The 59,637-nt window shown below is 38.3% G+C and overlaps 3 protein-coding genes across 18 annotated transcripts; all 3 read right to left on the minus strand.

Annotated features, from left to right (window-relative positions):
- Positions 1-615: 615 nt before the first annotated feature.
- nop14 (NOP14 nucleolar protein homolog (yeast)) lies at positions 616-14,724 on the minus strand. The gene is made up of 19 exons (XM_059358704.1): positions 14,518-14,724; positions 13,232-13,414; positions 11,003-11,137; positions 10,781-10,925; positions 10,122-10,264; positions 9,203-9,334; positions 8,987-9,109; positions 8,738-8,869; positions 8,324-8,639; positions 7,979-8,109; positions 7,806-7,891; positions 7,578-7,713; positions 7,069-7,170; positions 6,525-6,678; positions 6,280-6,439; positions 2,648-2,795; positions 1,487-1,605; positions 1,176-1,331; positions 616-1,089 (listed from the first exon to the last, which is right to left on the minus strand). Exons 2-19 carry the CDS (start codon positions 13,412-13,414, stop codon positions 993-995), a joined length of 2,598 nt encoding a protein of 865 aa, XP_059214687.1. The 5' UTR covers positions 14,518-14,724; the 3' UTR covers positions 616-992.
- Positions 14,725-17,060: 2,336 nt separating this feature from the next.
- LOC131992716 (transcription factor 7-like 1-A) lies at positions 17,061-21,015 on the minus strand. Of its 4 annotated transcripts, none has more exons than XM_059358386.1 (10): positions 20,996-21,015; positions 19,995-20,258; positions 19,532-19,579; positions 19,291-19,359; positions 18,896-18,951; positions 18,301-18,393; positions 18,008-18,158; positions 17,674-17,781; positions 17,507-17,549; positions 17,061-17,368 (listed from the first exon to the last, which is right to left on the minus strand). In XM_059358386.1, exons 2-10 carry the CDS (start codon positions 20,241-20,243, stop codon positions 17,121-17,123), a joined length of 1,065 nt encoding a protein of 354 aa, XP_059214369.1. In that variant the 5' UTR covers positions 20,244-20,258; positions 20,996-21,015; the 3' UTR covers positions 17,061-17,120. The 4 variants fall into 4 exon arrangements, with proteins under 4 accessions (XP_059214369.1, XP_059214366.1, XP_059214365.1 ...); XM_059358383.1 differs by lacking the exon at positions 20,996-21,015 and adding an exon at positions 20,638-20,712 and having other exon boundaries at positions 17,061-17,365; XM_059358382.1 differs by lacking the exon at positions 20,996-21,015 and adding an exon at positions 20,638-20,712.
- A 2,629-nt stretch (positions 21,016-23,644) lies between these two features.
- add1 (adducin 1 (alpha)) lies at positions 23,645-56,476 on the minus strand. Of its 13 annotated transcripts, XM_059357407.1 has the most exons (18): positions 56,339-56,476; positions 45,612-45,820; positions 44,111-44,273; positions 43,680-43,831; positions 42,921-43,001; positions 42,679-42,828; positions 42,447-42,590; positions 42,225-42,323; positions 41,794-41,967; positions 40,868-41,218; positions 37,390-37,485; positions 37,170-37,262; positions 36,019-36,036; positions 34,867-34,953; positions 32,510-32,666; positions 30,226-30,318; positions 28,395-28,428; positions 25,681-25,886 (listed from the first exon to the last, which is right to left on the minus strand). In XM_059357407.1, coding segments are annotated over exons 2-18 (2,088 nt in total). In that variant the 5' UTR covers positions 45,807-45,820; positions 56,339-56,476; the 3' UTR covers positions 25,681-25,885. The 13 variants fall into 13 exon arrangements, with proteins under 13 accessions (XP_059213385.1, XP_059213383.1, XP_059213391.1 ...); XM_059357402.1 differs by lacking the exon at positions 28,395-28,428 and having other exon boundaries at positions 23,645-25,886; positions 40,961-41,218; XM_059357400.1 differs by lacking the exon at positions 28,395-28,428 and having other exon boundaries at positions 23,645-25,886.
- Positions 56,477-59,637: the final 3,161 nt, after the last annotated feature.

The following is a 59,637-nucleotide window of genomic DNA, read 5'->3' on the forward strand; positions in this document are numbered from 1 at the left end:
GTGGCCTTTTACTTCACCTTTGGGCACAGATCCACATTTCTTATGGATGTAAACGTGGCGTTTGTAAATCACTCAACCACTTTACATAAATATCAGCACTCCCAAGTAATTTAATTCTCCAATTTTCACTTCCCTTTCTTACTAATGAATCCCGCAGTGAGGCCTGCACTTGTACGCATCCTCACTTGTTATTGTCCACACCAGTCATATGCTGTTTCCTGGAACATCCCTGCAGACTCAAGAGGAGCCCATGACTCGTTAATGTTATTGTTCATCACGGCTCCATGCTGAGACAGGTACTGTGAAGACAACATGAGGTGTTTGTTTTGCGTTTGTGCTAAATTTATGATTCAGGTTTTATGTTTTGGCCAGAACTCAGCCCTAAGATGAGAAAGTCAATGACAACTTAGGAAGAATCAATGGTTCACACATCCCTGCTATTTTTGACCAATCCTAGGCTGGGGTTTAGTTATTATAAAACATTGTAAACTACAAAACTGCTTCTCTCCCTCTAAAGATCCACAGCATTTGACTTTCTTTTACATTTTTCTCGTTGTTGGAATAGCCCTGAATATTCCTCCATTGAGCTTGACCAGAAACACATATGCATTGATGGAAAGTAAGAAGACAGTAATTTATTGTTTTGCATTTAAGCACATTATAGTGATGGATTCTAGTGGGGAAAAAGGAGAATGCAAAGCAAGTATTCACTGCTGAGTTGACTGACACTTCCAACAACAGTATCCAATTGTCACATCAAACGCCTACATCATAATATTTGACAACTTGGTGTGCATTCCTGACAGCTACTTGTCAAACAGTATAAAATGGGTGTTGAATATCTTCGCAATTAAAAAATAATCCATAAAGTCACAAAACAGTTCCCAGTTCCACAAATTTCAACCTTGCACGGGTTGTTATCCACATCTGGATGGGAGATGTCCATTTGACAGGGAACAGATGATGGAAAGAAGCGATAAAGACTCTGTATTTCACTTCCTCTTCCTCCTCTTCAGGGCCTTCCACTCTCCCTCCTGAGTGGCCAAGCTGCCAAAGAGCTCCCTGACTTTCCTCTTTCTGTCTGAATCCCTGAAACAAAGAACATGTAACAAGTTAGAGGCATTTTCACCAAAACATTTAGGTTCATCTCCACATGGACTCTGTGTGAACCGTACCTCTTCATGACCTCGTTGAGCTTCTCGCTGGCCAGGAAGCGCGAGTCCTTCCTGATCTCCCTCAGAGCGCCCTTAAACTCCTTCTTGTACTTGTGCTTCAGCCGCTCCTTCTCTCTCTCCTCTCTGGTGCCGCCACGTTTCTTTCCATAGTCCAACCTAACAAATATTAATGAAGCAAATTAGGTTTTTTTTACAATTGATCCATGTCCAGTGGAATGGCATTCTTCATCTCAGCTTCTGGGGCGCGAGAACTCATTTCACATAGACTTAAACTTGTTGCTGAGTACTAAACTCATTGGGTTTCGACTTACACTTCAACAATCTTGGGTGTGAGCAGCTTCAGAGGAATCGGCTTCTTCTTGTCTAAAACCAGCCGACTGTGAGTGACAGGAACACTGCTGATGGTTTCCAGGATCTCCCTGTTAAGCTCCTGCAACAAAAAAACAAACATTAAGATTAAGGAGAAACTGACATTAGCCCATTCAGACCAGATGCAAAGTTTGCGTGTATACAGGTGCGTCTTAATAAATTAGAATATCATAGAAAAGCTTATTTATGTCTGAAAATTCAAAAAGTGGAAATACCACATTAAATAGATCCATTACACACATAATGAAACATTTCATGTCATAATGTATTTGATTTCTTGTAATTATAATGATTATGGCTTACATTTAATGAAGACCTACAATTCAGTATCTCAAAAAAATTCAATATTACAAAAGACCAATTTTAAAAAGTATGTTTAATATGGAAATGTTGGCCTCTGAAAAGTATTTCCATCTATATGCACTCAGTACTTGGTTGGGGCTATTTGGCTTGAACTACAGGAAATCGACTTTTCCATGATATTCTAATGTATTGAGATGCACCTGTATACCATGAAGACTGGGAGAGACATACGCTCTCTAGATAGTTTTGAAGGATCTCGTCTTTTTTAAGACACGTAACTGATGAAATACGACGAGATTAGCTTAAACACACGTGTAAACCAAAAGGTGAATAAGTAAAACAAAGAAAATGAAGAAGAAGAATGAACAGACTTTATGTGTCACACAGTGTAGTACATTTTACATAATTTTTGGTTGTCGTTTTCACATTTTAAAAAAATGTAACTGCTTTTAAGGACAATACAATGATTTACAGTTAAAGCCAAGGGTTTAAGCTTTCAGATATCATTTGTGTTATTAATGTGCTACAGAGGCTCAGATATTTGATAATTCTTCTTTCTTTTGTTAAGATGTTGATTATAGATTTTTTTCTAAATCAAATTAATTTTAGGACAAAGGCAATTTTCTCCAGGTAAAGCCAAATAAATGTTTTTTATTTCATTTCTCTATCTGAAAACCCTTTTTGAAAGAATGCTTAGGTTTTAGAGGGTGTTTTCTGAGGCCGATTTAAGTATTAATGGATCAACATTTTTTGAGAGAAAAAGAGAAAGTTCGCTGTATCAAATCCTCATTGGCACCAACCTGTAAAAGCTCTGGTAATGTTTGGGCTGAAAGATGTTTGGAAAGCAGCGTTCTGATTGGCTGGAAGATGCATGTGAAGGACACGAGGTCTTTGTAGAGCATGCAGCAGCGCTTCACCAAGTCCAGGCAAGTAGACAGACACATCAACCTGCGGAGAGACACGTGCACATGGTTGATCATCTCAGTTCTATAGCTTGATATGTGTCTTGTGATTATTCGCTGTGACCATGTCAATTTGTGTATGCAAATAAATGTTAAGATATATTTAGGTGCCTTATAGTCATGATGCGGCTCCAGTATCCAGTTTTCTACAAGTACGCTTCCTCACTATTACAACACAAGTTCAACACGTACATAATATGTATTCATATTTACATATTTAGACAGACTTTCTCCTTCATGGAGTGAGCACTCACTCCACATCCTTTTCTACCCAGATGCGGCATCACTCTGGCCACAGCTACTACACTCCTCACAAAGCTGCTGGTGTGTTAGTGTCACTGTAAGGCCTGAGGGAATGGGCACCCAGGTGTGAGGAGCAGGAGTCACATGCAGCACTGTGTTGATAACAGTATGGGGTATGAACACAGCAGTGCATGTGACCTTCAGGCAAGGTGTTATCAAGATGATTTACAGAATGAAAATACTGAATAACAATTATAACTGGGAGACGCAAACATTTTTTATCTTGATAATATACTTATATCACAATGGTCTGTGTATCTTTTGGTCATTGGAATAGCCGTTCACGAAAAAACACAAAACGAGTGGTTATTTGATTTTCAATTCAAAATACAAACGCTAAAATTAAAAATACAAGGCTTTTTACTTCAGAGGTCAGAAAGGGATAGACGGATATATAAAATGTATTGATTTTAGCTTTCTAGTTATAATAACAACAATTTCATTCGAAAAAACACCCATTATTTTATATTCTGCGAGCGGAAGATGTCATTTACAAAATAAAAGCGAGAATGGTCGGTAAATAAAGTTTCTTCCTCTTATCAAAAAAGCACGTCAAACTGTAAGTTTGTTTGATTATCTAAGTCCTATAATGAAAACTGAAAAAGGAAGTCCATAGTCGGAAATGGAGACCACTCCCCTTCAAAGTAAGAGTCGCAGGGTCTGAAGTGTGCTGGCTGCTTGGCGATGTTTTGATTTCAATTTTTGTTATTATAACTAGAAAACAAAAATCAAATCACGTTTGAAATTTAGTCTTTAATCCGTATATCATTCGTTCATGATATTCATAGACTGTACAGTAAATATTCAAGTTTATTAATTATTAAGTTCATTTTATTATGAATTCCCAGGGTGAAAAGTCCTGTAAGTTTTTAGAATGTCCTGTAGAATGTACCTGAAGTGGAATTAGTGACTGGAAACATTTTTTAATATAATGTAATATTTAACTGTACAGTCTATATCCAAAGGCATTTTATAAAAAAAAAATCCACAGTGAACAGTTATGTGAATATCATGCAATTAATCTTATTTCCATATTTATCTGGTATTTGGCCTGGTTGTGAAACACTTTATTCTGAAAACTGAAAACCACACGTCGACTCAACAAATACATTTTCGGCGCGACGCAATTTAATTATTTCACGTGGTGTGTTTATGTAAAGTTAATACTTCATCTCCTCTCTGCTGGTAAGAGTTTTATGCTGAAAAAAGTGAGAAAGAATGACAGTAAAGTGTTTATCCTTCATGTCAGCTCGCTTTTAGCAGTTTCAATGAATTTACCATAAATATCACAATACGGGCGCACTATATTATATATTATTATTATTATTATTATTATTATATAGGGGCGGCTGGTTTGACTATGGAGAAGCGAATGACGGCTCACTTGACCGCAGTCAAACTTCCGGGTCACTTAAACCCGACCAATTAAATATTAAAATCAAATTTAGTCCTTGTGCCAGTTTTTCCATTTTGTATTTTTGATCTGAGCCTAATATTGAAATATGAAAAAACAATAAAAATAAATAAAAATAACCAGTCAATTTTTGATTGCCAATTGAAAATGGAAAGAACGAATGATACACAGATTGTCTATCCCCCTCTGACGAAAACGAAAATCAAATTACCACTCATTTGTTTTTTAATATCCTTTTGTGAACCGAAGATCTAATGACCAAAAGATACACAGACCCACAATATAGCATTTTTTCTGGTTATTAAAAAAATAAAACATAAAGCCTGTTTTTGTTTACTCAATAACGTAAATACCAATGTAACTGATTCCACTGCTGATTTTTAATATTGCAATCCTAACATAGATAGATACATATACGATGGCCATTTTTACATTATTTTGATAATATGCATCATAATATAGCCCAGCCCTATAAGAACTAGAAGAAAAATTAGTGTTGCTTCTTTTGGTTGATGATTACAGACCCAAAACTGATTATTGATTTTGAATTTGAATTCTGAATTGATTGATTGAATTCCCATCTTTGTTGCTAATATTACATAAATGATAAAATTAGGGTGTTTTCTTTGTGACTTGCAGGTTTACATGTTTTTCTTTCGTAAACATATCCAATTGATTAAATGAAATTAAATGAAATCTCCAAGCTAACCACCTTTGAGTCTGGTTTTGAGTGATCTATGGCATGTTGTGAGTCTTAATTTTAGTTTAGTACGGATGAAAATGTATATTCTCGCAATCTGTGCACAATCATGGTCCGCTGAAGCCTGTTTGCAAGCTTTGCTTTGTGCCCACACACCAGCTGCTGTGTGAAACCACGCTGGCGACTCATCAGAATCACACGAGTGGATGTATCAGCTCTGAGCCTTACATTCTGAACAGGTAAACACAGTATGAGGGCTTATCTTATGATTTCATATCTGTACATTAACATAGACCTTCATCACACATTCATTCCCTATAAGCAAAACATGACTTGCTTTTTTTTCTTCAGAAAATGATGTAAGGAAGACGTTTAAACAAGAAATGTGTGTGAGTGTGCTTTTCGTTTTTTTGGCAAAAACACAAATGAGGTCATCGTTTGCCACTTAAAAATAAAAATAAATGTAATTATTCTGTCTAATTTCTTCTGTTCCCGTCTTGTCATTTCATCTTTCGGTGGTCGTATTCTCCAAGCTGTGAGAAGACAAAACGTTTTCTCACACTTCATCGCCCCCCCTCTCTTCCTACTAGGCCTATAATTGTCTCCAAGCAAGTGTTCGCTCCTGTTATTACACGGTGTTGTTACATACTCAATTGTGAAAGGCCAATTAAAGCATTCTGAGATCAGTTGTTTGTGAATGCCACGTCTCTGGGGGTCAGCTGTATAAACAGAGGGGCATTAAAACATCTGTGGAAGGTTTAGAAAACATTTTGAAACACTTTACACATTAACCAGGGTGGTATAATCTGGCCCTCCAAAACAAATGCACTGCTGTTTTACATAAAATGATCTAACTCCATGGTGAACTCTCACCCTGCTTTGCTTTCTAATCTAATGCATTTGGCACGTTATGGCTGAAAGTTGTTGTTCCTAGGTAACGGCATACAGCATTTTTTTTAGAAGAAACCCACGGCCAACATACTGAAATACCATCAAATAAGTATATGTTCTAGCTTCTTCATCTATATCCCTCCAGGTGTACTCCCCTCCTACCTATGGTGATCTCTGTCCAGGTCATTTTTGAGCTCCAGGTGTTGAGTAGCAGGCAGTGGAAGGCTTTTCTTGCTCCAGCTGCTGCAGGATTCAGAGTCTGACAACACCAGCAGGTCACTGCACTTCCCTGATGGCCTAAATGGCGGCACCACAGTGTAACCTGCAACACAATGTCAAACTCTGAGTCACCTTATGCATGCCGACACCTCAAAAAATGCACGAGTGGACCATGAGTGCGCAACTACCTTGAGAGGTTTTGTCCTGCACGGCCAGATGCAGCGTTCCAGCCAGGAAGTTGATGAGCTCAGGCAGAAAGCGCTTTGAAAAAGAGACGTACTCCACTGCCAGACAGCACAGCACTAAACCTGACGTCACGTCTTGTAGTGATCTCACTGGACACTGAGGACGTACAAATCACAGACAGAAACACATACACACACAAGGATTATGGCATTAGTGCCGAAGATCAAACATCGATTTGTACAGCAACAATGATTTAGTGGCTATAAGGAGGAGATTCACTTCAACGTGACTGCTAAAATGTTTCAGCTGAAAGAAAACAACTTCATGCAGCTGTTGTACCCTGGAAAACTTATAATGAACTAAAGAAAATGTTTGAGGTGTGTATATAGAAAACATCCTCTCATCAAGAGAAAATCCACACCAAAAAAAGACGACTGATGAGAGGAGGAGGGCGGGATTCAAAAAGAATGATTGTGGTGGTGAAATCCCATTAGGTCGAACCCACACAAAAACAGCTACAATAAACACACTGAAGACTAGGAGTACCTTTGTGAGAGCCTGACAGATGTAAAGCAGTGCTGGAGTGGTAACTGGGTGTCTGAAGTCTGAGGTGGGGAACAGCAGGGCTGTCACCTTCAGGTAGATGAGCTTGAAAGAAAAAAACAAACACATAATGTAGCTATATTTGTCATAAGCAAAAACAAAGAATATGCTCATCTGATACAAAAAGCAAAGGCATAATCTCCACTGAGGATAAAAGGTATGAACTCCAGGAGCTGCCTCATGACTGAACTCCTTTTAATTTAATATGTTATTTTATTTGCACAGAATATTCTCTTAAAAAGACACAATAATCTATGAAGGTTAAATCAGCATTTGTAGTAAACATGTAAATACAACATAATCTAAACTCTAACTGGCTTTCATTTTTTGTTTATACTGTTCTCCCTTTCTTAAAAGAAAGAAAATAGCAATTGGAAAATACCACAAATTGGAAATGGCACATCTTTATTCAAAACATCTACACAGATGTGTTCACAGCAATTCATCCATACCATGTCTAGTGTTGGGAAAGAAGTATGCCCTTTGACCTCAAGCACCTCCTCCGTGCCATGTCCAGCATCTGCGAGGATGCTCTGCATGGCCTTACAGGCTGCTTCTGGAAACATCTGACACAATGTGTACAACTCTCTACAGAGAAAGACAAGAGACGACAGTTGCAGGAATGATCAGATTTGTTTTAAGTACTAAATACTCGAATCAGGAGGTGAAAGTGAACTCACGGTATGAGTTTATCTACGGTGGGGAGTTCAGGTGGACTCCTGGTGGCCAGTTCTCCAATGTACTCCAACAGAAAGCCAAACAGTTTCTGAGACACACAAAGAAACCTGGTAAGTTCACAATTTGCGTCACCCACAACCGTCTACACAAATATACAGCCTGCTCTATATTTTACCTGCAGTTTGAGCTTGTTGCCAACAGCCAAACTAGCATGGTTGCTTTTCTGAGTCCTGGCCACAATGAGACGCTGGTTGTCAGGTGTGTGGCCATGGAGCAAGTCTTTCAGGTCACTGTAGCTCTCTGGAGCTGCGAGAGGAAGAAACACAGGATGGTGATGATACAAATCTCAGCTTAACTCAAGATGATCCAGTGTCTCTGTTTCAGATGATGAAATAAGTCAACTTCAATAGAAAAGGATACTTGACACTATAATATTTACCAAAAAATGAAAGTTTTGTTCTATATTTATTAAAATCAGGATCAAAGTGAGGTCTGATTGTCTGATGTTTTGTGTAGTTACCAGTAAATGTGTATGGGAGCTCTGCTTTAGCTGCCTCCTGCTGAGCCTTCAGCTCCTCTTTGCTCAGACTTGGTTTGGCACTGGTCTCTTCTTCCTCCTGTTCTCTCTCCTCATCCTCGCTTCCTTGCTCGGACTCCAGGTCAGAGTGACCATCATCTTCTTCTTCTTCTTCTTCTTCTTCACTGCCCTCCTCCTCTTCCTCCTCCTCCTCTTCATCCTCCCTCTCCTCATCTCCATCCTCCTCTTCACTCTCTCCCTCTTCTTCATCTTCCTCTTTATCCTCCTCAGACTCCTCTCCGATGTTCCACTTTCCATCCTGGACATACAAAAGAAATATAAAATGAACCCATTCTGTATCAACATGTAAATCAACAAAAAGTGTAGAATATTCTAGAAATAAACCCTTTGTCTTGCCTGATAAGACAGTGTCTTCTTGTCATCCTGATCCAGGACGAAGCCGTCGTTGAGGTCATCAGCAGACATGTGGTTCTGAGTCTGGGGAGCCTCTTCCACTTCCTCTCCCATCATCCTCCTCAGACGGTCAGCCTGGACACGAAACAGAGCACACAAAGTCACACATAGCATTAAAATATGTAATAATGACAACAAGTTGTTGGCACTGAGATGAACATGTTTAACAGGTGCCCTGAACTGTGATCATACCTCTAATTTCTGCAGCTTCTCCTTCTCCTCCCGGGCGAGCTCCTCTGGGCTTTTCAGCTTCTCAGAGGGCTGAGCCTTCATCTCGAAGCCGAGTTCTCTCACCATCATGTCGTACTGTTCAGGCTGCAGAGAATACCGAGAGATAGTTAGGCTCTGATGCTGATTATTAATTCACACAGTGGAGGAACAACATTTTGCTAATTGGTGTGACCTTACCTTGGGCTTCTCCTCCTCGGCACGTTCACCTTTGGGTATCTTTTTCACCATCAGAGCCTGGATGCTCTTCCAGTCCTGATCCAGCTTCTCAGTCAGCTCCTGTGCCTCCTCTTTCTGCACCTGTCGTTCCCGCTGAAAAAGTTAAAAAATGGTTACGTTAATCATCTGGAACACAAGCCACATCTTCTCTCAAGTATCACTATATTCAGTCAGTAAAAAACAAACATCCTCGCAGAAGAAGGCTCACAATTTTTTTTGTTTGTATTACTGTCGACAGATCGTGTGAAAAGACGAAAAACCAACATTGTCAGTAATTTCCGACTTCCCCAAGCCTGGCTGAGGAAATCAGCCATAATCCTACTGAATAAATCTTTAAAAAGCAGGTAACCAATAAAAATCAAATCCCTTACTTCAAAGCCAAATTATTCAAACAAGAGTAAATGGTGCATTTTTGGGGGACTATTTTCAGCTACCAGATAAGATAAGACACAACTTTATTAACCCCCACTAGGAAAATACAGTTGTTGCAGCAAGATAACAGAAACAATAGAAATAAATACAATTTCATTTTGAATTTGTCAACTCAAAATGAACTACAACTGCTGTCTTTATAGTAGAGAAGGCACCAGTCTGTGCTTAAGTGTGGCTCATTTTCAATAGTTTTTGGATAACAATAGAGCTGTTGGGTGCAGAGGAGTAAGCTAGTGTATGTTAGTGTAGCTGTGCAGCTAGTGAATTAAGCTACACACACAATGCTTGTTGGGATCAATTCATTGTTGCTTTTTGTTTTTAATAAAACAAGTATATTGTCCCCAGAATTGTTATTTTAAATACAATTGTTGGCATATATCCATGTTTAATAAGGTTAAAAGTTGTGTGTGGGACCAAACTGATCAACAGGATTGTGTTACTGGCTCACCTTCTCCTGCTTGGACTTGCGGATCAGCTCCTCTATCAGCTCCTGTCGGGTCTTGGCCTTGTGGCCTCCTTCCTCCTCCTGCTCGTCCGATGTTTTCTTTCTGAGGAGGCCCCCTCCTCCGAAGTGGGAGGCTGTCAGCTCAGCTAGATGGCAAAGAGAAATAGTGTTACTATTATGCACCAGCTCTGTCATCCATAACATGACTCATCAAATTCAGTTGGGAATGGTAAACCTCCACAAGTTCATGATGTACACAAGAAAACTGGGCAATTATAAGATTATTTGCCATGTCTCTACACTGTCAATCAATATGTGCTGTGTGTGAGTCTGAGTGTGTGTTTGTGTGCGTGCATGACTAAATGCGTGTGTGTGCATGTTTGTGTATGTATACTTACAGATGTGTATGTGGGGATGGGAGGGGTGGGTTTTGTCATTTTTATTGTCTGTTTTTATTCTTATCTTTTGTAAAGCACTTTGTGTTGCATTTTTATGTATGAAAAGCGCTATATAAATAAAGTTTGATTTGATTTGATGATTATTTATCAACATCCTGACATCACGCATTGACAATAAAATGAGGAAGGAAACATTGCAGTAATTATGGTTTATAGCATATAAACTTTGTGTTAATTTGGTGTTTGGACACCAGTAATCCTCACCTGATAAAAGACCCTTTTCTTCTGATTCTTCATCATCGCTATTCACAAGGTCATTGAATTTCTCCATCTCAGCCAGTGACTGGCCGTAATGAGTCAACTCCTCGTCCTCGTTCAGGTTGTACACATCCTTCTTGTCGTGGACGCGCTGAACAACAAAGCAAAGTTTGGCTGACGGGTCCTTAGACAGTAATACGTCCAAAGACAAACATGTTCATTACTGACCTGTCTCTCCATGGCGAACCTCTTAAGGATTTTGTCTTCTGGTGCCATCTTGGTATCATACTCCCCAAAGCGTCTGTCAATGAATTTGCTGGACTTGTTCTTGTGTTTGTATTCCTTAAGGAGGGTTTCTTTTCTCTACAGATACAAAAAAAACTTTTTTGTCAACTCCCTCTCAGGGCAACAAAAACACAATGCTAAACACATTATAAAAACACTGATTATATTCAGAGGGCTACAAATGTCTTCCCTTTGAGAGGAGTTATATCTTATATCTATCTTATATATCAGATAAACAGTCAAAACCTCACTTGCATCCATGAACAAAATCATAAAGGTCAATTTTAATGATGTGTGCGTTACATTTTAACTTGTTCTTAGTTTTTATGGTTCTCTCTGTCCTCACGAAGCTCTCAGTCTCTCAGCATGATCCTGTGAGCACTAGGCTTCACAGCACAGATAGTGTTTAATAGCCCATGAGCTGTGACCCATGACTGCCAGATACAGAGCTACAGTAAAAGAGTTCTTTAATTTTTTTATTTTTTTTTGTCTCATACTGACATTTCTATTTGAAGCTGCAGTTCACTGGGTGTTTGGTCAAAGAACCAGGCTCCAGACTATTATGTTGACAATAATTCACAAAAAAAAAACGAAGCACTTAAATCAACCAGCTGCTGGCAGTGATGCACCTTATCATTTTAGCCTCTTGTTAAATAACACTTAACATACTTATTATGAACTGTAAAAAATGGTTGATTGAGGGTTCACACAGCACTTTTGCACATAAATATACACTCGGTATATCCCTACTGTCATTACTGAATAAAGTATTAATTAAACCAAAAAACATATGTTCCTCAGACTCAACGTTGTTCAGCAGTCAATGAAGTGTACATTACATAATCACCAACTGTAATTAATTATTTATGTAAAAAGTATTTCATAGCATTAACTAGATTAAACTTACATCATCAAAGGATGCATATTTGTCAACTGGAAAATTCTAATTCTAAAATGTTTGATGCAAGAAAACAAGCTATTAAACAAAACATTATTATACTTTTTGAATGGAATGAACAGCTGTTAGTGTTATGTAGTATTTAATTGGGGCTCCTGTGTTGTGATGAATTATTTATTTCACAGACCAAAGCCTGTCAGCCAATCATTGTAAACATAGCATCACTATATGTCCAGGCCAGACGTTATGATTAAACATTTAAACTTGACAATGTATTATATTACATTGTAGTGAACAGTCGTAAAACGATTTCACGTTACCTTGAAGGAGAACACAGTTGTAAGTGCAGTAAGCTTCCAAAGTAATCAAATTACAGTGAAGGGAAAAAAAGTCTGCTACTTGTAGGACACTGAATTCATTTGAAGGGCTATAAACATTTTCTTTTTTGGAGTGATTAACCCTCTGAACCACCAACCTACCCACAAGTTTAACATGTATGTTTTCCTTAAAAATTGCCTAAAATACATGTTCATCGTAGAAAGAAACTGAAAATGGGCATTATAGTCAGAATCTGAAGGGATCATGGGTTACGAAAGTTTCCATTGGTTAATGGTTAATGGTTATATTTCTGTCAAAATCACTTTATTCTACAGGTCTCATTTGAAACGTCACTAAAAAAAATAAACTGTTTGGAATAACTATATACTGTTAAAGACACTAAATTCTGCACTCATCAGTGACACTGGAAAGCCATATTTATATTTTGCTGACACGAATGGTCTTGTGACAAATATTCCCTGAAAATCGGACATAACAGCAGGCCATTTACACAGAGCAAAGTGAGTGGAGAGGACAGGAGAGGAGAGGTTGTAAAAATGCAAATAGTTCAATATGTGTATGGCATTTGGTGTTGTGTACATCAATTCCATTTTATTTCAATCTTTAAAAAAATAATTTATAACAGAAATTAAACTTGTGTATTTTCTTTTTCATGATTTATGCCATTATGCTATATTATGCTATACTGCACAAAAGACATTTGTAAATTGTTTCCACTTTTGCACATGGCTGTGCTGATTCCATAGAGATGCAGGAATGATGTACTGCAGTGAAATACAAGAACCAAGTGAGTAAAATGCAAGAGCAAAAAATTAAATGGCTTTGGGTTCATGGGATTAAAAGTTTTATAACTAAGGGAGCAGAACTATTCTGGCAGTGTACAAAGCATGCAGAGAGTGAGTATGGGGCAGTAACAACAGGATACTTTGTCTTACCTTATTAATAGCCTTGGATCGAGACACACCAGGCAGACCCACATCATGTTTGGTTTTTCTCCCAAGAATTTCAAATTTCTTCCTGTTGATTTTCACCTCAAATGGGTTGTTTTTAATCTCAGTAGAGGTCTTAGTTTTGCGGACCTTGTCGGCAAGGCTCTTCTTTTTAGGCACCTTCCCCATCTGTAACAGTTATTGCAGTGATTGAGCTAACATCACTGTTATAACAGGTTCTGTCGATCCACCTAAGAAAAACTCTTATTTAAAACACCACGAGCGTCAAATCGTCACCCTGTTAAAATAATCGCCTAACTCATTTTTTCAAGTTTTGCAGGAAACACAAAAAACTTCACCAAACGTGTAACATATGACATTTATTGATCATTTCCCTCAAAAAGGATGTAACAAAGGATGGCTATTGGCATAGTAATAACATTGTGTGTAAATTATGTAACTTAAGAGAAATAAAGGACTTAGGCAATTTTTTGAACATGCCTTTGTGACTTAAGCAAGATATGGCAACACTTTATTTTGAAGGTGTCTACATTAGAGTCACACAAGCCTGTCAGAAACATGACATGACAAGTATCATGAACATTAATGTTGGTTCAAAGTGTCATTAATGTTCATGACACATCCCATGTCATGTTTATGACACGCTCATGTCACTCTTATGTAGACACCTTAGAGTAAAGTGTTACCAATATTGGTGTCAACAATAAACACTGATAAACTAAACTGATAACTAAACAATCTCCCTCTAGCTCTTCTCTGCTGGGTTCTTATCTGATGCCTATGAATGTGGCAAACTGTCAAAGAAGTGATGATCTTAAAGGGGTAAATCTCATGATCTGATCAACTGAGGATGTAGGCGATTTTACCATAGGTGGTCGGCGTCATGAGGAGATAATTTAAGCAAAAAAAAAAACATTTTGACAAAAAAATGTTTAGGCGATTATTTTAACAGTTTGACGAAATGGGATCTGAACAACATGACATTTTTGCTACTTAAAATTGTGGTGGTGCAACTATCCATCCTGCCTCAGTGAAGTTTCCTTGGCTAACTTTAGCTAACGGTTAGCTTTTGGAGAAAGTTTTGTGGTTAACACTGACGCATTTAATGCTTCTCATATACGAATAAAAGCAACAGTATCAAATGTGATAAAAAACAACAATTATACCACAAAGGTCAAGACCTAGTCTCATTTTAAAGCTAACTAACTCCACCATGAGCCAGTACCCGTTTGTAAACAAAGTGACACGTTTTACGCAGAGGAAGAGTTTACCTTTTAGCTGAGTTGAGCTGTCGAGTTATTAAATCCAGGCGGAAGAAAACATGGAACGCAAAGACTTTGCCAACAATGAATTTAATAAATATCACTTTAATATTATACTATCCACGTTGTTTCAGTAGGTTTCCATTTTCAGCGTGCACAACTCTGAGGTCAAAGGTAAAAAGTGAAGCAGAAAAGAGTGAGACTTCCGGTGAGAGATGCCTACAGCGCCTCTCGCGTTCAATATAAGTTCATCCTTCAAAATAAGGGCACAATTACCCGCCGGTTTGAAAAGTATGTTTTCTCTTCTTTAAAATAAATAAATAATTAAAACCATTAAAACGGGCATTATTATAGAATTTGAACTTCCCTACAGTCATTTAACGGATCATAGGTTATGAAAATGTCCCTTAATCAAAACAAAGCTTAAAACTGACATTTCTGTCAAAGTCAGTTTATTCTATGTCTCATTTATAACATAACCAAAAATAAACTGTTTGAAATAACTAAATCCTGTGCTGCTGAGACGACTATATATATATGTGTGTGTGTGTGTGTGTGTGTGTGTGTGTGTGTGTGTATACATATATACTCTGCTTATATGTACCTTTAAGCAGAGTGGTGGAAAAAGTATTCAGATCCTTTACTTAAGTAAAAGTACTAATACCACACTGTGAAATTACTCCACTACAAGTACAAGTCCTGCATTCAAAAGTAAAAGTACTCATTATGCAGAATGGACCCACTCAGAATGATTGTATTTTTTTCATGTTAAATCAGAAAAGTTAGACCTGAAAAGTAACGAAAACTGACAGCTAAATGTAGTTGACTAAAAAGTACATTATTTGCATCTAAAATGTAGTGGAGTAGAAGTATACATTTATTTATGTGGAAATAATCTAGTAAAGTACAAGTATCTCAAAATTATAGGTAAGTACAGTACTATAAATGTACTTAGTTACACCAAACCTTTTGTGCAGATATTCATTGCCTCCAGAAGATGAATCCTTTAGACTTTGGTGCACCTCAGAGTTTGCTTCTTGGTCGACAAGGAGGTTGACATTTGTGGTTCAGAGTGAAATATCTCCTATCCATTAGATTAATTGTCATGCAATTTACAACAGGTTTTCAAAGGTCCCTGGAAGAAATATTATGACTGACTTATTCTCAGGAGTTACCAGCACGTCAGAGTTGTTCAAGAACAACTTGATACATTGGCACAAAATTCCCAGACCTTGTATTCTAATCAAATGTCCTTTCTTTTAGTGCCACCATGAGGTTGACATTTCAGATCTTTGTCGGTCTTCTGTGAAATTTGGTACACACATTGATGGACCCCAGAAGATGAATTGTAACCTTGATCTCCTTACTTTTCATTTAACGCCACCATCTGGTAAAAATGGCTTTTTTCCCCAAAAAACATTCCTATCAGCCTAATTTTTACTTTGTGTCTAGTGTTAATTAGGGAATGTTAGAATGTTAACATGCTAAACCAATTTAATAAAATGAAAGAACAAACCAAATATCACACAAATCTTAAGAATAACAAGCTATTTAAATACATACAAAGCACAAGATAAAGGTTAAAGTAAAAGTTAAGAGTAGAATAAAAAATACACAGTAAGCTTCACTAAACTGATCATACGTCAGCTTAGGTTATCGCTACAACTTCAGAAGCAGTTCTGATATTAAATTTGGTTTGAATAAATTATAAAAGTGGGGCTTATGCAAAGTTATTCTCTGTTAAAGTGCTGTAAAAAGTGGTGAGTAATTAAATACTAAAAAAATACTAAAATACCCTCCATTGCATTTGATGTACAGTAGTTAATATCCCACATCAAATACATACATAAGGCAGAAATGTTCTAGCTGTGGTCTTAGCTGTCGACATCTGAAGATACACAGTGTGCAACAAGGGGATGAAACATAACCACACAAACAATGAGTTTTGAAAATTTAAGAATTTTATTCTTAATCTATATTATATATATATAAAGACCTAACAATTGAATACCTGCATGTTTTTGAATTATGCGAGGAAACCGGAGCACCCTGGGGAAACCCGCTATGACAAAGGGAGAACATAGAAACAAGGCCACACTGCCCACCGTGTCACCAAATCAAGTCCAATTAATTATATTTATATAGCCAAATCAAGTCCAATCAATTATAATTATATGGCCAATCAAGTCCAATTAATTATATGTATATAGCAAAATTAACTCATCAATTTAAATTAGTTCTGCTATTAAATTTGGTTTGAATAAATTGTAAAATTGGGGCTTATGCAAAGTCATTCTCTTAAACTTCTTTTAAATGCATTTGAGGAAAAATGCCATTAAAGTGCTGTAACAAGTGGTGAGTAATTAAACACTAAAAAAAAATACTATAAGACCCTTAATCTTATTTGATGTACAGCAGTTAATAACTTAAATGAAATACATATAAATAAGGAAGAAATGTTCTAGCTGTGGTCTTGGCTGTCGACATCTGAAGGAAGACAGTAAACGAAAACTGGATGAAACATAACACAAACAATGGCTTCTTAAAGTTTAAGAATTTTATTTTTAATTTATAAAGTCTTAAACAGGTAAATATATAATATATTTCAAGAGCTACCACCCCCAGGTTAGATGTACACAAGATGGAGAACCAGGGATGTCAAACCATGAATAGACATCTGGCAGCTCAGCCAGGTCATTCACGCTCCAAACCGCTGGTGTCTGTGTGTGGGGAATCCATATATGTCCAGGAGGTGAGGGCGCGATCAGACCTGTGGGTGTGTAAGGAGCTCCCATCATTCCTGTGTACGTTGGGGTCACACACTGCTTCTTGGGTGGCTCCGATATCGATGCAGATGCTGCTTTAGAAACAAACAAAAACACTCATTAGTTCAAAACAGCATAAGATACCTGCTATGTATTTTGACAATCTGTGATCTAACAACTTCAGTGAGTTTTCACTCCAATTTACATGAAAACAAGTTGAAATATTGTCTTACCATCATCCTTTTTGAGTTGACTCTTGACTCTTCTCTTTTTGCCCTGCAAACACAAAAACAAACACATTGCACTTAATATCTGTCATCAGCTGATCATTTTTTGTGATTTTGTTTTATAAGTTCTAGTGTTGTGATATATGAGTTGTACGTCAGCAGAGTGTACATACATAGTTGTTGCAGACAGACCAGTTGGGGTGTTGCTCTTCATGGAGCTTACTTTCTTTGTCGGCCTGGTCGTAATATCTGGCCTGCTCCTCGTTTGACATCGCGTTCCACTGTGGAGAGATAATAACACATATCAGCACACACACCAACACAAAACTACAGGCTGCATTAACAAGAGCATTAAAACATGTAATCTAAGTTTGAATTTATAAGTTCTCTGCACATGCAACAGTAAATGAAAATCTTTAAAAGTGTCAATGTCAAGATGTAAAGATGTAGAGTTAGAGAGATAAGAGATAAGAGAGTGTCTGATACAGACGGAGCAAACACACTTACTCTCCGTCCCAGGAGAGTGTTAATCACTGAACTGCGAGTTCCTGGTTCCATTTCGGCCTTAACATTTGCCCTCTGATCCTTCATGAACAGCATGAAGGCATTAAGAGGCTTCTTGACATATTGTCTATCATCGTCTTCACGCTTTTGCTTCCTGTGACAAAACAGGAAAAAAGGAGAATTTTAGAAAGAAACACTAAAGTAAGCAAAAATAATACAAGAAATGTAGAAATGACATGCTTGTCTGTGCTGTACGTTGAAAGCAAGGAATTAAATACTAGACAGAGCTCACTTACTTTACTGCGTTGTTGCTCGGTGGTGGTGGAGCTGCAAAGTTAGCAGCAGCAGTAGCATTTCCTGATGAAGTCTTGTATACCACCATTCTATTCCTACATGTAGAGAGATACAGAGATACATCAGATAATCAAAATCAGAAGCCCAATATCTGTTTATACTTTTACTTAACCCTCCTGTTGCGGGTCAAATAGACCCATTTCAAAGTTTAAAAATCTAAAAAAAAAATAGAAAAATAAAAATAAAAATTCAATGTCATGTAAAACCATTGTATTTTATATGTAGGTCTTTTCCAATGTACATACAAACATGCATTTAAAAAAAAAAGAAAAACAAGTGAATTATCCTCATTGAACCATGATCTGTGAGAGGTAAAGAACACCTTTGGACTAAATATTGATTGGAATGGTTAGAAATGGAGTAATTAATGAAATATAAACAATGTTTATTGGGATTTTTTAGTTTCTGACAGTTTTGAATAGTTAAACATGCCCGGGTCAAATTGACCCATGAACATTATTGCTGTTCCTGAGAAACGATCATAACAGGAGGGTTAAACTGTGTGTATTTGTTTCCATTTATGTGTGAGTAACTTACATCTTTGCAACAGGAACCAGGTTCTGAAAGGATTTCACCAATGGCAGGTTGTTATACTGGAGACACAAAAACATAGAGAACAGGTGGTTGGACAAGCTGCGATGATGTCACCAGCTGCGTACCTGTTTCACACCCAGTCACGTCACAAAAGAAAATTTGAACAATCTTGCTGGTTTACTGATCAGATTAACATTCAATTCAGTTGAGTTATAAGGTGAATAAAGTATCATATCATCCAATCTAAATATAATATAATACAATATAAAACAGGATAACACAGTATAATTTATTTATCCTAAAAAATAAATGCACCTGAGCTACAAGACTGTGGATGCTTCATCTTCTAAATAGTAAAATGTGACTTTCAGAGTGTGTGTGCTTAACCAGGGTCTTACTGTTTGTTGAGGAACTGCAGGGTAACTGGCAGCTGCTGCATATGGACAAAGATACACATATTGCAGGTTCTGTGAGGAGAGAGGGAAGGTTAGCCAGCCATAAATACACATTCAAAACCCTGTTCTCTTCCTTTAATACAAACCATTATGCATTTATTTAGACCCTAACCCTAAAAATACAAGTATAATTTAAGGAGAGATAGAGAAAAAAAGGATATAGTTACATAGTAAAGGGTCTTACTGTTTGTTGAGGAGCTGCATTTGGGGCAGTGCATATATATGGCAGGTTCTGTGAAGACAGGGAGGGTTAGTCGGGTATAAAACACACACTTAAAATATAATTTCAAACACCAATACTTAAATACAAAACAAACAATAGTAAAACCCATCAAGTACTACTTTGTCGAACAATCATTTATGCTGCTCCTCAAGGTAAAATGGGGTCACATATTGTCTTATTCCATTCCAGCCCTGTGTCGAACCTATATTCAATTCAATTCAATTGGCTTTATTGGCATGACGTAACACTGTACATATTGCCAAAGCAAGCGTCAGAAAAAAAGATAACAGTAAGGAAAGCAATATTTACAATAAATTATCATAATTCTATTATTCATTTTAAAAGAAAAGAAAAACTAATAACAATAAAAGAAAGCAATATTTACAATCATTGAATTACAATCAACCTATACCTAGTATCTTACCTGTCCCTGGAACTGAGGGTATGCCTGGTTTTGCAGGTGGTATGTCTGCTGAAATGTAGCCACCAGGGCGGTGTTCCCACAGTGTCCTCCGCAGTTGGATTGTTTCACAGCATCAGGAGGAAGTGGAGCTGGAGGTGGAAGGTTGGTTAACACACCTGCAGTAGAATCCATGAGAGCGGTAGGCATCTCTGTGGGATCCACGGTGTTTATAACACTGTCAATTTTGTCAATGTTCCTGTTTACTGACATATTGTTACTACATTCCTGCAACACACAAATGAGATGCTTATGGAACACTTTCATAGGAGGAAACTCGATAAAACATCTGGTTCACACTACATAGTTAGAGTTCAGCAGCATTTGTGCGGCCTTACAATGGTAACATACTACTGATTATTACAGATAATACTGATATTCATATAGCAAAATTAGAAATACAGGGGAAAGTAAAAACACACCTACACAATGAGAGTTTGTCACTGAGACAAGCATATAATCATGTTACTGAGTGGAAAGTTCCTACTGTAGACATAGTACTACTTGTGCAATTATGAAATGTAATAGTATGAATTTACTTCACTACATGTCAAAGAAAAAAATACTGTACATTTACACTGCATTTATTTGATAGCTATTTACTTACCTTGCAGACAAACATTTTACACTTAAACATTTTTACCACTTAAATAAACATGATGCATTTTTAAAGCTATTTTAAAAGATGCATTTTTAAAGCATTTTTTAAAAAGGTGCATTTTTTGAAAGATGCATTTTTTAAAGATGGACTACCCAAAAATCTATCAAATAGTTAAAAAAACAAAACAAGAATCACATCCACAGAATACAACATTTTAATTCACCACTCATGTTGAGAATTTTGTATTAATAATCCAAAAATATATGATATATGGTATAATCTGCATTTTTTAAGCAATTCTGCTGCAAATGCTTCTTCCAACAGTTTCTGCAATAAACCATCAAGTAACATCCAAAAAACTCACTTTCTAACAATTTTTAGCTGTCAATACAACAGTATTCTTTAAATCCAGCTGTCTGTTTTGAGAGATAAATGCATTTTAATCAATCATTTAAGTGGTTTAACACTTAGCAAAAACAGTTAGCTGTTAAGAGCTCCTGAATCATAAAGTGAGGGTTCAGCTAGCTAACAATCTTTGTCTTGTCTGGTTGTTCTAGTTGCTCGAATTTCTCTGTAGAAAATGCTCTCGCAGTGAAGTTTCCAGGTGAAATGGTCACAACTTTCTGAGACACACAAGTTGTGTTATAAACAACGTGATAATGTCCGCATCCTAACATTTGATCATAAATCAGAACGTTCATTCTACGTTCACGTGTGGCAACACATTTATACACATATGTTCATATATAATATACAGTACTGTGCAAAAGTTTTAGGCAGGTGTGGGAAAAAAAACTGTATAATAAGAATGCTTTCAAAAATAGAAATGTTTATTTTTTTTATTAGTTGGCAAAATGCAAAGTGAGGGAACACAGTACTGTATATTTATATACACACACACATTCATATAAATATAAATACACACACATAGTACATTATGTGCTACCTGTGCCATGAATGCATATACCCTATATATATACAGTCATGGAAAAAAATATTAGACCACCCTTGTTTTCTTAAATGTCTTGTTCATTTTAATGTCTGGTACAATTAATGGTACATTTGTTTGGACAAATATAATGATAACAACAAAAATAGCTCATACGAGTTTAATTTAAGAGCCAATACCTAGTCATTTTCCATGGTTTTCTTGATAATGATTTTGGTTTTGGCTATCTGTGCCATGAATGTGTGTGTGTGTGTGTGTGTGTGTGTGTGTGTGTGTGTGTATACAGTAGTGTTCAAAATAATAGCAGTCCAATGTGACTAACCAGATTAATCCAGGTTTTTGGTATATTTTTATTGCTACATGGCAAACAAGGTACCAGCAGGTGCAGTAGATTCTCAGAAAACCAACAAGACCCAGCATTCGTGATATGCACGCTCTTAAGGCTGTGAAATTGGGCAATTAGTTGAAAGGGGTGTGTTAAAAAAAATGGCAGTGTGGCATTCAATCAGTGAGGTCATCAATTTTGTGAAAAAACAGGTGTGAATCAGGTGGCCTCTATTTAAGGATGAAGCCAGCACTTGTTGAACATGCATTTCTCTTTGAAAGCCTGAGAAAAATGGGTCGTTCAAGACATTGTTCAGAAGAACAGCGTACTTTGATTAAATAGTTGATTGGAGAGGGGAAAACTTATAAAGAGGTGCAAACAATTATAGGCTGTTCAGCTAAAATGATCTCCAATGCTTTAAAATGGAGAGCAAAACCAGAGACAAGCATCAAAATGGATGGAAGAATAAGCAGAATGGCAAAGGCTCAGCCAATGATCAGCTCCAGGATGATCAAAGACAGTCTGGAGTTACCTGTAAGTGCTGTGACAGGTAGAAGACGTCTGTGTGAAGCTAATCTATTTACAAGAATCCCCCGCAAAGTCCCTCTGTTTAAAAAAAAGGCATGTGCAGAAGAGGTTACAATTTGCCAAAGAACACATCAACTGGCCTAAAGAGAAATGGAGGAACATTTTGTGGACTGATGAGAGTAAAATTGTTCTTTTTGGGTCCAAGGGCCGCAGACAGTTTGTGAGACGAGCCCCAAACTCTGAATTCAAGCCACAGTACACAGTGAAGACAGTGAAGCATCATGATATGGGCATGTTTCTCCTACTTTGGTGTTGGGCCTATTTATCACATACCAGGGATCATGGATCAGTTTGCATATGTCAAAATACTTGAAGAGGTCATGTTGCCTTATGCTGAAGAGGACATGCCCTTGAAATGGGTGTTTCAACAAGACAATGACCCCAAACACACTAGTAAACCAGCAAAATCTTGGTTCCAAACCAACAACATTGATGTTATGGAGTGGCCAGCCCAATCCCCGGACCTTAATCCAATTGAGAACTTGTGGGGTGACATCAAAAATGCTGTTTCTGAAACAAAACCAAGAAATGTAAATGAATTGTGGAATGTTGTTAAAGGATCTTGGAGTGGAATAACAGCTGAAAGGTGCCACAAGTTTGTTGACTCCCTGCCACACAGATGTGAAGCAGTTATAAAAAACTGTGGTCATACAACTAAATATTAGTTTCACAGGATTGCTAAATCCTAGAAACAAAAAAGTTTGTACAAAATAGTTTTGAGTTTGTAAAGTCAACAGCAGACACTATTTTTTTGAACACACCCCTTTCAACTGATTGCCCAATTGCACAGCCTTAAGAGCGTGCATATCACAAATGCTGGGTCTTCTTGGTTTTCTGAGAATCTACTGCACCTACTGGTACCTTGTTTGCAATGTAGCAATAAAAAATATACTAAAAACCTGGATTAATCTGGTTAGTCACATTGGACTGCTATTATTTTGAACACTACTGTATATGTGTGTGTGTGTGTGTGTGTGTGTGTGTGTGTGTGTGTGTGTATCTCTATTGAAATGTTATGATCCATCCAGAAGCTAAACAAATACTTTTCATATTAACTCACAGTACAATTGAGCTCTGAAGGAGATGGTTGACTAACGTTTCTAAATTTTTCACATTGAGATTTCATGTAAATGAGTCCAATGACACAGTACTGATTTTCAAGGTAGTGTTTTTTATTCATGGTGTAAAAGAGGCAGAACCATGAGAAAAAGAGGTGGAAGTATTAAGTCTGTAGATGTTATAATGATGAGACACATTTTAATTGGAAGTAGTTTAGACAGAGATTACAAATCAGCATAGCTGTGAGGTTAAAAAATGTACGACTGACTCAAATAAAAACCATGACTACAAGGACTTTAGCATTGTATCTGCACACTAAAGCTAAAATAAAATTCAAATAAAAAGGGGTAGTTACAGTCGTTTAAAGGAAAGTACACACTCTAAGCACTCTGCACATGCAGTCCTGTTAGACATTCTCAGCTTATTTGCAATAATGTAGATACACAGTCTGTCATGAAGAAAGGTTTATTAGGCATCTCAGATTAGGCTGAATCTTCCCATCACCATGAGTTAGACTGATGACTTCACTTAAACAGGAGGAATAAACACAAGTTAGGAAGCAATGCATGGAGATGGCCTTGTTATTAATGCCCTGCAACCTTAAGCACAGCTCATTTGCAATCACATTATTGATTACACATCAGTGACGTAAAAAGAAAATTCTTCTCCAGTGTACAATGTGTTTTTACGGCAACTGGAAACACACAGGTATTCAATGACAAAATCCATTTGCTCAGAGTGGAGTTTTTACACAGGAAAGTCCAGTTTGAGGGTTCTGACATTTGATTGATCATGCAGCTTCGTAACAGTGACATTGTCATTTACATGTTCTGTAACAACTGTATCTATGTTTATGATAGAACGTGTGGTGGCGTTCCCAGACAGTGGTTTATAAAAGAGGACGTTCACAGTGCTCTCTCACACCAAGCAATCATGGCTCAATCTACTTGTGAGAAAAAGCATACACAATCGAGAACAAAAATGAAAAATCTCACACAATATGTAGCATTTCTGTCGGTTTCTGACTTTTACAGAGACGGAGAGAAATCACGGGGTAAATGCAAAACAAAGCCAGTCTCAAATAATTAGAATAAATGAAAAAAAAACATAAACTGAGAATTTGTTCTTTACACATTCCTTCATTCTAAAGACTTACAGCAAATATATTATCAACCGTCAGAATAATCACCAAGCACAATGCATGCTGATGGTTCCCAGGATGACTCACACGCTTTACATCACTTGGTTTAAACATTATCATCTGCATTTTTGCAGCACTGGTTTTGAGGAATATTAACTTCCACATCATACAAAGACCTAAAGCACTATACAACATACCTGTAAGTTAAGGCCGTGTTAAATGCTTGTGGGTAGAAGTTTTTTAAGATAAAGTCAAACACCCTTGTGGATGATTTAATCAAAATATTGGATTGTTGAGACATTAATATTAATATGGATTTTGCACTGTTGTACTCCTGGCCTGCTAATTATATGGGTGCACAGCTTCAGAGGTAAAATTAGCACTATGCAATTTGTAGTTCTCTCTGTCCAAATTTACCACCAGTTAAATGAGAGAGTACACGCGTCTCTTTCTGCATTCATTATTTTTAAAAGACACTTTGACATATTTTTTTTTTCATACAATCCCAATACATTCTAGCGGTTACAACAGCTTAGTAATACTCTTTTAAAAAATGAGGGCGGTCAAACCCTTAAACCTCACATTAAGTGTGTGGGCCTGTAGTTATAGACATGCATCAAAGGCCAGATTGAGTGGACAAGACAGAATGCATCACTCACTCACAACTAAAAAGCCTCTAATAATTAAAAACCTTTATGCAATCAATCATTTTTACACTGTATACAAAATTGGCACACACTAACGAGGAAAAAGAGGTTAATAAGCCAGCGACAAATAATATCAAAACGACAACAAAAAAAGCATAACTGTGTGTTACTGTGGCTTGCTCGAAGGGTGCGATGATAGCAGACGAAAAGCTGAAATGAAAAGAGGCGGAGGCCAGCCTTGAGGACCGATCCAACATTCTCAAATCTAGGACTCTGTCTTTTTTTTGTTTTTCTTTAGGAAGGAAGGAGTGCGGAACTTCTTTTTCTTTTTGGAGGGTGATTTGCTGGGAGACTCTTCTCCCTCCTGGTCGCCAGCGTCAGCGGGCTCCTCCACCTCGGCTGCGTCTGCAGTGGCAGGGGCAGGGGCGGAGTCCTCGGCAGGAAGTGCTGGGGCGTCGGAGGGGTCGTCGGGTGTTAAATCTGGAAGGGTCTGTCTCAGGGTGGCGGCGTCGCTCTCATCCTTAAAGGTTTGTTCAGGCGGGGACTCTGGTGGGAGGAGATAGGAGAAGAGTTATTGATCTCAGATGACAAACTGACGGACCTGAGCTGCTGAGCTCACACGCCGCTGAGGCTACTACATATCCACCACTGAATAAGCAGTTAAATCCACGTTTTCTACTTTAAAAAGCATTCAGGTGTCACTGCACAAGTCCGCACAACTAGACCTCTTTAGTTTATGGCATCATGAGGTTACTGTAAGTTTAAGATACTTCGGACTTTGAGCAATATAAAGAACACAAAAGTCTAACTATTCCAAATGCAACGCTAAAATAATACGCCGACACTTTCTCAGATCAAAAGCCAAACCGAGATGCACCATCTCTCTTACATAACAGAAAATAATCTCTCCAGGACTCATTATCTTTACGTATTACCTTTATACATATAAGAACTGGCAACTAAAACTTTGCTCTCTTTCATCAGGATTTCGTTTCTCTCTTTGACTGCTTTTATGTTCTTCATTTTGACAGGCCGAAGCTTGTATACAGCATTTTCGCTTTACCTTCATTTAGACAGGCAAATCTTAATGAGTGCAGTTCTCTTGTTCACTTGCACCCTGTGTGAAAACACAAAAAAATCAAAGACTACAACACAGAAATTGTTGCAATGTTCATAACCACACAAGCGAGGCCAAGTCAGGAGAGGGGATCAAGTTAAATCTATTCAATACTAGCGCAGCTTTTGAACCGTTTTAATTAGGCCTTGATTAATCATACTCCAGTTGCTGGGAGTATAGAAACGACCTACCTTCCCTCTGGTGTTAATAATCAGTGCAAGAAGAGAGTTTTTATGTTGTCAGAATGGCTTCCCGGCTCGGGAAACAGTACCATCTGGAGAGAGTGTGAATGAACCATTGGCCTGCAGTCATTCTACTTTGTTTTTTAAATATTTTAATTATAATTAATATAAGAATAAAGCAGAAATCTAGTCTTTGGATGTGTCCAAGTATGTTATAGTAAAAAATCCCCAGAAATAACAGTCTAATATTACATTTTCCTTGTTATACTGTATTGTATTAGTAGGGCTCTGTTCTCAAACTGTGGATAATTGCTTCATTGTTCCACATGCTTGTTCTTTCCCTGTGTTTCCTTTCTGGGTATTTTTCTATGACATTTTCCACCTTGTTCTGGTCATATCACCCTGTGACAGAGACACAATGGAGGAGATTGATGGAAATAACTTACACATAATTTAACTAAGATTAAAAAAAGGAACACTGTTTGAGCAATACCCCCCATTTCTTATACATCCTTTACTGTTTCTGTTTCTTGCTCTTACTGTCTGACCGAAGCCTTTTTTTTTGGCTGGCTAAAAGTTAATATCTGCATGTCTGCATGAGACACTTCTTTTGTCCAATTCGGTTAGAAACCATACCCCCATCACCAGAAAGTCACCAGAAAAGCCCTTTGTAATCCTTTAAAACTACTCCCAGCAAAAAGAGTCAACAAGCAACAAGCGCTGGTGCCAATCCAGAAGCTCTCCTTCAGTAAACCTTCCAGCCATCAGTGGCCCAGACAGCGTCCAAACCACAGCCTGAGGCTCAGGTACAAGCTCACACGGTGCAGTCAGATGAAAAACAACCTCAGCGTTGTTCAGATTTAATATTGCTCACATGCTACAGAGAGGAGAGGAAACCCCTTTATCAAGACCTGAGAAAACACAACACACCAGTCTTCATTTCACATCTCTCTCGTCGGTCACAGAGATGGGGCCCAACACACAGACAGATAAAAATGGAGACCGAACAACACCACACAGCCAAAGCATCGGACCTCAATCATCTTTCAAGTTAAACCGACAGTTTCAGCAAAGCCGACAGCAGACATTTTGGTTGGAAAGCCACACCCAAATAAAGCACTGATGTACCTGGTAAAGGACTCGTCTGAAAGACAAACATTCAACACATTTTTAGAACATTACCTGATTTCTTTTCCCATGAAACACAAATATACAGTGTCATATAGCATTGATAAAATGTGCATATGTGCAAGAGAGGTTGGTTAATCTGACAGAGTGAATCGTTGGCAGGAAGAAAAGAGAGGTTATCTAATGTAAAAAGGTTTGGTGAGTTGTGAGGTTTACTTCAGGAACATCCTCCGCTTGTTTAGACCAGATCTAAATGGGACTTTAGTGCATGATATTACATTTTCCTGAAATAAAAGGGAATTGAAACGAATCAAGACAGACATTTCATGTTATTTCTTGCCATGATGCTTTCATTTCCCCCCATTATTTTAACTGAAACAGTGGAAGTTGAATCACAGCTAATTACAAGCGAAGGAGGAGCTCTGAAATAACTCCCATCAACCCCCAAGAGAGAGATTCAGAGAACAGAGTTAAAACCAACTGAACAGTTTCAAACCCCGGAAAAAGGGTTAGTTCAGACCAAAGAACAGCTCTACTAGTGAAGCCATGCAAAGAAAAAAGGGTAAATGATCAAACACAGGTGTGGAGGGTGACAGGTAATTAGAAGGTGGAACAGTACGTACTTACTATGGCAACAGGTACTCTTTTGAATTTCCATCTCCTGATTGTAATCGCAGCCACAAAGAAGAAAAAGCACAAGTAGAAACAAATGTCTATGCAGATCAAACCACAGGCACAGTGTTAAATTAAAAAGAAATTAAAACGTGAAAAAAGAGAAAAACAAAAACACCAGAAGAAAATCTCAAAAAGAATGGTTGGGAACCATTCTTATTAGACCCCAAAAAGATGGAGAATGGAAGTGAAGGGGTAAAGGATACTGTACATAGAGACATATGTTATATAACAACATTTCAGGTATTAGATTACACCTGCGATCAAACCTACCCATCCCCTTCCTAACTCATGCTGACTGCAGCTTGTATAAGAAGAAAACTTGACGTATGTGACTGGAATTAAGCCAATTATTGTTTAAAGGTACTATATGTAACTCTTTACATGTATTAATGGCCTTGTATTACCAATGTGTGAACCGACTGTAACGTTTACTTAAGATAGGGACCCTCCCTGACTTTCTTGGTTGACTGTAACAGCTTGTGGACTGATTTCCTAAGGGGACTAGGGGCGGTTTTGCCAGAAAAATCTAAAGGATGATATGTTTGTGCATGCTTATGAGTGCTTTGCCTCTCCTTAGCTTCCCTACAGCGCCAACAGTGTGAAAAACTAGCTAACGTTAGCTCAAAAATAGAGTCTGCTAACACCAATAAACGGCCAGCACAACTCAATAATACAAATGATATGTAAGCGCAAAATCTTTTTTGTCCCTTTTTATTGTTAGCAAAATACTCTTGAGTGGATACGTCAGTTGGCTTGTGTGCCAAATTACTTTAAAAGCGAATGCGCTCCATGATACTCATTTATGCATTATGAAAAATGGTGTTGATTCAGCCAACAACTAATGATCTTACTGTCCAAAGCAATGGGTATAAAAGAATGACTGCTTTGCACTAGCCAAGAGCGATGCAAGGCAAACTAGCCACTGGCTAACTGTAACCTAAGCTAAGGTTAGCCAGAGCTTTAATTTAGCTTTTGTGACATGGAACTGGCGTTGATTGCTTTGTAACGTGAGCTAATTAAGTAATTTGCAAAAAGGAAGATAGTTTTGATCATTGAGCCGATGGTCCAAATAAAATATACGAGAATTACAGATAGTTATTCTAAATATGATTGTAATTTATTTTCCAGCAATCTGGCAACATGATGCCAATCACATTTATCCTCATGTATGTAACAGTTTTGGCCAATGCCCTGAATGTGAGCGTGAGCGACAGGAGATGGACACCAGTGTCATTATTTTCTAAAAAAATAATCCACAGAGTACCTTTAAATAAAGACGGTAACTTTAACTTACTAACCTTTAAAACCAGTTGTGGTATCATCATGGATGATACCATTCACATAGGTGTAATCCAATAGTAATAAAGACCAAGAGGGAGAAAATAAATATAAGAGAACAAAAATAGACTGAGATGTCTGCACTTGGGGTCCATTAATAAATATTAAATTTTTCAAAAATAGAATTTTCTTTTCTAGTCTGTCTGTTAAAGTATTTCCTGACATTATATCTCAGGAAAGTGAAATAAAGCCTCCATTTTCTTATCAAAACCTCTTGGCCTGTTATTACAGAAACACAGCACAGCATCTGGAGTAGTAATATTAAAGACCACAACATGAACAGACCCCAAGACAGACAGGCAGGTAGACGGGCAGGAGCCTCCGCATTCCCTCTGTAGACCCTAGAAAAGCCCTCAAAACCCAGCAAGAGGACTGGAAAAACCCATGCTAAACCAGGCAGAACCAGGCAGCAGCAGGTATGGCGAGTACGTCAGGCCAAACATACCTTCCTCTGCTCTGACTGGGGTGCTGGGTGGTGTGTTGGTTTGTTTCTGGCTTTGGGGCTCCTCCTCTTCAGGCTCTACTAGCTGCTCCAGGTCTACATGAAAAGTAGCAGAAAAAAACAGTCATCCACAAATAATAAAGTAATATATCACTAAATAAACAAGTATTTAATCATCATCATCATTTTTATAGAAAAGGGACGACAACACGAAGAACCAAACCAGGGAGGAAGCTTTAATCAGAAGAACACTGCAAATGTTTTCAAAAATCAACTTTAGCATTTAGCTTAAAGAGCTAAACAAACCAAAACTATCATTATTTTATTGGAAATCAGTCAGAGGTACAGGGGGGAGAGTGGACACCAACAGAGATATATCCAGGACAGGTTAGCGGAAGGAGAAGGACACCATTATTCATATCCACACATGGGATGCTCTGATTGGATGATTGAGCTCAGACACAGTTTCCTCAAAAAGGTTAGCACAACACTCCACTGCAAAAGCACTTTTAGACGGAGAGAGCGCCCTCAAACGGAGGGAGATGGTTTTATAGATCAATAACAAAAGTGAGCTTGCTTTAACTCCTCACATCCTCTCTACTCAGCTCCTCGTCCAATCAAACTGCAGAACGGTATCTGATCTGCCACAGCTCTGATGCCTTTAGACAAGACATCAGAGGAGAGGGGATGGGGGAAAAATAATCAAGCAAAGGCTTCGAAGATTGAGCTTTGGGAAGGGAGGATGCTTGGTAAAAACAACGGCAGCAGACTTCGACCCCCCAGAAAAAGAAGAGGACACAGCAGGCAGGGATTCCCACACTCCCAGTGCAGCGGTGTGTAGTGAGACGGACCAGGGCTGAGCAGGGGGAGGAGGGAAGCGGAAGGCCGGATTTTAGGCATTTTAGACTCCGCTTCATCTGGTGTACCTGCAGCCTGATCTGCCTTCGCTGCCTCTACCACCGACGGCTCCTTGCTGAGGGCTCGCAGCACGGCGGAGTGGAACTCCTTGTGAGGGGAATCTGGAGCTGAAAAAACCTCTTCTGCTGTCGAAAAAACGTCGTCTGCAGAGTCTGCGCCGCCCTGAGCTGGCTCAGAGAGGGCGAGCTCAGAAGCCGGAGTGGCCGGGGTGGCTGGAGTGGCAGTTGGAGTTGGCGGAGCTCTCTCTAAGTTGGGTGAGTCGGTGGCAGACTGTAGAGGAGGTGTCGAGACAGAAGCTTGTCCTGCCTGTAGCGTCTCAGGCTCAGGACAGGGTACGCTGGAGGCTGATCCCTCCCTACAATCCTCTCGCCCCTGCACTGTGAAATCATGTGTGTGTGTGTGTGTGTTTATGGAGAGATAACATCACCAATCTGACTTTCATTAAGTTTTTTGCATGACTATGCAGGAAGGGAAATGTTCTTTTATCCCTAGTATTAAAAATAAATAGCTGCAAAGAACTTGAACTGAAAGCATACAGTATAACATCAACATGAGCAAAATGGTTCTCATGTAAAGAGAACAATGGTCTGTTGGTAAGTGGTATAAACAAAAATTGTAGACTCGGTTGTGTTATAAAGAATAGCTACAGTTATATTGCATCAATATCAGGAAATGAAAGTAGAAATCATCTTAGATTTTGGATATTATATTATATCATAATATATGACAAAGTTGTGGTTTCAAAGGCTGCACTAAAATAAAGTTTAGTGATTTTATGAACTCTGTGTTCTAATATTTGTCGTTACCCATTTAGTCATCTAAGTCAATACATCCACACTACTTGAGATTAATCATCAAAAAATCTCATTGTGTAATTGACATATTTGGTCAACAATATCATGATATTTGAATGTCTCCATATTTCCCAGCCCGAACTTTATGTGAAGTACAATTTCAGCAAAAGGCACAGATTCCCACATGTACAGTAATACTCAGGAACATAATCAATTGCCATGGAGACCAGCAGGTTTAACTGCCCTACAGGGGAGGGCAGACTTTGTTTGTTGTGTGACTGTCCTGTTAAAGAGGACCCAAGAGATGCACTTTTTTTTTTGCAAATTGACCTCCATTTATGATGTTTTCTTTTGATGACTATTAAAAAAAACCCTGAGTAGTGTTTCAGGAAGGGAAGAGAAGGCAGAATATGCTGTCTGACCAAGCTGTTAAATAACCTGAATATTTGTAAAACAGGTCATACTTTACCAGTTAGGAATATTATTCAATCTATAAAAAACACCATCATAGAGTGTGTGTGGAAAAAAGACACATTATAGATTCATTTGATCCTCGTCAACTCGTCAGCTTTTACCTTCAGGCCCTTTCTGTTTCTGCGCCACCTCCTTGTGGTACTCCTCCAGTTCCTGGTCGGTGAGCTTGGTGAAGGGGTTGGGACCCTGCTTGCTGACGATGACCTTGGGCTGGTACTCCTTCTCGATGATGGCCTTGGATGCGGTCACTAGCTCCCCCTTCAGGACACACAGAGGGAAGGCAGAAAGAGATTTGATGTCGAGGTTAGACATGAAAGGTTATTTTTAAATGATATTGAAAACTAGCTGCGGTGTTAAATGTTTGAAGAAAACTCACTCACTTGAACGGGATTATTAGATCAGTAGTATACACACAAAACTATTGAGCAGAAGTATCAGTCAGAGATGAGTAAATGTAGCTAGAGCTAACAGGCCATTTAAAACTCAGCAGACACGCGTTGTGATGTAAAATAACAGGTTACTTCTTATTATCTTAGGAATAAGCAAAATCTTTTATTTTTTTTACACAATACTGATACATAAAAGCCAAGCACTGACAGACCTGAGAAAGAGTTCAAGCCAATAATACATCACCAGGCGCACAGGAAATATTCGAGGTGAAGCAAAAAAAACCCGACTTCTTTAACCCTTGTGCCTCGCTCTGGGCATTTTTACCTTTTTTTTTTTTTATTTGGCTGTGTTAATGCATATGGAATTCATTTTGACAAGCGTGAGTTTTTATATATATATATATATATATATATATATATATATATATATATATATATATATACACACACACACACACACACATATAGGAAGTTCAACCTCAGCTCCTATAATAAGTCTATAATAAACTGTGCAGCCAAAGTACAAACATTCAGACCCTTAAGGAGTAAATGTTCCAATTGCAACCCATAAAATCACTTTTTTTTTTATTTTTTAAACCACGGCCATTAAAGCATAAAATCATTCATTATATTTTATCAGGCTTTCAATCTAGAACTCTGGTTTCAAAGTGGTAGTTTTAACTATTTTACACCAGCTTGAGTCATGTTTCTTGATTTCCACTGCTGTATTATGGAGCACTGCAGTGGCATTATGTAAAAGAACAAATTAGTTAATATATAGTAGTTATGATCAGGATTGAAGAAGAAAATAACTCAGTGAAAGTGGAACATATTAATATAACCCCAATTCCAAAGAAAGTTGGGACATTGTCTCAAACATAAATAAATTACAATAATTTGTTAATCCTTGTGACATATATTCAGTTATGAACTTTACAAATACAGTATATTTTATGTTCAAACTGATAAACTCCAAATGTTATGCATTCTGTTCAATCAAGGACTACGAAAACAAGTCAAAGACTTTATTGTGTTTCTATCCTTCGATCCTCAATATTCTAATATTAATCGATTAGTACCCCACAATTATCGAATAGTACTTTCGCCTGAAATGCACATCCCTAGTGACAAGGTTATGTTTATCCTCTGCTTTTGTAGTAACCCTCTTTCTTCCAGACCTTTTTCTATCACCATAACTTCCAGTTTCTTCTTGTCTCTTTAGGGTGTAGTGAACTCATTTGTTGGACGCCATTAGGCAATTTTGCAATTTTTCTTTCAGTGTATCCTTCTTTCCTTAATGTATAAATCTGTACACTTGTTTCTTTACTCAGCTGCTTCTTTCTCGCCATTTCTGTGGTAGTTTGTCAGAGGTATGAACACAGTTGAGAGTTATTTGGATTTTTATAGGGAAACTCTTAAAGGCCAAAGAGCTCAAGTGGTTAATACAAACTTTTGTTAAAAAAGTTGCAAATCATTTCAACCCTAATACTAAGCCCTTATTCTCTTTTGTTTACATTTATTCAGCAATGGCCTAGTAACATCAATGTATACCTAAAGATAAATTTGAGGAAAATGGTTTAATTTAATGAAACTTAAGTCTGACCATGTGGTAGACACACCCAAAAATCCCAAAAATTCATAATGGTTTTTAAAAAAGTCATTGTGAACAGAAAATTGTTTGGCCTGTATCGTCCTTGCTTCCAAACTTTTGGCTTGTAGTGTACATGCAGCACCATCACTGGATATAATACCTGCCCTTTACTGCCCACATTAATTTGCAACAATATGCTTTAAAACAATGGAGACAAAATCTCCTGCAGACAGAATCATGACAGCAATATACACATCAGTCTTTCACTCTTGGATCATAGCTGGCACAAAAAAACTTTAATGTTACTGTATCCAAAGTTCTCTATAGCTGTATACACATGCCCATACAAACCTACCAAGCCAGAAAATAGCCTTATTCAAACACTATTATTCACTTATCAAGCGTCTATCTGCAGAGGAATGACTGGAGGATGGTGTGAAGTACAGGTGAATAGTATTGTGACTGGAGCAGTAAGTACCTTTCTAATTGATTTAGCAGGACTATAGGACCCCTCGGACACATCGAGGCCATCAATAGTGTCTGTACAGTCAGACAGAGGGGCGTCCTGCAATAGTAAACCCAGTGAGGGGGAGGAGGAGCACAACCCAGCTATTTTAACACCAGCACATTCAAATCAGCAATCTGTCAGGCAGGCATGAATGTGTGCAGAAACAAACCACCTTTCACACGCACAAAGGTGGAAAGAGCACTGCGATATCTGAAAGTAATCCTCAAGTATGTGTGAGGCTGTTATATGGTCACTGTGAAATGTCAACCTGACCATTTCAATATTAATACACTGTTATAAATCTCCCAAATATAACGTTTAGAGAGATTACCTTTCAATAAAAGTCCTCCTGGTTATAAAACAAGAACACAACTGCAGGAGTATCTGCTTTTTCTCAAAAAGTATTTGCCTCCTTTTTTCCCACCAAACAGCTGTGTGAGGTGCTGAAAGTTGAGTTAATTCCTTTCCTTTTATCTTCAATTAGTAACTTTCCACCTCTGCATACACACATATCTTACAGACATACACGAGCAATGGGAACACATGCAAAGAGATGTTTCTGGGAAGAGATGTAGGGCTTTGAGAAGCACAGCAGTGAGGAACAAATAGCCAAGAGCATGCACTGTAAAGACATACAGTATGTGGTTTAGACAATCTGAGTCTTTGGTCCGAGTCTAAAACTTGGTTCACGCACTTGACACGCTATCATTAGCAGCTCTGTTTTAATTAACCCATTTTCTGCTCCTAATGGTGCTTGGGTTAAATATCCAGGAAGCTTTACAAGCTGCCCTATGAAGGGAAGGCAAACCATGCAAATTGAAGTGAAATTTGAATCAATTATCCATTTTCACTTCTCAAAAGAGGATACTGAGTGCATGCACGGAAATAAAAGGCATATTAGACTGTAGTGCGAATATGTTTAACATTGCAGAATCCAAAATGACCAGTTGGCAAGTTCTGAGAGCGATAACAGTCTCAACTCTGAACTATCAAAAAGAAAAAGGTCAAATAAATAAACACAAATGAAGGAGAAATAAAACTATGTATGAACATGGACACAACCTGAGCTGGCAGGTTTGGAGAGCAGAGTGAGTTAGGTTACCTCTCCCAAACACTACTCACCTGCCAGATTGACACTCTCTGTGGTCAAAAAATAATGTTACAGTTATAAAGTCACCCCATGCTCTGGGACACAACATGGAGGACATGTTTTGCTCATGTTTAAGTGGTGAAGTTGTTCTTTCAGAAACTGATGTCAGATCAGATTATAATCGGTGGGTTTTGATTGCAACCAGTTTCTTTCATCAAAGCTTCTGACAACTTCACACACAATATTCATACTTTGCAGCATTTTGGTTTAAGGGGTGACTCCAGACCTGGACAGAATATATAAGTTATTTTTATTTTTTTTAATTGACATATTGTAACCCTCTGAATCCCACAACCTGCCACAGGCTTCAAAGGCATGTTTTCTTCATCAAAACTTTTTTTTAATCATTTATCATTGCCAGAAACTGTAAAAACAATCTGATTTTCAAAATTTTCAACGATCCTTGAAGGACGATGCGGTCTTATAAAGTCATCAAATCTAAGCTTAAAATAGTGCGATTAAAAATTATTTAACTCCATATGTATTAAATTGTTTCCATAAATTAACTGTCTTTTCACAAAAAAAAATCTAGGAAAAATCATTACATGCTCCAGCAATGTAACTGGGAAGCCGTGAGTAATGTGATAAAAATTCAGCGAAACATTGAACTGCAGGCTGTTTACACAGAGCGTAGAGAAGAGGACAATAGGGGAAAAAGTAGAGGTAAAAATGTAAATATTTCAATATGTATAGCTTGTGGAGACCCCATTTTCCTCCAATATTGGTAACATCTGTTTGTACTTAGAAAAATGCTATATAGATTCCATTTGATTCCAATTTTTGTAAAATAAATTATTTAATTTGGGGGGCTTTCCCCCCCTTTTTTAATGACATATGGGATTTTAGCTGTTTTGCGGCACCAAAGACATTTTTGAGTGCTCTCTACTTCTAGACATGATTGTGGGGATTCTACAAAAGGTGCAAGACAAAAATGAGGTCACAGTGAAAAAATGTGACAGGAGTAAAAAAACTGCCCTACAATTGCTTGGGGTTCAGAGGGTTAAACTGAATTAAACAGACTAAATGACACAAATGTATTAGATCAATATGAGACACATATTCATCTCCAGGTCAGGATGGCAGTAGCAGCGAGGTTTTTAATGTGCAGAGTTCACAGACTGACCTGGTTAAAGGAGCGTTCCACCACGGTGCCGGCACACAGAACCTGAGACTGGGGTCCTGCTGTCTTTATGTCCTGCAGGTTCTGCTCCCGGATCTGTGAAAAAACAACAACATTTAAAGGAAAGGATTATAGGAATCATAAAGGAATCATAAACACACGCATCAGGAATCTCAGGTGGTTTCACAGAAGTAAAGGCACTAAATGAAGAACAATTAAATACCTTATTCCTCATTTCCAGGACGTCTTTTGGATTGGTGTTCATTGGGATGAACTGATTGGCTACGGCAGCCTGGCGGAGACCGTCTTCCTTTGTCCACTGTAAACGGCACATAAAGTGTTAGACATCAGCTAAAGCCAGACATACTGGATGACATGAAAACCCAGGCACAAAATAGATTTAGACAAAATACTATGCAGGCTTCACATTACAGGAATCATGCTCAACTGAAATGGGCAAAGTTAGATGGCTGTAAAAAGGTTTGAATGTAAAAAAAGAGAACCAATGATGATGAGATTAATTCCTAATTTTGAACATTTACATGATTACTTACATTGTGTACAGTATAACTTCCCTGTAGAATGATGTAGTGGGGCTCAAACAGTAAAGCAGGAACTAAATTCTCTAAATGGATAGCATTAAGGCCGTCCTGATACACTACATACCGTTTACATGATCTTTGTTTTTTTCGTTTTTACTCTTGCATACAAATGTCATAAAAACTTAAGAATTTGTCAAGAAAGGTAAAAAATACAGGCATGATGCTCAAATGTGCATGTGTGTCAATGGCATACTTAAAGAATTAAAATAAGGAGCACTGTGTGGGATTTGGTTTTTTGTATTAATCATTCTGATGTCAACTTGCATGATAATCACATCATGAAAGAAGACCATATTGGACTCAGGATTTTTTTGTAGTTCATTGAGAGTTTCAGTTAAAAGCTGCACTTTAAAATGTTACTATAATTAGTTTTGTTTTATTTTTACTTTGGTGCCATTTTTCTTCACTTCAATGTTCAAAGAAATAATGTTTGAAATAAAATTTCAACGAGGAATCTGTTGTATTTTAGTAGTATGCTGAAAGCACCAGAGATAATATCTGTTTATTTAAGTCAAGTAATATTGTTATACAATAAATTGTGTAATATTGTGATTAGATGAATAGAGGAGAGAGGGCCTTTCACATTTGAATGTTGCCTGAAGGCCACCGTAGGTTCTCCTGCATGCTTTGAAAGGGCTGGGCAGGCAGAGGGGTATGCAGCTGATTGCAATCTGCAACCTCACCACTAGATGTCACTAAATCCTTCATGCAGGTCCTTTAAAATCTGATTTAGTATTTGTATATTCTGCATCTTATTTCACGCAAATAGCTAATTGTGTCAATCTATTTTTAATGTTCATCTATTCTTATAAGAGTTAAAGCTAAAACACTAGAAATACACAGATAAACCTGCAAATGGCTGCTGGAAGTGATAGGATGAGGAGTTGATGTTAATTTGTGGTTCACAATTTCTTAAGTTGACGAGAATTAAAGGGTTGTATTAAAGGTTTTAGGAGCAAGAAAGAGGAGAGGAATAACCAGTTTTAAAATCCTTCAAACGGTTATACTCCTTCTTTGGGATGAATATTTCAGTGTTAGTGATGCTCAGTCAGAAACTGATGGAAAGAGCGCGCAGTGACGACAGTTTAAGATGCATCGACTGAAGCCTGACAGTGTATTTATACTACTGAAAACCATTTGTCATCATCATTGATGTACTATAATAATCAAAAGCAAACAGAAGGAGCACACTGGAGATCAACTGAAAACATCACAGACTGAGAAAAAAGGCAAACAGGGTGAGGGAGGGAGAAGTGAGGGTGGGTGACAGATGATGAGGCTGGCTTACGAAGCGAGAGTGGCAGTGAGGGGTGAGCTGGCATCACCAAAGTCATTTCCCAGGCTGATACACAACAACAAGGACGACAGAGATAAAAGAGAGAAACACACCCGAGGACACTCGCCCACAGTGGGACAAAAAACAAAAAACAACCTACAAAACAAAGACGAGTGTATCTTTCCTGCAGAGGATGAAACCTTTGGTTGTCTTGAAAATGTCCTTTTCTTGTGAAAAAAAAATACCCCATCTACTTTTTCACAATGTTTTTGTAAACCTGGTAATGCTCAGCATGATTGGAGGAAAACAAGTCCGTACCCATTTGTTGCACCAAACTGAATGAGCAGCGGGTGAATATACAAATAAAATCTTCAGCTTTCATGCAAAATCTGTGTAGTTTTTTTAAAACTTGGCATGTAATTCACGGTGGGAAGCGAAAGCTCATGACTTCATTCCTGAATTTACTCTAAGCTCGGCTGGTTAGCTGGCAAACCAGGGGCTCGATGAGGGAGGGTTTCTGGATGGAAGTAGCTGGGTTGGGGTTGGCTGAGTATGAGATGAACATGTAAACGCGATATACTCACTGAGAGAGAGTCTCACAACACAACATTTCCTACTTTCCCAACAGGAGATAATTGATTCAAAAGTCAGGTCAAATTCAAGGATTTTTCTCTGTTGTTTTTTTTTCTTCAAACAAATCCATTCATGCAACCTTCGAGGTTATAACCATTTTTAGAAACCATAAAAAAAAAGAGGAAACAGAAAAGTACAACTGTTGAAGTACAAGCAGTTGAAGGTTGAAAATAACAAAGCAGGCTGCATCACTCTTTTACCAAGAAAATTTAGCTTTTTTAAAATTTAAAATATTTATAACGTCACTGCCATTAAAGATTCTTAGTTGGAGACATGCCACCTCCCTCATTTATGTTGCCGATGTAAATCTAATAAAAGTTGTCAAAAAAAAGGTTGTCAAAAGTATCCATACTTCAATACTTCTTCAATACCACATTTAAAATGATACATTATTTTACATTTGATAGCATCGAAGCTATAAAAATAAAAAAAAAAGATCATATACAACCTGCAGCTGTTACAGCATATTTCCAGGTACAAAGCCACAAAAAAAATAGTCCCATTTTATGTGTCTAGGACTTTTTTTTGCTGTGGTATCAAAAGAAATATTTATGCAATAGTAAAGTTTTAAAGTTTAAAATTCTGGTACACTTAGAACCTTCTTTGATGTAGCCCCTATCCTTTCTTAATCTTTTCACTGCTTAAGCAGCAAAGCTAACAAAAGCTGACTTCAAGATGCAAAGAGAAAGGTTAGCAGCGACGCCACCGTGTCTTGCAACATTTCACCTGCCCACTTGAGGCCTCGTGCCACACCCCTGCTGCTCGCTCCTCTGGGGAAAAACATCAACACCAACAATGCATTTCACTACTACTCATGCAGTGGGGCATGCTTTGGGCAGCTGGCCCGGCATCATGAAGCGTTAGGGAGACCAGAAGGGAAAAGGAGCAAAGAGGGTCAACACATACTCACAGCTTTGCTACGAAGTAATTAACAGAGCATACTTAACTGCTTTTAAAAGGTGGGTTAGTAGGACAATTACAGTGAGCCTAAAAAAGGCCTAAAAGTAGTGAAAAGGATGCTACCAACTTCTATTTTATAAAAAAGATCAATAAAAAGTGATGAATTCCAGCTTTTTTCTACACTTTTACTCCTCTCTGTCCCCAGAACCTCAGGATGCCGACCACCTGCCCGTTTCCACCAACAAGGTAGCTGTAAAATCTTTACTATGAACAATAAGGTAGGCACAGACCAAGCAGTTGGTTATACAGCTTGGCACGCAGACACCAGACGAGAGAGACTGCAGCAAGGGTTTGACGTGATCGTGTGTTATGTTCGTCCACACCTTAGGCTTCGACTTTGGGCTGCTGCCGTCGGGCCCGTCCTCACAGGGCTCGTCAGGCCGGCCGCCGGCATTGACCCAGCGGGTCTTGTCGCGCTGGCCGCGCTGGAAGCTCTGTTTCAGCGGGGAGCGAGCACCTGAGTCACTGTCCTCCCCGTATGAGTAACCACCGTGGGCAGAGGGAGCGTTCTCCACGTCACTGTACTTTTTAGCTTTGTCTCGCAATGCCGGGCAGCGGTAAGGGTAGCCCGTCCTGTAGCCCTGGGCAACGAGAAGACACACAACAAGAGGAGTTGGCAAAAGACTAATACAGTAACCATCTATCAGTGTTTAAGCATGACTATGTACAGGGTTCCTACGCCTTTTTTTAAAGACAAATTTGAGCTCTTTTAAAGCACTTTCAAGCTTTTCAAGGCAGCTGTAGTAAATGATGGACAGCGCATAGTGTACAGTACACTTATTATTTCACTTCTTCTTCTAAATAAACTCATTGATATCTATACAATGTGACTTTATTTTGCAACCAGTGGAGTCGCCCTCTGCTAGCCATTAAAAAAAAAAAAAAAAAAAACAGGTTTGCATTGGCTTTAGTTTTCAGACTTCTACATAGTCTTGCTTTAAAGCCTTGTAAAATCCTTGTAAAAATAAACTTGTAAAATCATTGTTTTGAAAAGTTTCAGTCATATAAAATGAACATAGAGAGTGGACAAGAGGGTAGCAATTCATCCAGTAGCCAGACAATTAAATGGCTTTTAATACAAAAAAACAAAAAAAAACAAAAAAAAAAGATACTTTTTCCAGCTCCCAAAAAGTTCCCCCCTTCACTTTGGCCTTACCAAGTTGTCGAGCATTCTCATGAGAGCCTCAAATTCCTGCTCCCCGACTTGCCACTTGGGGTGTGTGGCGGACCCGTCGCCGGCTGGTTCTGGGACCGGCGGGCGTGACTTGTACTTTGATGGGTTGAGCATCACCAGATTGTCTGGCCCTCCAGCGCTGGCCAGTGTTCGCACCTGAAAGAAATCGGGAGGGATACCGACAGACAGATCCAGAATACAGAAGGAAAATAAAATGTGGACACACAGACAAGGACACACATGCAGACATCAATATGAAGAGAGATGGACAGATATAAAAATGTGGAGAGACAAGGGACAAAGACAATTATTATGATAAATGCAGACAAACATATGGTGCCAAATATAATGACCCAAAGGAAAATACATGGTTCCAAGTGAATGTCCTTTACAGAGCTCAGTGTGTGTCCTACCTGGATCTCACAGGCAGTGACCAGATTGTGGATGTAATAAAAAGCTTCCTCCACTGTTTCGCCGACTGACACCAGGCCATGGTTCCTCAGGATGAGCACCTGGGAGAGAGGGAAAATAAAAACGGAGCCAAAAAAAAAGCACATTCTCATTTCTTCCATGCATTTTAAATTGAAATTTCAACAGAAGCAACATCTCTCCTGCAATTATTCTCTTGTTGTTACCTTGCTTTTTGGCCCAAGATTCCTCTGTATGAGAGTAGTTTCTTCCTCATCCACCAGTATGCCGTGGTAGTCATGATAGGCCACTTCACCCAGGGAGAGTGCCTCAGGTGAGATGGGCAACAGGCCGCATTTCATGGCCGACACCTGCAACCGAACAGATCACACAACATGTAAACCTAGTCTGCATCTGTGTTGTATTGGGCAGAATTACTTTGTATGCACTGTGTCTTACCGCAGCACCCGCAGGTGTGTGTATATGTACGATACACTTGACATCTGGCCGTGAAGCGTAAATGGCGGAGTGGAGAGTGAAGCCGGCCTGGTTGACCCCGAGATTGGTGCTTCCCCGGTCCACTATCTCCCCTTGAAAGTTTATCTTCACCTGGAGAGCGCGGCAGAAAAGGGACAATGGGTTACTTTAAGACTTTAACTTTAAGTCAAACAGGTTTTAACATGTTTTGCACAGATTCTCACCAGACTGGAAGCGGTGACTTCACTGTAAAGGAGCCCAAAAGGGACAATCAGGAAGCGCTCCTGGTCTGAGTTCACCCTTACCTAAAGGACGAGAAGATATCCATATTAGATTATAGTGTTACTTTACTGTTCATTGAAAACTTCTAAATAAAACACCCACATAGCTTTAGCCCACATTTAATTGTACATGTCTGTAATAATACATATAACATGGATACTCAAGCACTGTGAGGGTTTTTTTAAAGACATGTTCTACTACTTTTGTGCAGGAAATTTCAAAGTCTTGTGAAATGTGTGTGGGCACTCCCTCAGAAGAAACTGAGGCAACTGCACATCAAACAAATCTTTCACAGGGCTTTGGGTGATGTAAACAGGAGTCAGAATGGTGCCGGTTTCGGCAAATGGCACCATTAATGGTATGCCGAATTCACCATTAGCAGCTCCTGTTCGATATGTACTCACTGAAGTAATGACCAACTATCGCTGGATTACCTTGACACCTAAAATGTGTTGATTTAAAGGCAAGTTCTGGAGTTACAAATTTCTGGAGTGAGCCAAATTAACAAATCTGACTACAGTAACTAACTTCCTGTTGTTCAGCTGCAACCACCGTTTTCCTTTAGCTCATGCAGTATTTTTGCCTCACATCCCTCCCTCTCTTCCAACCCTCATGCACCATCCAACAGATAAAAATACTGAAATGCTGGACATCAAATCCAACATTTTCATTTGCATTATAAAGAAAGAAGCCCTTCTTACTGTGAGGTGGTTGTAGATGAGCTGGGACCAGCCAAACAAGTCAGCGAGCCGATAAAAGGCAGCCAGCTTGCAGCGGAGCAGCTTCTCTCCCTTGTCGTAGGAAATAGAGTCTGAGCCACGCAGATCATTCACTGGAGTCACCATACCCAAACCTGCGAGGAAGAGATGGGGTCAGACAGAGAGACAGGGTTCACTTACATGAAGGAGGTTGAAAAATAATAATAAAAGGCAAGAAAAAACAAGGTTAAAATATAGTGCTGTGTACAGAAAACAACAAGAATCACTTCCCGACTTACAGAGAATAACAATTAGTTATGTTAGTCTGCTGTCCAGGAATTAACTTTGGCATATGCTGCATTACTCATTGTAAACACAGACGCAGAAGGGCTGAGGTCAGGAAGTCACACACACTCATTCTCTTCTCTGCTTACTCATGTTTAGGGCCGCCATGCCTCCCTGTGGCGCGGCGGGATACATGGAAGGCATGCTGGTGGTCATGAAGTCAGCGATCTGCTGCAGAGCCAGCAGGCTGGTGGGCGTCTTCCCCTTCTTCAGCTGATCCTGGATCATTGTCTCCAGCTCATCGCAGAATGCCTGCAGGTCATCAACGCAGACACAAACACAGAAACATGAGAAAAATGTAAGGACGAAAAACAAACACACAGGGACACAATGAGCTAAAAACAAAACCTCATAAGATGCACAGAGAAGGCTTGTTTGAGCTTGAGAGGCTACAGCAAAAATCCCACATTATGTGTACAGGCTTTTAAACAACTTCACCATTTTTACCCTATTCATTACAAATTCAAATGACTGCTTACTAACCCTTCAGTCAGTTACTCTTTGAAATTTGTTTCAATGGTATAAAAATGAACTTGAAACATGTTTGAGACAGCCAAGTATGCCTCTGAACCCTACAGCAGTTTTCTTTAAAAAAAACAAAACAACAACAACCCAACAACATTAATCATAACCATAAAATGTAAAGGCACACATTATAGTCCAATTTTCAGATTTCCCACAGTCCTTGAATTAATCATGTGTGATGAATACTTCCATCAGGAAAGGCAACAAAATCCAAGCTTAAAATAGTGATATTTTTCATCAAATAGCATTTTTTTTACATGTCAAAGGAGCAAAATAAAGCTCTGACACCTCTCGGGGGGTTCAGAGGGTAAAGTAATAACAACAAAGAATGCTTTTTAACAGACAAGCCATATCGACAGAGAGGTTTAACCACACAAGTAAACAAGTTAACCACACATTCACCAAACATACACGCTAGTTTAGTCGCTAAAAAAAACTGTGCCGTCTAAAAAATACAGTCCTGCAGAACTCATTCATGACGTTTATAATGTTTCGTTTTTATAAACTGTTTAGAGAGGTGTTGATTCTGCATGGTTATTGTGGAGGCTGCAGTTTGTGGGGCTGTTGTTCTTTGTCATAAGGACAACAAAAAAAACAACACCTCTCTGTATAATGCAACAGAACTATTATATTAGAGCACATTAGTTTTAGTCAGGTGTACCTAATAAACTGGCAACAATGTAATTCAACAGTATATGAGATTGACACACAAAGCCAACAATGACCTGAGCTAAACAAAGTAAAAAACTCATAAGCACCACTCTGTGCCCTTTTTTTCCAGGATGTGAATACATCAGTGCCTTTCACACATACAATAAGCCTTTAAACAGAGCTGTTCTCTGTTAGCTGAGCATTCAGCCGCTCACAAACACACTGTTGATGGGGAATAAACTGGATCCATCATGTGATGTTGAGAAGGCTGCTGCCTTTACACGAAGAGTCTGTTCACATTTTAACATGCTGGCTATGTCGGTGGGAACACAGTATTTTGCCTGTTAACGTAGTGAGTAACAGGTGAGTGTAAGGCAGATGGAGTGAATGCTGCTGAATCAGTGTTTCACTGACCGGGCTCTGTAGGATCATGGAGACCCTCTTCCTCTGCTCCATCATGTTGAAGTCCTGCCGCAGGTCGGGCGCCATGTTTCTCTCCCTCTGGTACTCTGGGCTGCTCTCGTCCACCCGGTCAAAGTAGCGCTCCTTGTGAGGGGCTGTGGTGGGAGGGGGGGCCGTCACCACGCCGGCACCTGAGTCGCCGTTCATCCTGGGCTGGCCTCCTGCAGACGGAGAAAGAAGAGATAACTTTAGACTTGTTCTTTCTTTAAGATAAAAACAAATACATGCCACTGTCCACATGTCTGATTGACATATGAAGGTTTTCCTGAACTGTTTTTCCTGTTAAAAGTACAGCAAGCCCAGATTCCAGAACTCACACTGTTGTTTTTAGTCATCTGAGTGAGGTCATATAGCAACAGCAGACAATAAAGATTTTTGATCATCCTTCTTCAGAAAAATTGAAGTAATTTAAGTTTTATATTATGCTGATGTAAAAAAAAAATGTTATGCAAGCATGGTGAGGTTTAGCATATTTTTTGTCCATTTTATCTTTAATTCTTGATGTGTAAGAAGGTTTCAAGACTGGCTTGCCATGCATCAGTGTACAAACATTTTTTATAATGTAAAATATGGAAAAATATTGGTTTCAATAAATTAACTACAAAAACACTCAAGACTCAGGTAGACTGGTAGATTAACTTTATAAATTGACTATACACAAATGAACTGAAAACAAGATAATAATAATAATAATAATAATAATAATAATAATAATAGATTGGATTTATATAGCGCTTTTAAAAAATTAAAAAAAAAATTAAAAAATTAAAGTGCCGCATATAATTTCACAATGATAATATATATATATTTTTTAATTAAAATCTTACTCGCCTAACACACCAGCAGAGTGGCTGGATTTTTGTTTACTTAAATGTTCCTTTTTTTTCTCATTAATTTCATTTTTTGTTTTTCAGTTTATCTCTATTTAGAGTACAAGAGAATACACTGTTACAATTAGTGTAGTAAGAAGTATGTAGAATGATTTATCAATCCCAGTGTAACATTTTTCTAAAAAAGCACTGGTAGCTGATATATGTCAAATATGAAGATAAATGTTTTCTTTCACAATACTGTACCTGGGGTTACAAACTAATAGTGCATAGTTTAAAAACTGTTACAGTCTGCTTTAAACTTTTTATACATAATTATAAAAAGGTTTGTCTCTTAAATGTGCAGAGGATGTCGGTCCATTTCATGAATTAAACATCAAGTGGGAGACAATGCAACAAGATGCTGACAGAGAAAAGAAAGAGAAAGTCTCTGTGGTGAAATGAGGAAGTGAGCTTCGCCAGTCATTACACCAGAAAACCAATCACACAGACCACACTCTCACTGACTTCCTGTCACGACCATGTGACCACTCTGCCCAGCTGAGATAGCTTTTCATTGATTTCCACGCTGCGTTTCCTGGAATCACAACACTACTCAGCTGTCAAGGCTCAGCACGGGGAAGTCAAACAAAAACTGGAAATAAAGCTTCAGGTCTCTTAAAAAACATTAGATCATCACTGTAGACTGTATCATAACATGTATATTGTATGTTTGGGGATCAATAACCATCATTAAGTTCATGCATCATCATGTGTCACATTAACTGACAAAAGAGACATAAAAACAACAGAGAGACCGATTCCCTATAGATCCACGTCCATCCAGCTGGCTGGGTGGACGTGAGGATAAAAAGTCTCCGCCTGTCTGTCTCAGCACAGACGGCTCAAGCCCTGACCCTGAAGGACACAGACAGTCTTATGAGTGCAGAGAAATGTGTGTCTGTGTGTGTGTGTGTGTGTGTGTGTGTGTGTGTGTGTGTGTGTGTGTAGGCATGCATGGGTAATGTGGGGTTGCTCTGGCAGAAACCGATGCAGCCCATTAGTCGGCATCAATACAAATGTTCGGGCAGAACTACCATGACAACTGAAGACCAAACCCGAAGCATCCAGTGTCACACTGAGAGCTGGCAGAGGCTCCCTCCCTCCGCTTCTGTCCGCTTTTATTGGTGTTCTGAGATTTTTCCACAACATCAAACCCAACGTTTTTTTCCACACATCTCAGGTCGCCTGCTCCAATCAAGGTTTTTGTGTTTTCAAGCTGTTTGGCTAATTCAAGGCCAACAAGGTTTTGTCCATTTTCACCTCATACACACATTAAATGAAGGGAAATTAAATTAAATCACAACACAAGAACATTCTAGGAAGGAAGTACAGAAAAATGAAAGTTTATAAGCTGATGGCGTAAACTGTAACATATGGATAAGAGTCTTTTTTAAAATATTACTATGTAGTTATTATTTTATAAGAAATGATTGACTGGCATAGGCCACATATACGCATAGAATCCAGTCCAGATTAAATAAATAGACAAATAAATGAGTAAATAAATAGACGAATAAGCCTATGAAATAAATTCTTAAATAAATAAATGGGGCAATAAATATATAAATAAATGTGATAACAAATACATATGAGTTAATTAGTTAATAAAATAAATAAATGAATAAATAAATCATTAAATAAATAGGTCTTTATTTAAATATCAATTGTCAGAATTCTAACTTCTGAAAAGACCCATGACATTAATAAAAAATAATAATATACCATAAATCATTTCAAGTATTTACATATTCATTGCCTTATTCCAGGACTTACTTGATATCCATATTCATAGGTATATTATATATTTTTTTTTATAATTTAATCATTTAATATGGACCTAAAATGGTTTGGTTATTAACTGTGTTTCGTAACTGATAACTGAAAATTTTACCAGTTGTTTTCTTAGATATTAGACAATTCTACATCATAAAAATTACTTATTTAAAAAACTAAAACCAAGTAAGATTTAAATATTGAATTAAAATGCTCTGTGAATCCTTACGCCTTCCACGTGTGAAAAGACTCCAAACTGTGGCCAAAGAGGAGGTAGCTGGTGTTGAGACCCACGTTTTTGTCACAACATTCATCCCGATTTGATAAATCCCTCATTTCATGTCTCTGTTGTTTTGCTTTAATCATAACAAACCTTCTTAAATTGCGAAGAAAGAATCTGAGAATCATGAACTGGATACGCTCTCTGCAAACACTCAGGAGGGGAAACTTGTTCTGTCTCACTCGTGTGATTACGACATCAGTTATTGACGGAAGAATAAGAACATCAGCAATTAGCTCTGGTGCCAAATACTCCCATTAGGGAGAAAGACAAAGCCTGGCCTGTTATTAATACAAGTATGTCACCATGCACTGCAAAAGGATTGGTTTGATGCTGGAAAATAAGCAACAAAGTGCGACAAACATCAAATCCTGCCACATAAACACTTCATAACACATAAAAGAAAGGTACATGACAACACTAGAGTCTCTGCAGCCCTTCCCAGACTGGCCCCTGTCAGCTGGGTTAACAGGAAGATTGTCTTAATGCCTCCTGACTGCTGGTCTGATCTCATTCCCTTCGCTCTGAGTTGTTTATGCTGCATTCGCTGTCTGTTGTTCATGTTGGTGTTTATTGCTAGAGGCAACGAAGGGAATCATACATGTCTGCTGACAACGGGACAACAAATAAAAAAGTAACAAAACCCCAAAAGGATTAAACATTCATGCCGCTGCCTTTTTTTGTTTAGAGATAAGAATATACATTTTTAGCATCAAAACCAGAATTTAGGCCCGATATTGATGCTAATTTTGCTCAAAATGACCCATCTGTGTGCACTGAAGCACTGCAGGAATTGTGTAATATGATCCTCAGGCTGCCATCGGTCCAACACCGCAGTGCACACGTCCACAAAATCTGCTAACACCTGCAAATACAGGATGAATGAACCCTAAGTGTTACTAAATCTGCATAACGGAGGAAGATGAAATAGGAGCTGCAGGATGATACCAGATGATATGCAGAAATCACCTCGGTAGCTTCAAATATTCTCCTCTCAGTCTGTATAATCAGCTTGATTTCAGAGTACACAGAGCAAGGAGAGGTTAAAAGGAAACAGGCCGTATTGTGCATTAACAAATATCAGTAATGGAGTTAAATCGGGTCGCTTCCGCTGCCAGCATTTGTCTGAACAAACTAATTTCATGCTGCACTCTGCTTTCACACAAATGAATCACCCCAGCTGTGCAATGCTAAACCAGCATTATCATCTCGAGAGCATCTTGTCCTTTGGTGTCAACTATGCTGAAACAAACGTCCAGATCCCTAACTTGTTTGTTTCTCATGGCCAATGTAGCAATAACAACATACAGGGCGTACACGCAGGAAGCTTTCTCCATCTATGCACGATGTAATCATCTCACAACCACAGGCGCCCCCGCCTCAACAGACGACCCCCCCCCCACCACCACCACTTCTCATCTCTCCTCAGATATGTAGGTGCAGGGGCTCGGCTAGCCTCCGCTCCCGCTAAGAGTGCAATCACTATGGAAACCAAACACATTACCATGGAAACACGGGACAGCCTTTTAAAGATCGCTTGTTATGTAAGAACAGCTGTAGGCCTGCATCACATTGCAGGACAGACAGTGTCACAGAGGCGCACTCCTTCAAATTAATGTGTTACTCGTTTTACATTAGATTCAAACATGTCAACATACAATGAATTAAAAATTTAAAAAACGTATGTTTTATATCATGAAGAAGTTATGTTGGGAATCATAATATATATTTACTGTTATATTTACAGAAAATAATTTTCAATTAAAATGTTGGCTTCCAATGATTATGAAAACAAGATTCGTGAGATACTGATTGGAATTTATTTTCTTCTTATTTATTTATATCTTATTTTTTATATATAAAACATATTGTTTATTGTATTTATTTCTTTTATTCTCTTTAACATTTATTTCTTTTTTGTTTTTCTGTTAAAAACAAAACAGACACTGTTAAAACAATTTTTTTGAAGTTAAAAAATTGCATTATGACATTTGTATTAGATCAGGAAGTAGAACTTCAGAATCAAATTATATATTTTTAATGCAGCAATGAATAGGGTTTGGTGAAAAAAAAAAAAGAGTCTAACTCACTTATTAAAAGCGGTGTGCTTTCATCATTGGCTGGATTTTTCATTTATTTAAATGTATGTACATTTATACATATATTTACTGTATTTTTTTCCCCAATTTTGTTGAATTTATTTAATTTTGTTTTTCAGTTGATTTATATTAAAAGTTCAAGAAAATACACTGCTAAAATGATGATAATGATTTTTGCCATATTGTGCAGCCTTATTCCCAAGTTTACAAACAATCTCAGGGGAATAACATGGCCTGGTTATACTCATATCACATGGTATGAGACTGATGTACAGGGAACCTAAGATATTAACTTTTTTTTTTTTTTTTTTTTTTACAGGTGTGAACTGAAAACTCTCCACTGGACTTTCACCTGGAACAGATAACATGCATATCAATAAATGCAGTAATGGTACAAATGGAGCATCTTGTGATGATCCGTCTCCCTACAGGCAGATTCACACTGCCTTTCATAACTGCACTCATTAAATAATCTGTATCGGAAAGTACCCTGTCGTCATTGAGTGGAACCATGGGTGTGCCTAAAGCTGCAACTCATGCACCACCCTGCAGATGTTGGGGAATTTATAGCAGCTCTGACTGTACGTACCTGGCCCTGGAAGTGTACTGTCTGGCCTGAGTTGCAGGTTTGGACAAGAAGGTGCATGAGAGCTCCTCCAAAAGCAACAAAACAACAACTGTAGGTTTATTCAAAACACTATTTAAACAAAGTCAGTTGTGGGGTGACAAAAGAAAGATGCATATTGCAATTACAGATTAGGGTAGAAACACAACTTCCTAAATTTTGAATATCTTTATTTGTCATGGCATACAGCATGACCCCAGCCTGCAGATTTCTATTCTGAGTCTGTGGACAGTGAGACCAGCTGTACGCCCGCATTGGCTGCCTTTCTGTTATCTTTGACTTGAGTTAGAGAAAATTTGTTAGCTTTTGCCTTCTGGGAAGACTTTAATTCACTTTCTGTTGCCTGTGTGCCAAAGGCCTCTGATACACAGAGCATATCACAGCTTATGTACATCAAGATCTGCTATGTTTGCCTCCATTTTCACTGTGGATGTGGAAAACTCTTGGACTGGATGCATCCAAGGGCTTTCTGGTCTCCAAGCAACAGGAACATGTTGTGACGATGAATCAGGCATCACATTCATACAGCGCAGTATATGCCATCTGCTTTTGTGTGAAAAATTAGATGACATTTTCATTGTAACAATCAAATGTTTTAGACTTGCCAATGCTCAAACATGGAAGGGAAGTCTCCTTTCTCAGGCAAAAAGCTCCTCTTAATCCTAAACTCGTAACTTATATTATGTTCTTTACTGCTCGCCATGACATTGTACAATTTAAAAAGAAAAAAGGAATAGGATGCTGCTGCATTAAACAAGCTATTGAATTTCGTCTACATGACTGACTAAATTGATGCTATGAACTTGCTATGACACCACATAATGCAGATGTTTCCATTCTCCACAGGCTGCTATGAGCCAATGACAGGAAGAGGGGGAAAAAAGAAAGGTGGATATATTATATTAAGAGAGTCTCTTTCCACTTCCACAGTGGCTTTGCATTTGTTAACTTTAAAGTGCTGGATGCACATTGTGCATATTTTAATTAGATCATAATTCTCTTCTGAGAGACGGAAGCTTGCACTAAAACATCTTTTCAGCATGACTAAGCTCTCTGAAAAAAGAATCTCAAGCAAAAAGATCCATTTAGTTTGTTCCAAAAATATGCCAATCAAGCAATCGGCAGTGAAAAGATCATTATGCTGTGAAAAAAAAAAGGTGGCCTCAAAGTCTTGCTGGTCTTTCTGTGAAAGTTTTAGTGTGTGTGTGTGTGTGTGTGTGTGTGTGTGTAAGCAGTGGTCAGACATTTGAGTGAAGCACATAGACGAGGCTCTTTATATCTCTGAGCTGGATGCCTGTCATTACTGGGGACCAAGAATCCACGAGCAACTGCTCTTAAGTGTGTGTGTGTGTGTGTGTGTGTGTGTGTGTGTGTGTGTGTGTGTGTGTGTGTGTGTGTGTGTGTCACAGGCCCTAACTACTATTGCATGACAGGAATGGCAGGAATGCATTAGGTGTCTTTTTAACACTGTCCTATGTATAATTCCGTCCATTAGACAGTAATTGATATTACACAGATAATTTATCATGTTATGAACAATATGAGTTAACAGCAGAAAAACTAGTTTAAGTTTAACAGCAAGAGGAGACAATGTGCATAGTCTGTCACCTACACACCAATCAGCTTTCAAAGTGATCAAACTGTACTATAATGGTCGACAGTGGGTCATAAATAACAAGACATTCCACTTGAAGAATCTCTGAAAGGTCCGTCTGGTCTCCATTTAGTCAATAAACATTTGAGGAGTGACATGGGCAAAGACGCCAGACCATGTACAAGACAGGAGCTACTTTTGGAAAGACGTTGGGAGTGAATTAACAATTTTGCAATGAATGCAGGTAGATGCATGCTTATTCTGTGGCTCAACAACTATCTTCTACTCTTGTTCGCTTTAGGTTGTTGCTACTGTAATTTCCAGTCAAAATTTTTTTCACAAGAGAGGATTTGGACTCAAAAAACGACAGACATCCTAAGAGTATGTCTGAGCTGAAGCAGTTCTGTCAGGAAGAATGGTCCAAAATGACTCCTGAGCGTTGTGCAAGGCTGATCAGCAGCTACGGGAAACTCTTAGTTGAGGTTATTTCTGCCAAAGGAGGTTCGACCAGCAATAAAATCCAAGGGTTCACTTACTTTTTCTACCAGCACCAACAGCATCATTCATGGATGTGTTCAACAAAGACATGAAATATTATAATTGTGTGTATGGTATTAGGTTAAGCACATTGTGTTTGTTTATACTTGGCAAATTAATGCAGAAAACTAGATCATTTCAAAGGGTTCACAGACTTTTTCTTGCCACTGTATATAACCAGCTGATGCTTACCCTAAAAAATAAAAACGCGACCTTAGTTTATATTTTTATATTAATAATGCATCAAATAATGTGAAACGGTGGCGTATAGTGATGAATTAACAGAAACGTATCACTTGTATCTGCAGTTCTCTTCAGCTTTATGGAGCTTTATTCTGACTTTGTTTTTGAACAGCCACAACTTTACCATTTTAGTTCACTCTCGCTGCTCTCATAGTCGCAGCAGGCAGCTGTTTCCAATGAAAAAGCTCTAAAAACCCTCTGTACGCTACCTGTTCAGCACTAAATGGCAGGCAGACACAGTTACCAACTAGCTGGTGAACATATTGGAGCATTTGGCAGCTAAGGAGGCAGATATTTCCCTCTGCTTTGGTATTTTATGTCACCTTTTCCACACTAAAATTAAATGAATGATCATTACATAGAGATACATCCAAGTTTCCTCTGAGAGACAAGTAAATAGCTCCTCAGATGAGGCCAACAATGCGCTACACCATCATATCTTCATGGGAAAGGTATTATCTGCTGCAGACTACCAGGACCAGGCCTGACGCCGTGTTGTGTTAGAGTGCCAGTACAGCAGCTAGGGGTTTATCTGGCTGTCGCATGTCACACGGGACAGAGTGGTGGAAGATTGCTCTCTGAAACAAAACACCCCTCCCTGTACAGTTTCCTTCGTCTCACACTGGCCTGTGCTATCATGTGTGCATCTGTGCAGCATTCTGCTGGCTAAATGTTCGACCCAAACATAGATGCACACAGTGACATGATCTTCAGTGACCTCTGTGGTGTGAATGAAAGTTCAAGAATGAATGTTTTCATGTCCCCATCTTTAAAAAAAAGTCTCCTGCTAAGTGATCACACATGGAGAGGAAGGAAGGAAAGAGTGAAATAGAGAGAACGGACTTGAAATGAGGAACACATTTTCAGCTGCACTGCAGTCAAGGGTGTGGGCGTGGGGAGTGGGAGTAAAACAAACACTCTGTATCTAGAGTGAGTGTGTATCTGTGTGTGTGTTGTAGTAGTGGAGTGTGTGTGAGCTGAAGGTGGCAACATGGAGCCAGACTGACAGAGCTAAGCTCCCTCCTCTGGGAGTTTCACTCATTCTAGCAGAATTACCAAATCCAGGGAGTTACCATCCCTTAACACTCACAGTCAATTTATCTTGGCAGTTCGACTTTGTTAATCCTCATAAAGTGTGAGGGGGAAGGGACTGCACAGTGGACTTTAGAGAGAAACCAGACAGCAATAGCTTAGTGGTTATTGTCTCAAGTTTAGGCCTAAAATCAAACAGCCAACTGTCAACAAGGCACCCATAACCCATAAACACGCTCAGGTTATTATCACCTCTCACTTCTCCATCTGAAACTACAACTAGAACTAAATACACAACTACAACAGTACACAGTACTAATCCAGTACAACTACAATACAACTACTCAGTTTTTAGTCTATAAAATGTCGGGAAATAGTGAAAAACAGTCATCACAAGTTTCCAGAGCCCAACGTGACATTGTTTTGTCTGACAAAGAGCCCAAAACTTTGAGACAATCAATTTAATTTATTTATTTTTAAACAGAGATAAAAGCAAATTATTGCATCTGGGAAACTTTAAGCTGCAAATATTTGAAATTTTCTTCTTGTTGATATATTTTGTGTGTATCCACTTATCAATTAGGGCTGCAACTAACAATATTTTTCATTACCGATTAATCTGCTGTTTATTTTCTTAATAACCATTTAGTTGTCATAAAATGTCAGGAAATAGTGAAAAGTCCAAGGTGATGTCTTTAAGTGTGTTGTTTTGTCAGTCCAATCCCCAAATATAACCAGTTTTATGTGGTGTTTTAAACAAAGAAAAGCAGAAAATTCAGGGTCTAAAAACACCATTTTGCATTTAAAAAAAATACTTTAAAGATGAACCAATAATCAAAATAGTTGGCGATGTTTTCTCCATCTACTTCATGTAATCAATTAGTATCATGGATATTACGATATGGCTTTGGTGCATTTTTGCACTATTAATAAACAAAGTACTACCATGCACTATAGTTTTACAACACAATTTCCCACTGGGATTAATTTAGTATCTCTATCGGATCAGTGTGACATGGAGTTTCCTATTATACTGCCAAAACACTGGATGATGTGACGTGCTTTCAATTAAAAAAAAGGAAAAACGTCCATAATGTATTATTGCAGGACACAGAGCCATCTAAACAACAGGAAACTGCTCCATCACCACTTAAACTCATAGCATCCTGTTTTAAAACACACCCAGCCTTGAAACACAACATGAGGGAATATGTTGACTAAATCTGTCCTTATCAAATAGCTAACGTTACAGTAACTGTGCGCATGTGAAATGAAAAATAATGCACGGGGCCTGCTCGGGCTGCAGGCTAACGACAAAACACACAGTCCGGACAGAAAGTGTGTCTGTGTCCGGGCTGTTGTTCAACACAGGAAGGCGTCTTTATCTCATACGAATTCATTTTATCACGTTAAAAAACGCAGAAATGCTCGTTTAACAGTTAGAAAACGTGCACAGCCGCCTCTCTGCAGACTGCACCGAGCAACATATTAGCAAAACAGTGAGAGGGAGGGAGAGAGAGGCACACCGAAACACAACGAGACTGTGGGACAAACATTAGAAACACACACATGGGTCATGTTGCACAGCTAAAAAACAAACAGTATCGATTATTCCCGAGCTTACCCTCTCTCTGATGAAGTGATGAAATGTATAAACAGTGCTCGGTGAAAGCAGGACGGCGGGTTTCACTATCTTTATCCCCGACCCTGGTGATTTCAGAGTGGGTTTATCTCTCTGCACTCGTCCCTGCGTCGCTCCGCCCAGGCACCATCATCCCACTTGGGTGCGGCAAACTGGTTAATCTGTGGCTTGCTATTGGACAGCCAGCGGCACGTGACATCAGTGGGGACGGTGATTGGAGGACGAGCTGTTGGCCCGCCTCGCAGAGGGGCTTCGGGTATAATCGTGCATCATAGGTATGGTAGGTATAGGATTACAGCATATGGGATTACAGAAGAATTTTTGGTGGATAGTTATTTATTGAACAAATTTTACATATCACACAATTGCATTTCAAAAATAAGAAACACGGTGTAAATTGCACACAATCAAATATACCAGCGGTGCAACCGCAGGAAAGAAAGTGAAAATAATTGACAAAAAAAAAAAATATATATATATATATAATAAAAATGAATAAAAACAGACAAGTGCGAAGACATATCATAAAAATAAAAAAAAATAAAAATTCCAACCATTACGCACATAATTTACAGGCAACACATGTTCTTACAATTTTTTTCAAGTTTTTTTATTGGTACAAGATTAAGTTATTCATTTAATAATAATAATCATAATAATAATAATCATAATAAAAATGACTAAGATGAAGGCTTCGACTTGTAAACTTTCACTTATATATACACAATTTGGCCAGAATAACTAATACTTTCATGATACATCCCTTTTCCTCTGTTCTGTCGTGGGTAAAAGATCGGGATATAACATGCACATTTTGTACAAGCAGATTCTTTGCAGAAGAAGATTTGCAAACATGTCAGAATCAGAACAACTATTTTCTATGTATATCTTAGGTAAGTAAATACAGGTTCACCTCGTTGTAACATGCAGTAAAACTCCATTAACAGATGTGGTGCTATTGCACTGTTCTAGTGCAATAGAAGTATCCATGTTAACTTTATTGTTCATGTCAGGTAGGCTATTTTAAAAAAACCTTTAAGGTGGCACTCAGGGTCAGTAATATCACTTAGATCACTCCATTTTTTTAGAAAACAAAGTAATAACACAAAGATATTCTGTAACTTTAAAACTTATTTTGAGTTATATGTTTGTTTATTTTTTTTATGTAACTGTCCTTGACTATGTACTCCTTTTTCAGTAATTTATTTTATGTTTATATTATGTTATACTATTTTATATCACTGTATCACTTAAAGTTGATTCTTTATGTGCTGTTTAGACGAAGTTATGTATATTATTATTTTGTAAATTAAAACAACAACAAAATATTTGCAAAACTGTAAAAAAAAAAAAAAAAAAAAAAAAAAAGTAAAAAAATAAATAAAAATAAAATATGGCTGTAGTCCTAAGTGTCCAGCAGGGGGCGCAGTTAATTAATTTGTTGGCGATGTGTGGCGCGATTTCCGGTGAAAGCAAACCAATTACATTATAATAAACATTATAGTCATCTTAACTAAAATAACAAATAGGGACTACTACAGGGTTTATGTAAGATACAGCCAAGCCAAGTATTAACACCAGGATGTCATGTTCAGTATTTGCCACTAGATGGTGCTGCTTCCTCACACTGGTGTTAGTCAACCTGTACTGCAAAAATAATTATGTTATTTCCTAAAGCCAACCTGACTGGAGTATATATATTGCACCATTATTTGTTTGGGGAAGTATGAGGGCTAATAATTAAGCTAATCTAAGTATTTAAAAAAAATGTCAATGCATTCACTCAAGTTGGGAGGTACACCAAACTGACCTTCTCCACTCCTTTATGTTTGTTCCACAGGAGGAATTATTTCTGGTCAATAGGACTTAAGATAGTTGCTCAACAACTTAATTTAGAGCAAATGTCTGCCTTAGAGCTTGTAGTTTGTTACATTTCGTTAACAGTAGGAGAGGGGAAGACACATCTCTGTATATTTGATCAATCATTGAACAACATTACACCATTTTTAGGTGTGCAGCAACAGTACTGACTCTTTCAACCTCTGTGTATAGCTGTAAGGCCTCACTCCTTCATAAATATATACAGAGAGTATTTTAAGCTTTGCAGAATCTTGTATTAAAAGTCACTCAGTGGTTAATGTTACATTTAAACATCTGAATCTACTGCGTGTACCTTTGATATGAGTGGCCCTGACCTCTGACTCTTGTGGTGTCGATCCCTTCCCGTACCAGTCGACACACACGCATGCACGCCCCTCTTGACTGATCTCACAAGACCAGCACTGGCCCTTCCAGAGTTGTGAATAATTGTGGTCTGCCTTGTAGCTTGGATACACCAGCTAGGGACTCTAAATATATCCAACTGGTGTGTCTGTAGAGCTCAGGCATGAAGATCATATACTTACACTGAAAATCTACACCTATTACTTTCTCATCTATTGTGTGTGTGACTCTCTGTTCCTGCTAGATTTACATTTGGGGCTTTTATCTGATATTCTTATCTCCAACAGCATTAAAATAAGCCTCACTGTGTTGTGTCTTTCACTTCGCCTTTCTTTAACATCTTTTTAAAAGTCATTCTTTTGTATAGTGAGAGTGTAAATTAGGCATCAACAAGTAGAATTTGTGTACGATGAAAGAGAGATAAATATGAAAAGGGTGGCAGACAATTCAAGAGAAACCTACAGACAGAAATTAATTACAAAATATGTATTTAAAATGCAGATCTGTCTAAGTGGCTACAAATCATTTGAGCACCAGTATTACGTTTGGGTTTCAGCATGCATTCCTTGGTCACCTGTTTTCTCTTAGCAGCACATGTCACAGAGTGAGTGAAGATAAACCCAGCTGCTTTACGTATTCATTTCAGGCAGCACTTACCGTCCCCTTTTAACTCCAGCCAGCCTTCAACCCTAAGCTCTCAAATCACCCGGGGCTGATATGAAAATAAACAATTTGTAGTATAGCGGATGATGCCTGGGAGCACTGGCATATTTAAGGATACCTCGGAGAAAAAGGGCATTATAGACTTATTGTAGCTCAACCGGGCAGGTAAATGTATCAACATTTGTCATTCAGTGAACTCACAAAGCAGCCACAGAGGTAGACTGCCACACTGTTCTATCTTCCACCAGCAGCAATCTGTCTTTTACTCAAAGATGGTATTGTATTCAGCCTGCAGTGCCATGGAAAGCCCCTCTCCCTCCTCCTCTGCCCTGCACAACGAGACAAGGGTCAGCCTGTCTTTGCTCCACTGTGTTTTTGATTCACTTCTCCTTTAG

Source organism: Centropristis striata, chromosome 19, assembly GCF_030273125.1.
Source record: "Centropristis striata isolate RG_2023a ecotype Rhode Island chromosome 19, C.striata_1.0, whole genome shotgun sequence".
NCBI classification, from domain to species: Eukaryota; Metazoa; Chordata; class Actinopteri; order Perciformes; family Serranidae; genus Centropristis; species Centropristis striata.

Coding starts and splice junctions, on each gene's coding strand:
- nop14 (XM_059358704.1), bottom strand. CDS start 13,414: ATGGGGAAGGTGCCTAAAAAGAAGAGCCTTGCCGACAAGGTCCGCAAA. Junction 10,265..10,780: donor AGAAAAGGGTCTTTTATCAG/GTGAGGATTACT, acceptor TTTGCCATCTAG/CTGAGCTGACAGCCTCCCAC. Junction 6,440..6,524: donor GCAGGACAAAACCTCTCAAG/GTAGTTGCGCAC, acceptor ATTGTGTTGCAG/GTTACACTGTGGTGCCGCCA.
- LOC131992716 (XM_059358382.1), bottom strand. CDS start 20,667: ATGTTTAAGTGTAAAATGTTTGTCTGCAAG. Junction 20,259..20,637: donor GTAAAATGTTTGTCTGCAAG/GTAAGTAAATAG, acceptor TGTGTGTTGCAG/GAATGTAGTAACAATATGTC. Junction 17,550..17,673: donor GGTCTGTCTGCAACAACTAT/GTATGTACACTC, acceptor TTGTGTTTGCAG/GGCAAAAAGAGAAGAGTCAA.
- add1 (XM_059357408.1), bottom strand. CDS start 45,806: ATGAACGGCGACTCAGGTGCCGGCGTGGTGACGGCCCCCCCTCCCACC. Junction 31,518..32,509: donor GAAACAGAAAGGGCCTGAAG/GTAAAAGCTGAC, acceptor ATGATTTCACAG/TGCAGGGGCGAGAGGATTGT. Junction 25,887..30,225: donor CCCAGTCAGAGCAGAGGAAG/GTATGTTTGGCC, acceptor TCCTCCCACCAG/AGTCCCCGCCTGAACAAACC.